A 60,948-nucleotide genomic window follows, 5' to 3' on the forward strand; every position below is an offset into this window, starting at 1 on the left:
TTTTGGTATTTAAATCGGTATTCTAATCTCGACTTGCGTATCTCGCAGTGGAATCTATTCGAGCCTTTATTAGTCGATATGGAGTTAAAGCGGTCGGCGGCAACAAAGTACCGCTCGTGCTCGGCAAAACCCGCCAAAAACAAAGGAGCGTCGATTGCGCGCGTCTCGTCATGCGGTTTATCGAGCGATTCTTGTGGGGTGAGAGATTACTGCTCTCATGAGACGGGCGTTCCTTACCTCGGATTACGGTATGTTACCGCGTACTTAAGGAGGGAGGCGTGGCGTCCGTGAGCGAAAGGGGGTACATGCTGGCGGGTTAAATTCATTTTTTGAATAACATGTCTTGTATGTCGGTATCGATTTTGTTTTTCAAATGTAAATGCGGACAAAATTCGATTCAGTTGTTTTCGTGTTCGAAGAACATGACTTATATATCTTAATGTAAATTTTGTTTGTTTTTGAATTGTAAAGCGGGTTAAATTCCATTCGGTTTTTATTTCATTGTTTAATTTACGTTGTGATTGTGTACATTTCACTTTCGTTGTTTAAATATAGTATATGCGTTTAAACATCGAGTTTTAACTAAATAGGAGATTGCTCTCAATCGATTCGTTGTGTTTTGTTTTTGAAAGAACATGACTTGTATATCTCGATATAAATTTTGTTTGTTTTGATGTAGGCGAGTTAAAATTTCGTCGTTTCATTTCATTGTTTAATTTACATTGTAGTTGTGTCATTTCCATTTCATTGTTTAAATATGCCATATATCGTTTAAACATCGGTTGAAATATTTCAAATTCTGATTGTGTCCGTTTAAAATAACAATGTCTCGGTGTAAATACATTCGATTAGATTTGATAAATACGCAATGTTTTCCACAGTCAAAGCCGTCGGTTTTATTAACAATGCCTGAGTCGGCGGCAGTTTCATTGCAAGATCGATCGATTGTGGCCGGATCATGGCGGCCAGGCTGCGATGTAACTTCGCGGACGTCAGCAGCTTGCGACTCGATCCTCTTTCGTCATAGGCGCCCGGTGCGCCTTCTAATGCAGCGGTCGCGCAAGCAAGCTCGCGATTCCGTGCGAGGCTGTCGTCGTCGGGTATGGGGAATATAGCTTCCGTGTATGCGGTTTGTAATTATCGACGGTGAAGTACAGCTCATGCATCGATGTCGTTGGTGTGCATCGCGTTATTCATGCGCAAGCATGTTTGCGAGGATACCATAAACTTGCCATAGCCGAGCATGAACAAGTTCGATGGCGAGGATCCGCGGAGATTCTTTGCGTTGGTCGATCACACGTGCGATCGTCGACCTAACGACCAGACTAGCGAAGATTTGGTGTCCTCAACGATGATCTCTAACCCGAATGTATGTCAGGCGTAAGTGGGTCTCCCGTTTGATTGCGCTTGCTCATGGGTTTACATACTGCGCGTCGACTTGAACTCCAGCGAAATAAGGTTAAACAAAGGCGGTGATGGTTAAATAATTCGTCGACATGTTTAAACATTATTGTAATTAAATAAGCAGAAATGATTAATATTTAAAAGGCGAGAAAAGTGTAATTAAAGCAAAGATTGAGAATGTTTAAAGGGTAATACTAAATGTTAAAGTGTAAATCGACATTCGCGAGACCTTATAGAGTCGACCATTTTAAAGTCGTGAGGTAAATGGCGAGCTTCCTTGATCAGCGTTGAGCGACTCAGCGACGTTCGAATACATCTCACCCCAGCGATCACCTCCGAGCGAGATAATTCGACCCGATGTGCCATATCCGTTATTAATCGACCGGTGATGAGCTTACGGGTGATATGGCTGCCGGTTCGATTCGCGGTATCAGCCGAAAGTCTTTAGCCGTGGATGCCCGGCGCGATGCGGAGCATATAGACCGGCACTCGCTCCCTCGATGCCTTCCACAGTCGGCGTTGGCTTTTCGTAAAATTGGCCTCGAAATGTCGAAGGCGATGCGCGTATGGCGAAGAAGGGGAAGACTCTACCATGATTCTGCTCACTGAGGCCCTTGGACTGTCAGACGAAGGTAATTATCTCATGATAATCTCGGCACCGTATAAGGCGTCGCCCTGACTTAGATATGAACCAAAGTCGATTGGCGTCGGTCTGGGTTATCGAGTATATCTGAGAGGCGGCGATGGAAAAAAACCATTGTTACCATCTTTCCTGTGGCGCGGTGGTGTGCCCGATATTTTTCAAGGAGGTGGAGTACCGTGAGCCGAGCAAATTGACGGCCTGAGCCCTCTTGAATCCTGATACCTGTGAAGAAAGATACTGGCGTTTAAAAGCGATCGCTAGATCTCTCTCCATCGCTCGCATGACTGCTAGGGTTGTCTCGACCGCCTTATCACGTACAAGCAAGCGATCATGGTGGAGATGTCACTTTGCAGTCGAGGACCACCGGGCGTACTCTTTTTCTGACCAAACACGCTTGTATGGTATGTGGACACCATGTTCCATAACGTGTCATACGAATGTCGATGGCTTATGCGAGGGGCCGGTCGCGAGCTTACGAATCACTCGATGCGCTAACCCGTTTTGGGCGCTTTTCGGATGTGGCGTCGAACCTATGCCACCCCGCGCAAGTGTGTGACGGGTTGGTGTCTTGATTACAGTATTTTTGTTATACTCTTTTGATGCGTGAAGGCGCCAGCGACGACCATCGGCGGCGCATTCACGTCGCTCGATGTTTTTAGTTCTTTATGAATTTGAAGTCAAAAATTCCTTTTGATTGCATGATTTAGATACGTCCACGAAATGTTCGACAGTCAAAGCGTTGACCAATATCGAGCGACAACGCAGAATGATCGGCGAGGAAGGAAGACATCCCAGCCGTCGAGGTCGTCATGGGGATGAATGGGGAGCACTCGCGGAATCACGATTCTGCTGACACTTCGATCGAATGAAAGATCGATATGTTAAAGCGGAGAATATAATGTTTAGCGATAATGACAATAGTTAAGCGTTAAATTAAATACTTAAACAATTAACTAATAACGTAAAGGACTAGTACGATATGTTAACCGTGAGCGGACGTATTTAAAACGATAATGACCCCAGAACAGTTTGAAATAATTAAAAGAAAAGGAACTTACAACGAGTAAACCTCAGTTTTCATTAGGATTCGTGATGGCACATTTTACGTCTCGACGACAAGATCAACTACGGCACATTTGAAGATGGAGTGGACGTGAGCACATCAGATGGAAGTCAACATCGTTTTTCTATTGGGCAAACCGTTTTATATCCATCCGGTGTGATGAGACTTAACTCGACAAAGAGAAACTTGAGGACCCCATCGCTCACATATCTCGTCTAACACCAATTCCCAAAGAGTCGAGGCAGTGAACATTAGCACTCTTCCTCCCCAGTTGAATCTAGCAATACCACAAAAACTCTCCATAATATATCGATTCGAAAACCAAATCGTACTGAAAACCAAATGAAATGAAGAACAAAAGCGAAGGCGACGAAGAAGAAGTAGAAGATGTAAAGAACAAAGCAGTCGGAAGCGCAGAACAAAAAGTCTTGCGAGTTGATGCATAGAGGTTAGATTAGGCGTGATGTGATTGGGCGGTATTTTTCCCTCCATCCCAAGAGGCAAAAAGGGAAATATATGTCATTGTCGTGAGGAAGACATGTTGTCGTCGTTCGAATGAGAAGTTCTCGACTCAACATGAGTCTCTGTGTAAGCGTCGAGCTTTTTATGTTTAAACGTATACATATAGTGTTTAAAATAACGGTTAATCTGTTTAACTAAAGTCTATATCATGTAAATAATATGTTATTGTTTAAATTGAATGCTTTCATCTGACAATAGCGTTGCTAGATGGGTACCTCCTGGGTCACTTTGTTTTAAACATATTTACGTATTTTCTTAAACACCGTTGTCGTTGTTTAAAGAGTAACTTGAGTATTGTTTTAACTTTTTCTATTGTTTACAATGACGTTTTTTTGTTTCCCACATTGTTTTTACTAGGGCTCTGTTTAAATTTTCGAAGTTCACAGTCAAAATACGATTGTTTCGTTTTATTTATAAAAGATTTACAACATTTACAACATTTTACAAAGATTTACAACATTTTACGACATTCTGAATTCTAGACATTTACAACATTTACTGACGTCCGCTCGGACTTTGGACGCTCACGACTCGACCCTGGTATAGCGAAACAAGTGTATGCATGCGTTCGAATGCTCACAGCGGTTGCATAACAAGCGCATCAACTTGAACTGCAAAGACGTCATGACATTAAAAAAAGGTTAAACAACACACGTTCATGAAAAAGCGACTATTAATCGATATGTCGTGGTAGGGACTTAAAGCGACGATCGATAGTTAAACGCGAGCGTAACGAGTTGATACATCTGACGTCGTTTTCTTAAAGCGTTAACGAGAAAGTCTCGAGTGGTAAATGTCAATCCCAGTCTTTAAAGGATGTTTCAGCTGATCTCCCTCCTCTAGAGAATCCTCATGATCACGCATGATATGTGAAAACTTTTCTTTTCATACCCAAGTCGAAATGCTCTCTTAATTGCTTTCCGTCAGTCCATCACTGGAGAATCCTCTGCGTTCGAGGGCGATTATGAGGAGGGACTTCGGCAGGCGAAAAAGATAGTTTAACTGGTTCGATGATTACGGCTGGTGATTCTCAAGATAAGGGAAGAAGGCTCACGAAACATCCTTTCGGATAGAGTGGTTGTCCGTGGGAAGAGGAGGAAGAGGAGGAGGATGATGAGGACGACGAGGGTGGTTGTCCATGTAGGGAGGGTTCTTCCCAGTTGTTATGGTGTGAAGTCCACGGCGGTGACTCTTCGTGTCCAGAAAAAGTTAAACGCACTACGATGGCGAGCATTGGCGATGAGAGCGAGCGGGTGTTCGGAAATTTATGTTCTCGTGCATAAGAATTAATCCGGTCATTAATTCTTACGCAGCGGGATACCTAACTCTTGCCACTGCCACGTGCCACATGCCAACAATTCGGATCAAGCGAAAAAGATCACCGTTTCTGAGAGACTTTTGAGAATTTACGCGTTTATGAATAGTTATACATGTAAAGATAATGTTAAAGCGGAGATGGGAAGTATTAAAGCGGATATGACAATTATTAAACATATTAGTAAAAATATTTAAAGCGGATAATAGCAAATAGTTAAACATTATTTAAAAATATACAAATAGATAACCATAAACGAGGAAGAACTTTACAACGAAAATGAACTCGTCAGTAATTCTTGTTCTTCTCGTCGTAATACAACTTTACAACCATAAGCGAGAAGACGACAATGGCACATGCTCTGCCTCGACAGATAAAATCGACTACATCTCGTTTGAAGATGAAGTGCACTTGACCAATCCGATGGAAATCAATTTCATTTTTACGTTAGAAAGCAGAGTTTATATATTTCGGGTATGATAATGAGGAGAATAACAAGATGTAATGTAACTCCTTGGCATTGTCTATCGAAACCGCAGAAAGCCCTGAAAGGTTGAACACGTGATGTGATTTGGCGCTTTCCTTTCCCACCATTTTTCGGGAGGGCCAAAAATGGGATTTCAGACATGGACCCATTTGAAGTGAGCAGTAGGGGGTAAAGGGAAGTTAAACACTATGGAAGAATCGTCCGGTGGTGTGTAAAAGTAGGAGAGGGTTTTTGGGAAGTTTTGAAAATTACGAGGGGTGAACAGTAATTTTCCCTAAATGGAATGATATTTAAGAAATATAAAAGAAGAATTATGGGAAGATACCGAGAAATCTAAACTATGATAAATTTGATTAGTATTAATTATTGTTGTTATTATTGATAAAGAAGATTAATTAATTAATTAATTATTCTCGGAGTTGTAAATCAAATGCTCTAGTCTGTGCACATACTCCGAATTTTGGAAGCTCTTGTTCCCATGATTCTTTGGCTAAATGACCATCTTACCCTCTTTTTTATTTAATATTAATTGCTAATTACTCTTATTATTATATATTTTGTTTTATAAAAAAAATATTCATAGTTTATTCCGTTGGTATAGTTAATTCATTTTTGAATAGGTTTCCCGAATAACGTGGATGCCCAACTTGTCATCCACATCCTCATCCACGTCATTATTTTTTTTATATAAACTTCAAATTTGAACCTTAAAAATTTTTAAATATTTAAAATTTAAAAAAAAATTATAGAATTATATCTAAAATCATAAACCCAAATACTACAAAATCTATACCGTAAAAATCTAAAAATTTAAACCCTAAATAATAAATACTAAATCCTAAACTTTAAGCTCTAAACCTTAAACCATAAATCCTATGCCATAAACCCTAAACTCTAAATCCCATGCCCTAACCCCTAAACAAGAAATCACAAACCCCCTGCCGGAGTTTGTGATTTCCAGTTTAGGGTTTAGGGAGGGGTTTTTGGTTTATCATTTACATATTTATATTTTACTATTAAATGTTTAAATTTAGTATTTAGATAATAAAAAGAAATTTAATTTTTTTTATAAAAAAATAAAGAAAGAATGACGTGGATGCTGACATGGATGCCAACTTGACATCCACGTCATTCGGGAAATCTATTTGGTAAAAATATCATTACTTATAATTAACCAAAGCTTACCTACTTATTAAAATAATTTAAACCGTAATATTTCTTCCAGTCTTTTTTTACTTGTACATTTTAACAAATTCACATAGATTAAGAAAGTTAGTTAAAATTAGTTGGTAATCTAAAATTTATAAAAAATTATATTAACTTTCCAAGATTACTCTTATTTAAAATATGATTTAATAAAATATGTAGTTGAATATAATTTTTTAGAAGTTGTAAAAGTAAATTAAATATAAAGATAAATTTTTAAAAATAATATTTAATGTTTCATAAATTTTCTAGATGGACAAATAAGAAAGATAAAAAGCTTCTCAAATTAGACCGAAGAAAGTATAAAAAAAAAATAAAATATAAACAATCATGTGTAGTGGATTATTAGTAGAATGGTGAATAAGTAAATCTAAGGTCGAATCCTTGGGGTTGGCTGTACTATTGCAACACTGTGAGACATTGTAGAATCACGGTATATTATTGGGGTAATGTCATTTTCTTTTTTTATTAGCTCGTTTCTAAAAATCTCGTGGGTGTGCACGTAGTATGGCTTTAATCGCACGTGGTATGAGATGTCTGACAAGTTAATATATCTGTAGAGAATTGATAAGCCATGGTAATTAGTGCACCATTGTACTCACCTGTCATTAACAACTCTTTTGTAAAAGCCACGCTTATTGTCTTTATTAAAAAAAAAATGACCATGACTTAATCAATATAATATACTATATATATATTTGTAAAAATTTTTGGAGGGGGTTTGAACAAGTAAGCTACCATCTTCATCCGAGGTGAAGTGTAATATGTGAAAATAAAAATAAAAATAAAAATAAAAATAAAAATAAAAATAAAAATAAAAATGTTATATAATTTTATTATTTTACAGGGTCGTATCCACAAAAAGGTTGGCCCAAATCCATTGTTTTTGGGCCATATCAATCGGCTCGTAATACTTTGGGCCCAATAACTTGATAATTCCTAATTTTATTATATACATCTCTCAAAATCACTTCCGTCCTTCACCTTCGTTCTTTATTCGAGAAAATCTCAAAAACCCTAACCCTAATTCGTTCCATTTCTCCCTCAAACCCTAGAAATCATCCTCTAATGGCTTCTCAGCATCCAAAATCTTTGGTTTAGTGGGTTGGGTTTCTTGTGAATTTGGTGTTTTTTTGTTTTTTTGTTTTTATTTTTTTATTTTCGGAAGAGATTGTCTCGATTTTTGCCTTGGCCGATTGGGATGATCTACACTGCGATCGATACGTTTTACCTCACGGATGAGCAGTTGAAGAACTCGCCGTCGCGGAAGGATGGCATTGATGAGGCCACGGAGACCACGCTGAGGATCTATGGGTGTGATCTCATCCAGGAGAGCGGAATTCTTCTCAGATTGTATCTTTTTTTTTTTTAATTATTCTTTGTGTTTCTTGGATTCTTTGGTTGATTGAGAATGGATATTGTCTTCAAATTTTATCTTTTTCCTCCTTTGATTGGTTTTCTTGACAATGATAAGGCCTCAAGCTGTGATGGCAACTGGGCAGGTACTCTTTCATCGATTTTATTGCAAGAAATCGTTTGCCCGTTTCAGTGTTAAGGTAAAAAAATGTCATCTCTTGGTATTTATGTTCATAGGATTTGGGATTTGAATTGATTGGTAGATAAGCTTTGTTGCAGAGGGTTGCCGCAAGCTGTGTGTGGTTGGCTTCGAAGTTGGAAGAGAGTCCTAGGAAGGCAAAGCAAGTTATCATCGTGTTCCATAGGATGGAGATCCGCAGGGAGAATTTGCCACTTGAATATTTAGATGTCTTCTCTAAGGTTGATATGTTCTCCCGGTTGATTTTATACACTTGTTGAGTTTTATGTTCTTTCCCAAGTAGTATGATTTGCTTTTTTTAGCATTGATTAGACTGCAAAAGATTTTTTTGACTTGTTTTACTTTTACCACTGTTCGCATGTTTTCTGTTCAAAATTTTGCAGTATGAATTCTGTAGTTGGGATAATTGCTTGTTTCGATTGTGTCTGTTCTTTTTTTTTTTCTTTCTTATTAAGCTGTCATCCTTCTTTGATTTTTCTTGATAACAGAAGTACTCTGAGTTGAAGAATGATCTGATCAGAACAGAGCGACATTTGCTTAAGGAGATGGGTTTCATCTGCCATGTTGAACATCCTCATAAGTTCATATCCAACTACCTTGCAACACTTGGAACCCCGACAGAGTTGAGACAGGAAGCTTGGAACTTAGCCAATGACAGGTAATGTATCATTCAGTGTGTTATATCATAGCTTCTAATTAACATTTGATACTGTTCCATTGTTTTGCTAGTTGATTATTGATATCACTCTTCAATATTTCAACAGCTAAATTTTTTAAGTGTTCTTATTGTTGGTAGCAGGCTTGCAGTTGTCCATTGTTTATTTTAATTTTATTCTATGCCTTATGGCCAACTTTGGAAATAGTTGCTGGACCTTGATGAGTGATATGGTGCAGATTGAGGTGTTGGATGACTTTTCTTTTATCTTTTTCTTGAGGTGGTTGTGATGTTCAGATATTGTTATTTAGTTCTTCCAGTTCTGATATTGGTATCATGACAATATTCTGCTTTCAATATATGTATTCTTATGCTACTTAATAATCATTTCAAATAATCTTTAATATGCTTGAATGAAAAGTAAACATCATAATCTACTTGTAACCATTGATCATTTTTTTAATTTGGTTCGAAATTACATTTGCTTTTCTTTGTCTACCATTTGTAGTGGTCTTATGATATATCGGGAAGGCAGTGAATATCTTCCTCCTTTTGTAAGTTAGCCCACTTTTTTATATCAACCCTGATGCTTATCTCATGCACAGTAAGTAAATAGAAAGGGAGCAAAATGAGTGATCTGGCTTTTTTTCCTCTTTTTTTTTAATCTTTTTGTAACTGTTGGATCATCTCTCTTGCAGTCAACCTTTGTTCGGTGGTTTTTGAGTCCTTCAGTAAAATTATTTCTGCAGCTAAACATGCTTTCGGTTATCCTGGTGATGTTTACTGTTTATGTGAAAAATCTTCAGTTTATGTTCTCATAGTAATGGGAAGTTAGTATCTCATTTATATCTTTTCTTGCTGGCAAAGGCACCTTTTCGTTGTTGGAAATTATTTGTTCATTTTATCTCTTGATGCTTGTTTCATATTATGTAGTTTGCGGACCACTCTCTGTGTTCGATTCAAGAGTGAAGTGGTAGCATGTGGCGTGGTATATGCAGCAGCTCGTCGGTTCCAGGTACCACTCCCTGAAAATCCACCATGGTGGTTAGTCTTTGATGCAGATCTCTCTGGCATGCAAGAGGTTTGCAGAGTCCTCGCGCATCTCTACAGTCTTCCGAAAGCACAATATATTGCAGTATACAAAGACAATGATTCCTTCACATCAACTAATAAAAATCAAGATCCCCAAGCTCAAGCATCTAAGGTAGCTTATATATTGCATTCAGGTCCTTTTATTGTTATAACAAAATGGAACATTATTGTAGATGTAATTGCGATATATGCCTAAAATATGTTGATCCTGATTATTTAGGAAACTGTGTCTAACGGTGGTGGAAATGATAATGGCACTCCGAACTTGGTAGCTGATAATCAAGATGACAGCTCATCTAAAGATGTGTTATTGAAAGCAGCCCTAGACAAGTTGGAGTCGAAGAAAAATGATGATGATACTACCAAAAGTGTGCCTGCTGAAGACGATACTAAAGAGGAGCCGGTTGCAAAACCCAAGGGTGATCAGAAATCTGATGCTAACATGGAAAAGAACCGGGATAGAGAAAGGGAAAGATCTAAAGCTAGAGATCGTGATGGCAGGGGTAGAGACTCGGATCGTGACAGCAGAGGTAGAGATTCTGACAGGGACCGGGAACGAGAGAAGGATTCTGAGCGGGATAGAGAAAAGGCCAAAGAGAGGAGTCACCGTGCAAAGGACAAGAGTACAGGTATAAACTAGGAATCTATCTATGTTAGACCTTTGATTGTTATGATGGAAAGAAGAAAACCTATAACTAGGTTTTCTTGATGTTTTCGTAATGAAAAATTTATTACTTTAATATAAAATTCTATATGTTCCCTTTGAAAGAAAGATGATTATCCTCCCCATCTATATATTCATGTAGTTTGCCAATTTAAGAAAACTTATCTTTATATTCATTTCTTTTGTCAATCTAGAGAAAGAATCGTTTAAACAATATTTATTTCTTTTCCAATCAAAGAAAAACTTTTGATTTTTTCTTCACCAATTTAAGAAGAACATGCTGTCTATATATATATTATGTATATATATTATGCCAATCCAAGAAAAACTTGTCATCTAGCAATTTGTTTGGTTTGACATTCTAAGAAAAACTTGTTGTTTATGTGCTTTTTCATTTTGCCAATTTAAGAAATTCTTGTCATCTATCTATTTATTACTTATGCCAATCTAAGAAAAACTTGTTTATTTATTTATTTCTTTTGCAAATATATAAGAAAAGAAACTTGTTTTCTTAGCATGGCGTCGTCTTTGATGTCATATGCCTCTTAATTATGCAGGGCATCCGGAGAAATCCCGGCATCATTCATTGCGAGGTATGTGCAACATTTCTCTTAACAATAATGAAAGTCAGTCAAGTCATTATTCGAGATAGCTCAGTAAGTGATATTGCTCTATTCTGAAAATTTTTTTCCTTGTTTTGCAGAACGCAGTGAATACCACAGCTCACACTCATACCGTGACAAGGATCGACACAGACACCACTATACATGAAATAAAAGGCAGTTTTGTCCTTTGTAACGTGTAAACAAGTAATATTTGCATCATCGATGATCGTGGTGAGATGATGAAAAATACCGACCTTTTGTTTATGTGATTATTGTTGAATACTCAAATCAACTGTATCACATTTAGCTTTTGATGATAGTTTTATTGTTGAATACCCAAATTATCTGTATCATGCCTATCTTTTGATGATAGTTTTTTTTTTTTTGAATACCGAAATTACCTGTATCTCTTTTGTGATAATGTTCAACTAAGGAAAGCCTGCATAGATTTTGTTTTGTTTTTTTAGCAGGATGGTGAATTATACTTGGAATATGTTTGGATAACTTTTAAGCAGGATGAAGAATTACTCGGAATATGTTTGAATGATCTTTCTTTTATTTGTTGTAGGATGAATTTTTTTTTATGTTGATGATTGAGCTTGGAATGTCTTTGGATGATACTTTTGTTGCAAGATGAAGTGAAATGTTGATTTGGTTTGCTTTTTAGTTTGTTGATTTGTTTGTGATTAATGGTTTTTTGTTTATATAATAGTTTTTTATTTTAAAGAACTTATAATAAAAAGCTATTATTTATGGTTTTCAGCTGAGTTATGTTGTAATTTTCCTTTCCATAGAGAATAAAATTTAAATTTGATTTATTAATTTCTATTGGGAAGATGTATAAATAGATTAAATATTAACTAATTTACTTCATTTTCATGGAAATGACACTTAAATAATCCTAAGCAAATCATGCAATAATAACTCATACTTCAAGCACAAATTAAGCATTCCTTTTTTTTATTATCTACAAAAAAAAACATACAAGAAAAGCACATTGTTCCAAAGTACTGATAGAACAAAAGCTGTTAACATTAGTGAGTGATTCATTCTTGAAGCCCAATGATACCTGAAAATTTGACAAATATTTCATCGAAAAGGCGAAAATAATCAATCCTGTGATCAAGAAAAACATGTGGAAATTCATTAGCAAAGAAATGATATATTTGAAATTAAATTAATTAATGAATAAATGTGTTTACAGGGAAGCAAGGAACAAACCACATGCAACTCTTGCTCCTGCATTTCCGGTGGTCTTGCTAAGCTCATGTCCACCTGTGAAAAAGCCGGATACATGAAATGCATCCTGGTTTAGTCTGTAGAAATCTGAATGAGTAAACCATCAAGAGGATATATAGAATGATAAATCATGCAAACTAGAATTTATCAAGAATTCTAGCATGTTTAAGAGATGTGCAATTCCTTATCTTTAGGTCATTCCTGAGTTGTGAACCGGGTTTCTTAATCAACCTTTTACTTCATATGATTTGGAGGAGTTGCCAGTTTGCGAAACATAAAACTTTTTGGGACAAAATGGACGAATTACGTCAGAGGCATGCATAAGCGTGGAGTTACTGCTTTTAACTGCATATGTCTCTATCATCTTGTGTGCTGTTGAGATTCGAACCGGGTTTTTCTCAATGAGGCATGAACAGCTCTACGCGAAAAAGCATGATATCAGCTACGCATATGTCTATCTCTACGTGCTGTGTGGTGAAATTCAAATCAGGTCTTACAAAGCAAGACATGGACACTTTGCACAAGAAATTTGATGTCAATAGAAAGTGATCGTTGGACACAAAACATGACTACAGTACATTTAATGCTACAAAGATATCACAATCAATAAAGGAAAGGAGAGCTCTTGTGGTATATTAACAACAGAGAATAATAAAAAGAACATAGTAATTTACCAATCACACATAAATCACTTGATATCACAGAGATAAGACTCAAAAACATAGATGTAAAAACTAAGTTACTGCTATGTTCATCTGGATCAGCATGAACAACAACTGCCCTTCCAATTATCGAATTCGGCACCGAAACAGGAATCTGAGGAAGCAAACATAAATCAAGGACATATTATATATATATATATATATATATATATATGTATGTATAATTCAAGAATTGGGAAACAAACAGAAGAAGAGGAACATTAAGAACAACAACAAAGCACCTGGCTGTCAAAAATTGTAAAACTAGCAGTCACTGACACAAAAATATTATGCAAACAAAGATTAAAATGATTCATATATTGAAGGAAACAAATACCATCATCACCAGCAATCACATTTCCAAGATCACCGGGATGCCGAATCTCATCTTCAGGTGCCACATGATCCTTCCCAGAAGGATTAAAATGTGGTCCTAAATCATAAACAGAAATAAACTAACACAAATTATTCAAACAACAAAGATTAAAAAACAATAGAGCACAGTACCAGTGGACATGCAGCCATTGGTGGTAGCATGAACATGGAAACCATGAAGTAATAATTTCAGATCAAATTGTGAATCAAAATTGTTAGGAATTAAGATTACAAGTAGGAATTAGGATTGTGTCTGATGGAATTGAGTACCAAAATTGTTAGGAATTAGAACATAAATTGATATTACATGTAGTAATTATGTTTAAATTGAGAAACACTTCCATTAATAGTGATTGCTTTGTTCCTTCACATGCTTGTAGTGACTTAAGATGGAAATGAGAACCAAAATTGTGAGGAATCAGAACAAAATCAATATTAGATGTAGACTATGTAGTAATTAGGCTTAAGTTCAGAAACACTTCTATTTATAGTGGTTAGTTTGTTTTTTCACATGCATAATGATTTCAGATGGAATTGAGAACCAAAATTGTTAAGAATCAAAACCAAAATCAATATTACATGTAGTAATTAGGCTCAAGTTCAGAAACACTTTCATCTATAGTTTTTTGCTTTGTTCCTTCACATGCTTGTAGTGACTTAAGATTGATATGAGAACCAAAATTGTTAGGAATTAGAACAAAAATCAATATTACATAAAGTGATTAGGTTTAAAGTTGAGAAACACTTCCATTTTGTTAGGGAATACAGCTGTGTATACAGCTGTATATCTATATTTGTATAGCTACCTTATTTATATAACTGTGTATCTATATATACCTTGTACATTGTAGGTTTTGTGTTAATGAAAAATTGTTTAATCTTTTCAACCTAACACATTTATAGTGCTTAATTTGTTCTTTCATAAGCATAGTGATTTCATATGGATATGAGAACCAAAATTGTAAGGAATTAAAACAAAAATTAAGTTTGCATGTAGAAATTGGGTTTAGATGGATTTGAGAACAAAGCTGGTTAGAAATTAGAACACAAATTGCCAGGAATTAGAACAAAGGTTAAAGATCACAACATACATGCAGTGATTATTCAAATGGAATTGAGAATAATATTGACAATATTATTAAGTTCACATATTTTACTCAATTTAAATTTAATTTGTTTAATTTTGACAATATAAGAATCTATTAAGGACAAATTAAAAAATAGGGACTAAAAGGGCCGATTGAGTAAAATACAAAGATTAAATAAGGTGTTCTACTAAAAATAAATAAATAAATTCAATTAAAGACAAAATAGTAATTAGAGAAGGTACTGTTTTAAAAACCTTTGGAAACTTATTAGGTAGGACAAACTTGTAAGGACTTAGAGGTTATTTAAAAGTATTTCAAGCACCATTGGGTCCTTTTCCATTGATGTCACTTAAAATATCTTTGTCAAGCATATGTGTACAAATGCATAGATGATATATTAGTTTATTGCTTTTCCCAGATATTAAAGTGCTTTTGCAAGGAAACCTAAAAAAAAGCCTAAACTAATAATACCTATCAACCGTTTAAAACATTTGCATGATATTTCAAAACCTATATGTATATCTTATAACAATTATGAGATTCTCATAATTTCTAAGGTTAATATCAAAAATGAAAATTGAGAGATTGGAAACGAGCTTCTTTAAAAAAAAATTAAAAATTTTTAATTCCAAACAATATACAGAAAATAAATTTAAAATCAACCGCCTCTTTACTTACTGGTGATGCATAACTTTGCTTCGACTATTTCAATTATGATTTTTCCACCCTAGGGGTAAAAGAAAGGTTTTTTTTTTACCGGTTATGCACTAGGAGGGATTTAAACTCTTGCCACTTGATTCAAAACCACGTGCTATAAATATTTGAGCTACAGACTCTACATCGTCTCCCCTAGTTTTGTTTTGACCATCTCTTCAATTATTTCAAGCTAAGAAGATGTGAAACCTATAAAATCAGTGAGTTTCGAGGTGTGAAGCCGGACAAGAGATGTTATAATTGAGTTTTGAATAATATGATTTTTGCATTCCCCCCTTGCATAGGGTATTCATTTTTGTGCAGGACTTGATCTTGAATCCCAAAATACACGCAATAGTAAAGGTATAAATGCTTATTGAATTTGCGATTGCATTTCATACATGTGCATGCCCCTAATTTTTCTTGAATAGGAGCGCTTGTTTATCGTCTATTTATCAAAATAAATAAATAAATAAATAACAATAACAAAAACAAATTATTAAAATTTATAAAATTTTAAATTCTATAAATTTGAGGAAGCATATGCTTCTTTTTGTTCATCAATTGTCTTCTTCTTCTTCCTCTTCTTCATCATCATCATTCGTAGCAAGAGAACCGCCAACGAATTTGGATCCAAATCGAATCCCTTCCATTCCATTCCTCTCATCTCTATCCCCATTCATTGGCTCCAATCCCACTCCCCAAACCCTATCTTCTCTTCCTTTTTTACCATCAAATTGTCCTCTTTTTTTTGGAAATCAATCTGTTAATCGGTTCCAGGAATCCGATCGATTCATTCATCGGTCTTGCGGTATGGAATTCATATCATAGGATTGTTTTTTTTTTTTCATTCGTTTGATTTAATTTTGATTTCAAGACGCAATTTTTTTTATTTCTTTAGTTTTTTAGGTTCTCAGTCGCTAGGGATTTCATTTGTTTCGGAGTATTTGTGTTCCTAAATACATTAGTTTTTGATATGATGATTGAATTCATTATCAAGTTGAGATTTTGGGTGGAAATGGAAATCTCTTTCGTGAATTAGTTTTAGCGGGATGTAAGAATTGATTATCAAGTAAAGATTTTGGATGGAAATGGAGACTTAGGTTGTGAATTTAGTTTTTTTTTTCATCATTTTTTCAGTTTCTAAATGCTTATTTTTGTATCTTGTTGAATGCTAATGACTTCCTGAAATGCATGTTTGCAAGGTTTGGTTCTGCTGTATCTTGAATTATGGATAGACTCAATAATCCGGCACGTCTGATGATTGTTTCCGATCTTGATCATACAATGGTATGTTTTGGAATTTGTCACCGATCAGTGAATAAACCTTCATGCTATTTGTTGTTTTTACCATGCTGATGGTTTTCATTTATGCAGGTTGATCACCATGACGCCGAGAACCTTTCGCTGCTCAGGTTTAATGCGTTGTGGGAATCCACTTACCGTCATGATTCTCTGTTGGTGTTCTCAACTGGAAGGTCTCCCACGCTTTACAAAGAGTTAAGGAAGGAGAAGCCCATGTTAACTCCGGATATCACTATAATGTCTGTGGGGACGGAGATAACTTACGGTGAAGCAATGGTGCCAGATGATGGTTGGGAAGAGTATCTCAATAATAAGTGGGACAGGAACATTGTTATTGAGGAGACATCCAAGTTTTCTCAACTAAAATTTCAAGTAATTTTTGTTTTTATGGTTTGTGTGTCGAATATAATGGATGAACACCAGCTAGCTTGTTTATAATTTGTGTATATATCCAGTCGGAAACGGAGCAGCGACCTCACAAGGTTAGCTTCTATGTTGAGAAGGAGCATGCTCGGGAAATAATGAAGTCTCTTTCAGGGAGCCTTGAGAAACGTGGGGTGAGATCAAATTGTTCTTACTTGATACTGTTTCTATTCATCAATGCTTCCTTATCTGCTTATAATTTTACTTTAAAGTATTTACTGGGCTTCACTGGCAACAGTTGGATGTGAAAATAATTTATAGTGGTGGAATGGATCTTGATATACTGCCTCAAGGTGCTGGAAAAGGACAAGCTCTTGCATATTTGCTTAAGAAGTTCAAAGCCATGGGGAAACCACCAGTGAATACTCTTGTTTGTGGTGACTCTGGCAATGATGCTGAACTCTTCAGCATTCCGGAAGTTCATGGTGTCATGGTCGGTTGAATGAGTTAAGTTTGTTTGTGATTGCATGCACAGAGAATCATGTTCTTCATTTTATTTTTTCAGGTCAGCAATGCTCAAGAGGAATTGTTGCAGTGGCGTGCTGAAAATGCCAAAGACAATCCGAAAATAATCCATGCCACTGAAAGGTGTGCCGCTGGCATTATCCAGGCTATTGGCCATTTCAAGCTTGGTCCTAATGTATCTCCTAGAGATGTGGTGGACTTATCAAGTACCAAATCTGGCCATTTCAACCCAGGCCACGAATTGGTTAACTTTTATTTGGTGCACGAAAGGTGGTGTCGTGGTGAAATTGAAAAGTCTGAAGAGCTTATCCAGAATTTGAAAAATATTACAGTACGCTTAACTTTAATTCACCCATCCTGCCTAATTTTCTTTATGACAAAAGCATGCAAGTAACATGTCTATGGCTTGGCATTAGATGCAAATGTGATTTGATGATCTTTAATTGTCATGATTTTAGAGCTTGCAAGTTGGTTTTGGTTTTGACTATCTGAGTATATATATATAGATAGATATGCTGCTGTGTCACGCTAAACTTTCTTTATCAACTTTTAAATATGATATTGCTATTATTTGTAACACTCTTTTGTGTGATTGATAGTGTTCTGGTGGGGTCATAATTCATCCATCTGGAGTTGAGCATTCCCTTCATCAATGCATAGGAACATTTGGGCCACGCTATGGTGATAAACAAGGGAAGCAGTTTCGAGTGTGGGTGGATAAGGTTTCCTGTTCACAAATCGGCTCAGGTGCTTGGCTGGTGAAGTTTGATAAGTGGGAGATAAATGGTGAGTTTTACTTTCTATAAGCTAAATTAACTTTGTTTCTGAGACAAATTGACATTTATGAAGCTGTTGTTCATCAGCTTCCAATAATTGTTTTTTTGGAAGAGTATATTAATGATGGAACAGAAATTATTTTATTCCAAACCAACTGAAATTTAAATGCTGGTTGTATGATCCATTTGTATCAAAAGTCGTCCTGGCTAGGAATTCAGTAAAAGTTTCTAGATAGAGTTAGGCATCAGAGTAACTGATGATCATGAAGAAAGTTTTCATCACTTTGGTGTGGTTTTTACTACTCCATGGCCATTAACCAGACTTATTTTACTGAAAGGCTTTTACTACTAGTTTTTTATATAGATGTTCTTCTGGTTACGTAATACATTTATAATATTAAATACGTGTAATTTTCTTTAAGTGTGATCAAATGTCTTTCTTTTTATAATGTAGCATCAAAATCTGATACACATGGATCTTCATAATAGAGTTGAAACTTGAGTTGCATTGTTATGATCTTCGTTTTTATGTTCGAAGAACCAAATAATCACTGCTAAGCTTGTTGATTTACATTATATTACCTCTTGTTGCAGATGGAGGGAGGCAATGTTGTCTTACAACAGTCTTGCTCAATTCCAAGGTAATTACCAAAGTTAATATAAAATTTTGTAAGTTTTGCATGTATACCCCCTGAAAAAAATGCATACCTGTATACATTCTCTCATATTTGCTTATTCACTCCAATGGTCAAAAGCCAACCATTTTTTTTTTAATTATTTTTATAAATTCACCATTTTACCCTTGCATCCATTGCTAATCTCACTGTTGAATACTCTGTGCATCAGTGAGGAAATCATTTAAGTGCCCTTGTTCATTTGCTTTGATTTTGATTTGATTTTGAACTAAAATCACGTTTTCACTGAGCAATCTATAAAAACTCACGTTTTCTATAAATAAATATCAGTATTATTAGAAGTGATATTACTTTGGACCATTTCTGGAAATTGCCACTTATACACACTAATTCACTTCGGAGCAAATTAATGCTCCTTTAGTTGGAAATTTTCATATGATTTTTTACTTATATATATATATATATATGATTATCAGGTTGATAACTCAGAAGGATTCCAATTGGTGCATGTTCATCAGACATGGCTGGAAGGCTATGCAGCAACAGATCAAACATCTTGGATTTGGTAAAATGAAATTTTACAGCAGCTCTTGGTGATACATCAATTTGAGTGCAGTTTCTTCATCCTAACTGCCTTTTTCATTGTAATAATAAATATCCAAAACTACACAAAACTCACTTCTGAGTTACTTGCTTTTTCTATTTTGATGATGCTATTGTCCTGTTCTTCATAACATCGTTTCATATTTTCATTAGCATTAAAAATATCTACCCTTATGTTTGGATCTTATATAAATTTCATTTTCGATATATTTATAAAAATGATATAATACCCGAATTGGTCTCTCTATTTTTCTCTCTTTTCTTTTTTGGTCCATTTACTCAGAGATACTCCCAAGTAGTCCCTCTACTCTTGAAAATGGTTCTACGCAATTATTGATTTTATTTTCAAAAGTAGAGGGACTAGATGAGAAGAGATTAATGGGTTCAGTGACTAAATTGGGTCATTTTCAAAAGTAAAGGGATTAGTGGGGTGTATTTCTGAGTAGAGAGAAGAGAGAGAAAAATAGAGAGACTGTTGAGTATATATCTATAGTATATAGCTATAGTTTCTGTAAATATATTTTTCCTTGATATAGATTTATTTAGTTTCCTTCTCTGTAGGATGGTTACCATATTTTGGGAGATTGATTTGTTTTCTTGTTCATATCTATTGTAATATATATGAAACCAAAAATCAATGAAGAGATAAGTTTTTCCCTTCAAAGTTCTTGTCATGGTACCAGAGCCATACATCTCACAAAAGTCGATCCTAAAACCCTAAGCATAGTGGACCATGGCTGGTGGCAAAGATGAAAAGGACGGTGGCTCGTCCAGCAAGAAAAGATCCCCGTATGAATTGTCTCTTAATGATAATCCAGGAATCCTAATTATTCATGTGCAATTGAAAGACGACAATTATGATGAATGGTCAAAAGCCATTCGAGTCTCTCTCCGATCAAAGAAGAAGCTGGGATTCTTGGACGGAGCAATCACGTGTCCTGATCCAGATTCTGATGATTTAGAAGATTGGTACGCGGTCAATTCAATGCTTGTATCATGGATCTTCAATACAATTGAACCAACGTTGAGATCCGCTATTTCATACAAGGAGAACATTTTTGATCTGTGGCTGGATATCAGAGAACGTTTTGGTGTCACAAACGGACCACGTATCCAGCAACTCAAGGCTGAGTTGAGTGAGTGTAGACAAGGTGCAAAATCTATTTCTGATTACTATGGGAGGATGAAAAAGATCTGGGAAAACTTGGATGAATGTGATCCTTATCCAACTTGTAGATGTGGGAAGTGCACGTGTGATCTGGCCAAAGAATTTGACAAACGAAAAGAAGATGAGAAGGTACACCAATTCCTCATGGGTCTCAACAACATCTTATATGGAACGGTACGGTCTAACCTTCTTGCTGCGGATCCTCTTCCCAATATGAATAAAGTGTACTCAACATTGATGAGAAAAGAACATATGAGAACGGCCTCAAGCAGCAAAGATGACAAAGGCGAAATCATGGGCTTTGCTGTTCAAGCAGGTCGTGGTCGTGGTGAAGCACGACTAGAACCAAAAGACCCTAACAAATATTGCACTCACTGTAAGCGAACATGGCATGCAGTAGAAAATTGCTTTCAATTAACAGGTTATCCGGAGTGGTGGGGTGACCGTCCAAGAGGTTCTGGACGTGGTACACATAGACATGGTGGAGCAGGTTTTGTTGCTGGTCGTGGCCGTGGAGGTGGTGTATGGGCTAATGTGGCAGCAACACCACCCGTCACGAGTTCTTCCCAAGGAGCTGTTAGTGAGCAAACTGGCTTTCCTGGAGTGAGCGATGAGCAGTGGAAGTGGCTCCAACATTTTTTTGACTCAAAGAATCCTAAAATGACTAGTAAAATAAATACTCCATGGTGGATACTTGATACAGGAGCTTCTCACCATATGACATGCGATATGTCTCTAATGACGAATTTGCATGATATTTCGGCAAGCCCAGTGGGAATGCCGAATGGTGAACATACTACAGCTACAAAGGAAGGCGTGGTGATCCTGGACAAACATATTACATTGTCCAATGTTTTATATGTTCCGAATTTGACTTGCAATCTTATATCCATCTCACAACTGATTTCTGAAAATAATTGCATAGTTCAGTTCTCTAATGCTATTTGTGTTATTCAGGACCGCACTTCGAGGATGCTGATTGGTGCGGGTGAACTACGAGGGGGTCTCTACTACTTTCGTGGATTGACATTTGCACAAGCAATGAAGATGAATAGTGCGAGCTCCTATGAATTGTGGCACAGGAGACTGGGACATCCTTCTGCAAAGATTGTAGAATTGCTTTCTAATGTTACTTTCATTAAGTCTAGTGTTGTGACGAATAAGATTTGTGATATATGCATTCGTGCGAAACAATCCAGAGAGTGGTTTCCAGTTAGTGATAATAAAGCTCATGATTTGTTTGAACTCATTCATTATGATCTATGGGGACCATATTGTACTCCATCTGCTTGTGGTGCAAAGTATTTCTTAACTATTGTGGATGATTACTCACGTGGTGTTTGGATTTTCCTTCTATGTGATAAAACAGAGGTGGCTCAAACTATAAGACAATTCTTTACTTTGGTGGAACGACAGTTTAACAAGAAAGTTAAAATTATTCGCAGTGATAATGGGACTGAATTCATACCTATGAAACCTTATTTTCTTGACAATGGGATTGTTTATGAGACATCTTGTACAGGAACCCCCCAACAAAATGGGCGTGTTGAACGCAAACATCAACATATATTGAATGTTGGGTGGGCTTTAATGTTTCAAGCAAATCTACCAATCCAATTTTGGGGTGAGTGCATTTTAGCCGCCGGTTATCTTATCAATCGCACTCCATCTCTTGTATTGGATGGCAAAACTCCTTTTGAGCTTATTTATGGTGCACCACCTTCCTATAATCATTTTCGTACATTTGGGTGTTTATGTTATGTGCATAACCAAAGAAGCAAGGGGGATAAGTTTGCAAGTCGAAGTCGTCGATGTGTGTTTGTCGGATATCCTTATGGCAAAAAAGGGTGGTATGTGTATGATTTGGATACAAATGAGTATTTTATATCCCGAGATGTTGTTTTCTCTGAAAATGAATTTCCTTACTCACATGCAACAACTGCATCTAATAGTGCATTGGAAAATACTACAACATGTGATAATAGCAATGAGTTTGTTGTTTCCACTCTTGATGAGCATGGTGCACCCTGTTGGAGATGGTGATTTCGACTACGTAAAACAAATGGTACACAAGGGAGCAATGAACAAGCTACTATTGAAGATAATTCCTCGCGACATGGGGGCATAATTCACTCGTGATTCTAAAAAGTGATGATGAGCTTCTTGGAAGAGGACATCGTGCCAAGCAACGATCTGTCTTACTTCGTGATTTTGTTAGTCATACTGTCCAAAAATTGAGCCCCTCCTCTTCTAGTTCACTCAATCCAAGATCATCCTCAGGTGCGCCTTATCCTATAGCACGTTATATGAACTGTGATAAGTTTTCCATGCAACATCGATCGTTCTTGGCAGCTATTACTACAGGTGTTGAGCCCATCACTTACTCTGAAGCAGTTAAACATGCATAGTGGCGTGATGCTATGCAAAAAGAAATGCAAGCTCTTGAGGACAATGGAACTTGGAGTCTTGAACCACTTCCTCTTGGAATGAAACCAGTTGGATGTAAGTGGGTCTTTTCGGATCAAATATAATTCCGATGGCACCATTGAGCGCCACAAAGCTCGCTTGGTTATCTTTTGGCAACAAACAAATTGAAGGAATCGATTACAATGAAACTTTCGCCTCCCGTGGCTAAAATGACCACAGTCAGCGTGTTTTTTTCTTGCCGCTGCACCTGTCCGTGAATCGGCATATTCATCGGATGGATGTTCACAACGCTTTTTCTTCATGGTGACTTGGCGAGACCGCTTTATATGCGTCCCTCCTCCCCGGCTTTTTCTCCCTCACAACCTGGTCTTGTGTGTCGCCTCCGCAAATCACTGTATGGTCTTAAGCAAGCTCCTCGTTGTTGGTTTGCGAAGCTGGAGGGAGCCTTGCGTGAGTACGGTTTTGTTCAGTCTTACACTGATTATTCTCTTTTCACATTGCATCAAGGATCCGTTCAATTGCATGTTCTGGTATATGTTAATGATTTAATTATATCTGGTAATGACCTTGAAGTTATTCAGGATTTTAAATCTTATCTTAGTGCTTACTTCCATATGAAGGATCTTGGTGTTCTCAAGTATTTTCTTGGCCTTGAGGTGGCTCGGAATTCTGATGGCATATATTTGTGTCAACGTAAATACGCGTTGGATATAATCTCAGAGGCCGGTCTTTTAGGCGCAAAGCCTGTTAGTATTCCTCTTGATCAAAATCATAATTTGGCTTTATCCACTAGTTCATTCCTTGATAATCCTGAGTGTTATAGACGCTTGGTTGGGCGTCTCATTTATTTGTCAGTTACACGTCCTGATCTTTCTTATTCTGTTCATGTGTTGGCTCAATTCCTACAACAACCTAGACTTGAGCATTGGGAGGCAGCACTTCGTGTTGTTCGCTATCTGAAGGGACATCCGGGCCAAGGTATTTTACTTCGTGCCGACTCTGATTTATGGCTCTCAGGATGGTGTGATTCTGACTGGGCTCGCCGCCTGCTAACCCGACGCTCACTCACCCGGTTGGTTTGTTCTTCTTGGTCACTCTCCTATTTCATGGAAAACTAAGAAGCAACATACGGTCTCTCGTTCCTTCGCCGAAGCTGAGTATCGTTCAATGGCAACAACCACATGTGAATTGAAATGGTTAAAAGCACTCGCTCTTAGTCTTGAGTTTATCATTCTCAACCCATGCGCCTTCATTGTGATAGTCAAGCGACCTTACACATTCGTCGCTAATCCGCTCTTTCACGAGCGCACTAAAACATATCGAAGTAGATTGTCATTTTGTTCGGGATGAGATTCAACGTGGTCACATCCAGCCCAACCCTATGTGTCCACGCTCACGCAACTTGCGTACATTTTTTTACTAAGGCCTTAGGCAAGTCTCAATTTGATTACCTTTCTTATGCAAGTTGGGCATTAATGACTTGCATGCTCCAACTTAAGAAAGGGGGGGGTGTTGAGTATATATCTATAGTATATAGCTATAGTTTCTGTAAATATATTTTTCCTTGATATAGATTTATTTAGTTTCCTTCTCTGTAGGATGGTTACCATATTTTGGGAGATTGATTTGTTTTCTTGTTCATATCTATTGTAATATATATGAAACCAAAAATCAATGAAGAGATAAGTTTTTCCCTTCAAAGTTCTTGTCAGAGACCAATTCGGGTATTATACGCATAAAAATAGATAATTGAATATACTCCATTTTTTTATTTGTCACATTTTGGAGTTTTTTTTGGTTTTTTTAACTTGTTATATTAAAAATTTTGTACAGTATTAAATAATTTTTTACAAATTTATCCTTTAATTTAATGTATTTTTACAATTTTCAATCAATCACAATCAACTAAGCATTAAATCATATCCTCTACCATATACTTCATTTGGTGGAGTTTTAAATAGTATAGATTTTGAAAAATAATAAATTTTTTTAATAAAATATAATTACTAATTAATTTCAATCAGTTTTTTTAGTTAGGATGAATTAGATAAATGTGACATGTAAAAAAAAAAAAACATTTGGAGTATACAGAAGAGACCTGTATTTTATGGATTTTTTTACATCATCCAGAGGTGTAAACAATGAAATGAACACACATTTATAAATACTGTTGAGTGTGATGTACAGTACAAAAATAGAATACACAGTTTTTCGCATCATAATCATTTGATCAATAGGTTTTTTCAATCACATGCGTCAAACCTTATTTGGGGCATGAAATTTTTTTCAAAGAATAATAGAAAAAAAAAATACTATTGGGTTCAAACAGGGAACACTCAAACCCGTTAACATTCTTTAACAAAAAAATGACTGCTATCGGATTCCTAACCCGAGACCCTTCAACCCGTTAAGAAAGCGGTTTTCAAAAACCCAGACCAATGGGTTCCAGACCCGAAATCCATAAACCCGTTAAAGAAAGCGGGTTTTTAAAACAAAGCTATCGGGTTCCAAACCCGAAATCCGCAAACCCGTTAACGTTCGTTTTTCAAATTTAGATCACCATCGTCACTGCGCGCCGAGAGAGAGAGAGAGAGAGAGAGCTTGCAGTCATGGAATCCACCGGCGAAGGAGGCGGCGGAGGAGGAGCGCTAGGGTTTACAGAGATCGAGACAACAGCGGAGGCGTTGGGGCGAGATGAGATTGCCCACATTGTCAAGGAAATCCTTGGATTCGTCCTCTACATGCATCGCCAGATCCCATCGTGAGCAATCTTTATCCTTCCAACTCGATCTATGATGATCCATTTCCCCCCCTTTTTTTTTTTTTGGTTTCATGACGATCGATTTGTAGGGTTTTGCAGAATCTCGAGAAGGAGTTCGATGCCCTAAAAGAAGAACACAAGGTGGGTTTGGTATCCATCTTCTTCTTCTTCTTCTTCTTCTTCTTCTTCATTGGTTGATCGTCTGAATTGTTGATTGATAGGAAGAGGAGGAGGAGATGGTGGTGGGATCTGAAGAATTGAGAGGGGCTTGGAGGAGAAAGCAAAATTGGAGGAAAAGAGAGGTGAAAAGAGGGATAAAGAGGTTGGGGAAGCTGATGAACAGTGTATCGAGCTTGATTTCAGGGTTCCGAGAAGCGATTGATAGAGTCCCGGAGATTCAGAGCGTAGCGTTGGTTCTGGGAGGGAGTGTCCTGCGGCCTCGATGCGTCTACGAATTGGAAGTCTCGAGCGTGGGATTTGATTCTTGTGGACCTAGAGATTCCAGCAAAACCAAACTCGCTCAAGCTCTTTCTCGAAAGGTTGGTTCTTTCTCTCTCTCTCTCTCTCTCGTTGTGGAATTTATTTATTTATTTTTTAATTAAAATGACAGATTTTTTTAAGGAGAAATGTGAATTTGAACAAATGTTTTCTTTTTTTTAAAAAAAAATTATTTTCTGTATTTTTTTAGGAAAAAAAAAATTATTTCCTGTATTTTGTTAGGGATTAATGCAAACATAAACAAGCAAACCAGCAAGAAAATTTGCAAATTTTGCTCTGCATATATATATTTATATATATACAATTGAGCACAATATAGATTTGGGTGATATAGCTTTTTTTTTTGGTTTTTTAAAAGTTAATATAATTCTAATAGAAATAGAGTTAAATGGTTTAAATTGATTGAAATACTGTACATCTAATCTTTTACTGTACTATCATTCATAAGTAATATTTTAAAAAAAAAGTGAACAACAATTGGATAATTGTATGATCACATTTAAGTTTTTGTTTTTTTTTAAAAAAATAATTTGCTTTCAATTTTCACATTATTATTGCTGTTAAATTAATGTAATAATGATAATTAAAAAAAAAAAGGTAAACAGTATTTGAAAATATACATTTTACTTCAATTTTGATCATAGATTTGTATGTGTATATATATTGGTGTATTTCTTCACTTTTGATTTGTCATGATAAGAACTGATTTTATTATATATTTGATTAGTGGTTTATGGGAAAATTGTTTGATTCTTTTTGGGGAAACTAATATTAGTATCAAATTGTATTACTTAATTCCTGTATAATCATAATGTCCTTTTATCTGAATAAGCTAAAATTGGGAAGATGTGTCATTTGGTTATGGAATAAATGTTATTAAATAATCCAATGTCAATTTACAACTTCCAAAATTAAATCACTCTTAAAATAAAATTTCCAAAGCAAACTTTTATGGCCAGTTACATAAATCTTAATTTTGTGCTAATAACATTTTTGAGCAGGCAATCAGAGCTTTGATATCAAATGGGAGCAGGCAGTTCTTCCTACTTAGGTCAGTATTAACCATGGCTAATCTTTTCAAATGCTTTCCATTGTTGATAATTCTCTCCTTTACAGGTCCTACTAAGTTGTATCTAATGGTTAAATGTTCTTCAACATTCAATTTGCCGATGCATTTCCTACCAAAGCGTGATTTCAAGTACCCGAAGAAGGTAAACCCTAAACCCCGAACTCTTAACTACTTATAAACTGGTCAAGCTGAGATCTTTATTTGCTGCTGTAATATAGGTGGTACCATTCAAACTGCATATTAAATGTAAGACTAGTTCGATTGATTGTGACCAAAATGAAATAATCTGGTATGTAATCACTCCATTTTTTTTTTCCATTCAATTTTCCACCATTTTTATTTTAAACACAGCACATGAGACTTGTTTTTCTTTCCTAAGGTTCCAATGTAAACATGCAATCAAGGGAATACCTTGCAATGTTCCACCAGAAGGATGAGATTCTCATGTGATTTTCAACTTCACAAAAAGATTTAACCTGGATGTTGTAAAAGGCATGGTCACAATTTGAGAATCAACAAGATTGTGACAAATTCCAAAAATTAAAGATTTAACCTAGAAGTTACATGGATGATTTTTACTTGCTCATGTTTTGCACTAAATTGTGACAGTTTTGCGTTGCTAACAAAGTGCGGTGATGTGTTATGTAGTTTGTGCTCATTAATCATGTACTTAAAGCTCAATATGAGAAGAATATGAACAGATGAATTGGATTGGATATAAATAAATGAAAACAAGAATCCAGTGTTTTATTGAAATGCAAAAAATTGCATCAAGAAACCTGTTCTATCGTTCTTCTATTGTTTTCTAACTTAAGCTTTTACTTTATTTTCTCCCAATCCAGACAAATCTTAGACATACAAAATCACAAGTAAAAAACCCAACAGGGTGTTTGGATAAAGATTAAAGATGGATTGAATCTAGGCATGAAAAAGGCTTTATTCCTTCCCATATTTGGGAGAGAAATGCGGTGAGAAATTGAATTAAGGAGACTTTAAAAAAATATTGACAGTTTTATCTTTAATTCCACATGAATGATAGACATTGATTACAACTCTAAACAATAAATACCACCCTCAAAATGACAAAATAACAGAATGAAAAGATGAAGATTCAAAATTCTAGAACTCACAAGCTATAGAACGGGGTTAGGAGCCAAAGATGAAAGAGGAACATTGATGAACCTCCAATTTCAAGTTTTGGTTGTGGATGATAGAGAAGAGTAAATAAAAAAGGGATGTAATATGAGAAAGGCGCAAAAGTAATTTTTCTATACCCCTTAATCCGAATTAAGTTACTCCTAGGATGGGGTGGAAGTAGTTTAATCCGGCAAAATTTTCAGGATTAAAGAGGATTTAGAGGATTAAATCACCCCTCAATCCTCCATCCAAAAAGGTCACAAATGTATATAACATGTCACGACACCATGGAACACATTTTATTATGCAACAACATCATCAAGAAATTTAAATCATGCCAACACATAAATTCCTCATTAAGGAACAAATTTATCGTATGGGAAATGAAATAATGCATGCACATGGATTTGAGTTTGACCCAAGGGTACATACGCACAAACTAAATAAACCTAGGGGTACACACAATTTTGAAATTTCTATGGCTACACATGCAATTTCATGTTATTTTGGGCAGTATACAAGCGAAATTTTCTAATTTCTACCAATATCAATATATATGCATCTTATACTCATCATTCAATGAATACCTTTCCACAACTCAAGCCTACAAAAGGCCTAGGGAACACAACTCAATATTTGGACAAAGCACTTCTTTATAGCATTCTAGATAGTAACAATCCAGATAGTAACAATCTGAACATGAGAGGCATTTGGTACTATATTCGACATTAAAAGAGCATGATACTTCCTTCTCTCAATCCGACAAGATTCAGGGGCATCATACTTACGTTTCCTTATCTCAATCCAACTCGAGCATTTGAAGACTATGTTCCTAATCTCAAACATATAAGACCCACAACACTTTACTCAACATTCAAAGATCATGTTTCCTCGACGCTAACCTATGTGATGTAAAACACCAAACCCAACATTCAAAAAGAATGTTTCCTCATCTGAAGCCTCCAAGACTAATGCCACTATACTCAACATTCAAAGAGTTTGCTTCCTCATCTCATTCCCACAAGACTTACAAACTATACTACATATGCAAAGAGTAAATCTCCTCATCTCAAACCGATAAGGCGATAACACATATGGCACTAACTTTAACATTCAAATACAAAACCTAAAAGACCAACAGCACCAGCCACATTTTGAGAGTTTGCTTCCTCATCTCAAAACAACAAAGACTTTGATTGCTAGCAAAACCACATACCAATTCTCAACCGACCGGTTCAATGAATGATTGATAGTCCTTTTGGTTCTTCTCAAGATTGAAACCTATCTTATAACAAAGCTCAAATTTATCAATTTCCTGCCTTATATTCAAAGCAATGAGGAAAAATTATCACAGTTGAGAAATTATCAATTCCTATACAAGTGACACTTAGTTCTAATTAGTTCAATGTTAAGCAAAACTCTAAAACCCTAAACCCCAAAAATAGTGCAAAATTTAGCACCACAAGAGTAAATTTCATTTTTTTTTTTTTCAAATAGAAAAACAAAAATTTGTAAAGAAATCCAGGGCTCTGCTCAGATTATTTTCAAATGCTAAAGTTCAAATTCCATGGCATAAGAACCCTAACATCAAAATCAGAGACTATGAATGAAAACATACATACTAAATTAGATTGCGATCATTTCATCTTGGCCTCAGTGAAAAGAACATGCTTATTGACACGAGGATCATACTTGCGGAACTCCAGCTTCTCCGTGATCTTTCTAGGGTTCTTCCGCTTCACATAGAAGAAGCCCGTCCCCGCCGCCGACACCAGCCGAATGAATATCGATCCTCCCTTCGCCTTTCCCATCACCAACGCCTCCAAGAAACCCAGACGAAATCAATGGCCGCTGACCCAAACTCTCCGATCACCAAATCTCCATTAGAGAAGCTCGCTAGGGTTTCTCTGTTTCTCTCTCTATCTCTCTCTCTCGCGAAATGAATAGGAAGGGTTACGGGTCGGATGACAAGTGAATCCGAATCCGATTTCATGATCTGATCCCGAGGTAAAAGATTTACGGATGGATGATGTCTTCCTACCAATCACAAGACGACAAGGAAATGAACGGGTTTCGGATTGGATTACCTACTAGATCCGAATCCGATATTCGATGTGCCCGATCGAAGGCTCCACGTAAGCAGAAACGCATCTCGAGGCAACAAGTTACGGATGGATGCAATTCCATGCTGGCAATCCGAGGGAAGCACTTCTCATCAATCAGAAGACGAGAAGCAAAATAAACGGGTTTCGGATTGGATTTCCTACTAGATCCGAATCCGATATTCGATGTGCCTTATCCGAAGGCTCGACGTCAGCAAAAACGCATCTCGAGGGGAAAATTTACGGATGGATGAAACCCATGCTGGCAATCCGAGATGACTTATTCCAACCAATCAGAAGACGATAAGCAAAATAAACGGGTTTTGTATTTTATTAGGAGCCAGATCCGATTGTGATCCGAACCCGAAAATTCCCATCACTGAGTGTTCTCATCCCGAGGCACTAGTATGCTCCACAAGGATCCACGTCATCAATCCTCAAGATTACAATCGAACCAATCAGAACAAAGGAGTAACACTATATAAATACCAAACCCTCTCTGAGGTTTTCCACAGAGAACAACGGACGAAAACCAGCGGCGAACTAGTTCGATCAATCTCTAGGGTTAGGGTTTCGTTTCTCCGGCGAAGATGAGTTCCGGTGCGGCGTCAACGAAGGGTGGGAGAGGGAAGCCGAAGGCTACCAAGTCTGTGTCACGATCGTCCAAGGCTGGGTTGCAGTTCCCCGTCGGTCGTATTGCTCGGTTCCTCAAGGCCGGGAAGTATGCTGAGCGTGTCGGTGCTGGCGCTCCCGTCTATCTCTCTGCCGTGCTTGAGTACCTTGCGGCTGAGGTTTGGATTTTGCCCCTGTTTGGCTCTTGATTTCTAGGGTTTGCTTTTCTGTTTGCTTATTTTGATTTCATTGTTTTGGTTTTAGGTTTTGGAGCTTGCTGGAAACGCGGCGAGGGACAATAAGAAGAATAGGATTGTGCCGAGGCATATACAGTTGGCGGTGAGGAATGATGAGGAGTTGAGCAAACTTTTGGGGTCCGTGACGATTGCGAACGGTGGAGTTTTGCCCAACATTAATCAGCAATTGTTGCCGAAGAAGATGGGCAAGGGGAAGGGCGAGGTTGGTTCGGCGTCACAGGAGTTTTAGAATTAGGGTTTTTTGGGTCGTCTATGTTTCTGTGATGACTGTAATAGGGTAGTAGTTTCGTTTTTGTGGAATTTTTGTTTACTATAATATAAGATGAAAATATTGATGTTTTCTTCATTTTTGTGGATTGCTTGCCTTTAAATCTTGTTCTTTTTTGTGTGTGTGTGTGTGTGTTTCATCAGGATGAAGTGCATTGAATTAACAAAAAAAGGAGGCCTTTTTTTAAAAAAATATAATCTATCTCGATCGCGTGATTTAATCTTTAATTGGAAGTGTGTTTGTCTAGATGATCTTGTCTTTTGATGTGGTGAAATTCTTGTGCTCTTTGGTGCACTGATTTTGAAATTTTTGTCTTGATGGTCTTTTCTTTGCTGTTGTGTATTTCTTGTTTTCTTTGGTGCAGTGATTTTGGAATTTTTGTCTTGATAGTCTTTTCTTTGCTGTTGTGTATTTCTTGTTGTCTTTGTTGCAGTGATTTTGAAATTTTTGTTATTAAGGCCTGTTCGATCTGCTTGAGATGAGGGTGCTCTCTTTGAAGGGGATAAGATGTGCAAAGATTAAAAGATTTGTTCTTTAAGGTTTCTGTTTATGAATCTCTTTTGGATGATAGTTTGTATCTGATCTGTTTTTATCTTGTTCTGTGCTAATGTGTTAAGATGAAAATATTGATTGAAAGATTGGTTGTTCTTGTTGCTGTTTTGTTTGTTTCAATGAAGTGTTTTTTTTTCTTTGTTGCAGTGTTTTTGGCGCTCTGGTTGTTATGTAATCTTGATTACCTTTCTTATTTTTTTATTATTCTCTTTCAATATGGCTTTATTGTGAACAGGGAAGAAAAGTGCTCTGTCTGAGGGAGACATACATTTTGTCTTGATTATTTTGTATTGTAGATGATGATCTTGGGAGCTTATCTTGCTGAATTGCTAGCATGTTTTCATCACAATCTTCAGTTTCTGCAACAAAACAGGTCTGTAAGTAAACCATTACTGTTTTAGCTATAATGTTTGTTTTCTGTCCATCCTTTGTTGCCTCCTTTGATGTTATTTTTTGCTTGTGATTTATTGTGTACTAATGATTTCTTGCATGCTATGCGCTTATAGTTAGTGTTCCTTCTTTGAACGTGACTTCCTTTTCTCCCTTTAGTAATTAATCACCTATGGATCCTTATGATTTTTGGTTTTGTCATTGGTTATTGGTATTGTGGTCTTTGGCATTAATATTTGATGTTGTTGGTTTCTTGGTTATGAGTATAACAGTTTGATTTCTGCGTGGCCAGCATGCTGCATCAATTTGTATCAACATTGTAGTGGTGATTGCATTGATTTGGCATTACCCTGATGCTCTAGGTATGATTGTTTTGGCAAAATCAATTAGAACATTTGCTAATTGTTGATTGGCAACTTTTCCATTAATCTGCAACCATTGTTTATGCTGAGTGATGAAATAAATTTTATAGTTATCTATTTAGAATTTCTGTGAGCTTTAAACACAACCCCAAATAATTAGTATTAACTGCTGCTTCTTGTTGTTGCTGCTGCAAGGTTTAAACACATTTTGTTTTTCCTAGCAATGGTTGTGCTAATTGTTGATTGGCAACTTCTTCATTAGTCAGCAACCATTGTTTATGCTTAGTGACGAAATAAATTTTATAGTTTTGTGTAGGATTTCTGTGAGCTTTAAACATGAGTCTAAATAGTTGGGACTAGTTGTTATTGTTGTTGTTGTTTAAACACATTTTGCTTTTCCTAGCAATGGTGGTGAATAATCTTGATAGTGTGCAACTTAGGACTAGTTTTCCACGTTTTTCAGGTGGGTTTCTTGAATTGAGTTGTAGATAAGATTGTGGCATTGTTTGAATCTTTTCTGATTTGAGAGCAATAAAATGATGGAATCTCAATATTCAAAAGAAATTATTCTATCCTGTCATGTGTAACTTAAGAAACACACACTGTGTTTTGTTTGCAAGGGTGGTGAATGACCCAGGCCACATGTTCAAAGTAGGAAATAGTTGTCTTATGTGAGGGAAGCCAAAATTGTAAATAATTTTTTGCTCTCCCCTAAATATTATTAGTTATTCTTTTTATTTTTGTCTTTCCATTGGGTGTTGTACATATATATATATATATATATATATATATCTGTATCTCACTAAGGCCTTGCTTGGGAGGGGGTTAATGAGGGTATTGTAAGGTAGGGTTATAGTCCATCCCTTGTTTGGATCAAGGGTTATCTAGAGGGTAAGGTTTTAGGAGGTTAAATGGAGGGTTGAGAAACCTCCATTTATCCCATTTTCTCAACCCTCCAAATTGGGGGGTTGAGGAGGTTTTGATTTTCATCTTGACCAAAATACTCTCAACCTTTCCAAATAATTACATGTATGTATTATTATTAGTATTAATATTAGTATATTTGTACTCGTTTTATTATTATTATTATTATTATTATTATTATTATATTAGTATTCATATTTGTATATTAGTATTAGTATATTAGTATATTATTATTAGTATTAGTATTAGTAGTATTTCTATTAGTATATTGATATATTTGTATTATTATTAATTATTATTATTATTATTACTATTAGTATTTATATTTGTATATTATTATTAGTATTATTAGTATTAGTATTAGTATATTAATATATTTGTACTATTATTACTATTATTATTGAGTATTAGTATATTAGTATATTAGTGTTAACATATTAGTACGGGTATTATTATTATTATTATTAGTAGTAGTTGTATATTAGTTTTAGTATATTAGTATTCTTGTTCATATTAGTATTTGTATATTAGTATTAGTATATTAGTATATTATTAGTATTAGTATTCTTGTTCATATTAGTATTTGTATATTAGTATTAGTATATTAGTATATTATTAGTATTAGTATTATTAGTATTTCTATTAGTATATTAATATATTTGTACTATTATTATTATTATTATTATGAGTATTAGTATATTAGTATATTAGTGTTAACATATTAGTACGGGTGTTATTATTAATATTATTAGTATATTAGTATTATTATTATTATTATTACTATTAGTATATTAGTTTTAGTATATTAGTATTTGTGTTCATATTAGTATTAGTATATTAGTATTCATATTAATATTAGTATTAATATTAGTATTATTGTTGTTATTATGTCTTGTGTCTTTTGTGTATTAATAGATAAATATAATGAGTTGATAGTTTTACATAATTATATGTCATATGTGTCTTTTTTCTTATAAGGGTATTTTAGTAATATTACCATAAAACCTTACCCTCTATTACCTTCAATCCAAACATTACAAGGTTTGGTAACCTTCATTTACCTTACCTTTGTCCCAAACAAGGTATAACTTAAAAACTCCATTTCCCTTACTTTACCTTACCTTACCTTCCATTATGAACCCCTCCTTCACCTCTCCCAAGCAAAGCCTAAGTTATACTCTGGTTTCAGAGTTTTATTGCTTAATTGTTCAAATCCAGATTAAGCAATTAGTGATGTTAATGATTGATGACATGCTTTATACTAGCTTGGAAGCTTGTATGCTACCTATGAACATGTGTATTGCTGTGTCTTACATGTTAATTATGTTTAAAACATTTTTTCTTAAAGGTATTTTGATCACTAGTCTTTGTTATGCAGCATTGTCCGTCATGTTTCTTAGTGCTGGAGAACTTATTACAAAGGTTAGAACTTGTCTGATTTTGTATTTATATTGTTATTACAAAGGCTATAAGTGTGCTTCAGATTTGTTAACTATACCTGAATATTCATTTTAGTCACTGAAAAAAATGGAAACTATTCATTTTGGTTTGCTAATTAATATCATGTTTGAGCTCCTGTTTTTGGATTTAGTTTTAAGGGATTTAGGCTTTTAAAAATTAGGTTTGAGAAGATGTCATTAGTCGGATTAAGGAAGGTGGGGTAAATTGGTGTAATTAAAAGCGTTAGACACTTTTAAGGTGCTAGGATTTTTTATTGCCTAAGGCCAGAGGCGTGATGAAGGTGATGAAGGTGCGCATTTGAGCGAAGTGAAACGTTAGCTAATAAGCAACTTATATATATATGTATATATATTGAATAATTAAAGCAAAGCAAAGTATAAAGTAAAACAAAGCATACCATAAAATCAAGCAAAACACTTTCTAGAACTATTCATGTTTTTAGAGAACAAATTCTTTCATCATAAGTCATCTAATTTTATAGTTGTCATCATTTAAGCTACTTTCAACCCATCACTAGATTTATAACCCTCAATATTATTTTCTTGAATTTGTTATTTATAATTTTTGGTTTAAAAGTTGAAGCTCTTGCACTTTATTAGTTAATCCTTTAATTAAAATTAACTTTTGTTGTCTTATCAATTTTTTTAGTTAATTAGTTAATCTCTTAATTTACTTATTATTTTTTAAGTAAGAGTTATATGTTTAAATCACTTAGTTTTCTCGCTCAAATTTATTACACTTCTTATTAGTAACTACATTTTTTAAAAATCATTTAGTTTTCTCTTCTAAATTTATTTTTTTATTAGTAAATGTGATTTTGAAAATCACAATTATTACTAATTGAAAGCATTAAATATAGAGCTGGTGACAATAAAGAAAAGAAAAAAAGAAAAAAAAATAAACAAACAAAGGTGCATTTTTTTTAATGCTTAATGCCCGGCGAAAAGCGCTTGCCTCGTTAAAGACGTCTTGCCCTGGCAATGCTAAGATGCTGCGGTTCTTCCGCCTCACCTTATTTTGCTTGAGTGTTCAGATGAGTGACTTTTTTACTTTAAATAACATTGGATGAGTGTTTTTTGAATTTTATGTGATCATATAATATTTCTTATGTTGAAACGGTTGTTAGGCTAAGTATGATGTATGGGCATGACTAAGATGAGAATGTTGAAATTTATGCTAGACGTTGCTAAGAAAGATTTAATCTTAAAAAATGAATTTATTTGTTATAGATTAGAGTTGTTTTTATCACTCACAAGTTTAAGAAACAATCAATTAAGATGGTATGAGTATGTTTTTTGATTACCAGTAGACGTCTTACAGGAAAGATGAATAAGATGAAGTGGAAGGTCATTAAAAAATAAAGAAAAGTAGACTTAAAGATGAAGTGGAAGGTCATTAAAAAAACAAAGAAAAGTAGACTTGAAAATGTTTGATGATAAAATTTTGATTTATCTAATTTTTTTGTTTTTTGTCAGGGTAACGCCGGAGGAAAGTATTGATGCAACAAATCTCAAATAGTTGAGAGACTAACAATTTGTTGTTGTTGTTGGGTTAGAGCGCATTCTTATTAGTGTGACAATATTTTGAATTAATATTAATCAGTAGTAAATTTTATGAAAATAAGTTGGAGTTGGTGGGATATATATTTGAGTAATTTGGTCGGAGAATATGAGAAATTCACCAACTAAAGATTGCTGTCAAAAACTATACTTTTTACTGTGTTATGAAAGAACATGAAAGAGAAAAGGATACCTAAGTTTTATTTGATCTTTCTGGTGTTAATGTGACATGGCTTTTGTTGTTCAAGGTTATTATATTGACAGCAGCACCTGCTATTATGTTGACTTGATTTGGACATAATAATAAATTTAAATTAGAATTGATAGCCTTTGATTTCACATAAAACAAAAGAAGGTTAAAAAAGCAGTTGAAAACTTAGAAAAATGTTTTGTTATCTCTGTTTACTCCGAATTGGTATTTGAATGAAATTTCTTTTTTTTTTTTATATGATTCAATCATTTGTCTTTTTTATTTTATTTATTTATTTTTGAGATAAGTATTTATTTTTGAGATAAGATGATAAGCACCGATCCGCAGGGACATACGCAAGTAAAAGAATTATCATGTGTTTTTACTTTTTCAAAATTATGAAGCACGGTCAGAAAGAATTGAATTCGTATTTTTTTATAAATAATCTGATGTACTACTCGGATCACATGCCCTTTGATTGTTTTCTTTTGTTTAAAAACAATTGCTCATTTTAAAAGTTGAAGAGTCATTAATTTATTCCTTACTTGTTGTGGACGGTGGGAAGAATGAGAAGGGACAAAAATCTTAGTTTGATTACTGTGGGTTGGTGTCAGTGATATATATCCATGGTTTAGAATCCATTGTTTGGGTTCTTCTTGATTTAATTAATTAATTTCTTTCTTCTTTTCTTGTTTGAATAGAATTTTGTCATCTAATTCCACCTCACAAAAGTTGATTTTGATTTTGATTTTAACTTTTTCTTTTGTCAAGTTTATGTGTGTCATTTCTCACATTTGATTAATGTTAAACAACATCACATGGTTCAAAACTCTATTATTTTAATATTAAAACTTTTTTATCATGCTTAACTTTTTTTTTAATTTGTCCATGTAGCCTTTACCAAATTGCAAATCAATTTTTTTTAATGATTAACAAATTTTATTTTTATGACGTCTCTTCCTATTTATTGTTGCTTTTTTGCTTATGTCAATTCTATGGACTTATTAAAACCATGTGATTCTCATCTCTTTTGTCTTTTGTCATTAACACTACATACAAAAATTTCCTTCCCAAGTCATCTTTATCTTGCTAGAAGTTGTCTTCCATTTAGATTAATATAATTAGATTTTTTTTTTTAATATCCCTCTAAGGATTATTTGCTTTTTTTTTTTAGATCCAACCTCGATTTGGTTTTAATTCGATTCTAGTTTTTATTCTACAATCAATAGTTCTGGTTTTATAAATTTCAAAACTGAAATTAAATCATAGTTTTAAAAATCCGGTTTTAATTTTAAGGTGGTTTTTATTCTAGTTTAGTTTCGTTCAGTCAAAATATATCAAAAAAGTTTGGTGATTTGAACCAAACTAGGGGTCAAGTATATTTTTTTATATAATTTTATTAATTGTTTTTTATTTGCTTATATATATAGTTTTTTTGTGAGATTAAGATATTTTTTTATAAATTTTACAAGGGTATAGGGACAAATATATAAGGGGCATAATAGGAATTATGAAATGTTAATGGTTTTATAAAAAAGATTTTAGATATAAAATGACAAAACTAAAAATCTATGAATTATGTGTTCCTTTTATTTTGCACATTGATCTATTATTATTCCAAGCATGACCACTACTTGCTTGGAAAGAGACTATTTATCAGTGATCAATTCATGATGGATACTTTTTGGATTTGTATAAATAAAAACTAAAAAGACTTTATCAAATTGAATCTATGGTTATCCATTCTCTGAATTCATTTTAAATATTTAATTGAATTTCTTGCACACCATCTTGTTTGTATCATTTGGATGTATCTAACAATAAAAATAAAGAATGAAGTTTCATGTTGGTGTGGGTGTTTTTTTAATAATCAAACTCTTATTTATTCATGTCATTATCATTCAAAACTCACCAACCAGTACAACACTTCTATGTACATTATAAATAAATAAATGAATAAATAATTTAAAAATAAAGATATGTCCAATAGACATACTTGTTAGTTACCTCCCAATTAAGCAAAGAATCAAATCTCTCCATTTTCTTACAAAATATACCATCATTATTAAAGGCAAACGAAATTTGACTAATATGTATATATATAATAATAATAAATATCGACCGGAGTTGATCAAAGAGTTCAAATTTTTGTGTACGTAAAAAAAAAACTTCTGTTAAAATTAAGTCTGAGAAATGTCCAATAGCCATGTTTGTAAGTTATCTCCCAATTAAGCGAAGAATCAAATCTCTCCATTTTCTTACGAAATATACCATTATTATTAAAGGCATAAGTAGTTTGACTAATATGTATAATATATATAATAAGTATCGACCAAGTTGATTAAAGAGTTCAAATTTTTATGTATGTAAAAAAAAAACTTCTATTAAAATTGAGTCTGAGAAATGTCCAATAGCCATGCTTGTTAGTTACCACCCAATTAAGCGAAGAATCAAATCTCTCCATTTTCTTAGAAAATATACTATTATTATTAAAGGCGTAAGAAGTTTGACTAATATGTATATATATATATATAAGTATCGATTGGGGTTGATTAAAGAGTTCAAATTTTTATGTATGTAAAACAACTTTAACTAAGAATAAGCATATATTAAAAAATAACTATATATATACATAAATATTTTAAAAATACATGTGTATATTGAATACAACTAATATTGTATCCAAATAAGCAAAACTAAGTTGAGGGAGAGAAAGATAGTAGAGGTGACTGCTATCGCTTCAGGAAGTGACTCTTTTATCTTCTTTAGTTGATTTGGTTTTGCGGTAGTTGTTATTTTTATTTTTAGTAATTTTTTTTTCTTTATTTGACTTAATGATCCCTAGTGATTTATGAATGGCTAACCTGCAAGATAATAAAAACCTGCCATACATGAACAATATTGCTATAATACGCAAGTGTGAGATTTTGACTCGTGTCTATCCATATATTGCCAAATGACCTACTATTTGCACAAAGATGTGTTGGCTCTTTTCTTCGTTCATTTTTTTCATTAAATCTTTTTTATTTGTCAATTTTAACTAAATCATGTATTAAAAAAAATTAGTTAAAATTAGTTAATAATCTAAAAAAATTATATTAATTTTCTAAAATTACTCTTATTTAAAATATATTTTAAAAAATATGTAATTGAATATAATTTACTAGAAGATATAAAAAAATAAATTATAAAAAAACAATATTTAATACTTCAAAATTTTTAAAAATTGATATGTAAGAAGCACCAAACAAAACCTCTAGAAAAAAACTTAAAAAAAAGTGAGGAGTAATTTAATGAAGGTGGTTTATGTTTTTTTAAAAAAAAGTTAACCAATTTTGAGTTGTTTAATCATCAAATCTAAAGTAACTAATATAAAATAAAATAAAATCTAAACTAATTAATATAAAATAAAATTATTATTATTATTATATATATAGGAGACAAATTAACAAGTCCATAAATATAGCAATTAATTTATATTAAACTTGAACTCAACGAACACGAAAAATAAAAAAATAAAAAAACAATTTTGTTCAAATCTTTCTAATCGTTATCCAAAACCCTAAATATTACTATTTATTTTTGACACGCAACCCCAATTCTTTTCTAAACCACAAAAACAAAACCAAAACAACAATCACTTGGATTTAACTAAACATAATAAATTAGGTTTAGTTTGACTTAATTGCAAGAATCCAAAACCCCAAATCAAGACTTAAATTATATACTTTCAAACTTGCTCTCTTTATTATTTTTTATTTTTTATTTTATTATTATTATTTTTTTGGTACAAAAAGAATACAAAATAATAAAGTTTTGAAAGAAAAGTAATGCATGCTTTTTTGTCGTCTTGCGCGCGTGTTGGACTTTGTACTCACGCGGCGACCTTTTTTGTCGTTTTCTAAATACTCTTTTTTTATTAAAAAAATTAAATAAAATAAGTTTTGCATCCACATCCCCTGACAAAACATTAAATTATTCATACACCTCATATATCTCTTATATAAAATTATCAAATTATTTAAAAATAATAATTATTTTATAAATATCACTCTTCAAAAAAGAGAGCAAAAGATCATATAATATATACTTTATCTAATTGTATATTTTTAATTTTTTTCAAAGGGTATTTGTGAAATAGCAAACTTTATGAGAAAATATAAATATAATTTAGATTTTTTTCTGGGATATAAATTTAAAATTAAATTCTAAATAAACAAAAATTAAAAGATGTGTTTTTTTTTTAAAAAAAATAGTTTAAATAATTAAAAAAAAATTCGTGTATTTATAGAGGGGAAGTGGAAGGGTGTTATCGGGTCCCACTGAAAACGGTTTTGTTTCCTTCTCGCCCGAATCCGAAACCAGGTTCCCTCCATTGTCTTCCGAGCTGTTGGTTTCTTTTAGGGTTTTTGGTGAACTTTTCTTGTTTGGTGATGGCCGGGAGTGAAGAAATCAACGCTAATGAATCAAAGGTTTGAACTTTTTGTTATGTTTTTATTGTTTTGATTTTTTTTTTAATTTTTTTTTGAAGTTTTTATGTGGAATGGTTGCTAAGATTTGATAATGAATTGATGAAAACAAAGCTTTTGTTGGTTTTGTATCTCAAGCTCTCTAATTGATTGAACATTTGCATTCTTTTTAGTTTAAAAAGATTCAGATTGAGAAAAATGGTTGTGTTTTTAAGCTCTTAATTTTGTTTGAGCATTTGATGTTGTTTTTCATGTGAAATGGTGTAAAGATTTGAAGAAAAAAGACATGGAAGAATATCAAATTTTTTTTTTTTATTTAATTTCTCAATTTCACTCTTTTTTCCTTGTAAAATGATTTAGGGGAAAAAAAGTTGATGTTTTTCTGGTTCTTGATCTTTTGTGTGAGTTTTGGTTGTGATTCTATATTCTTTGATGCTTGAGAAGAAAATTGAAAAAAGTTTGGGTTTTGATTTTATTGCTTGCATTTCTGCTGTGATTTTTGGAATGAATTGTTGAACATTTTGATTCCAATTGAACAAAGTTTTGATCTAATTTGATTTTGATTTTGATTTTGAAGATTCCTGCTAAAAACTCTTGAAAATTGAAATAAATTTTTGAGGTAGATGCTTCTTCTGCTCTGAATTCTCTCACAGTTTTATCTGAAAAAAGCTTTGATTTTGATTCTAATCCTGTGAGAATACCTGCAAACTTTTGAGATTTTCTTTTAAAATCTCAGAATATGATTCTAATCCTTGAAATTCTTGGGTTTATAAAAGAAAAAACATAGATTTTGGTTCTAATACTTTCAAATGGTGCTTCTTTCTTCTCCTTTGAATTCTCAAACAAGAGTTCCTGATTTTGATTCCAATCCTTCACTTTTTTGCTGAAAACTCTGATTTTGATTATTTATCTTTGATTTCTGTCACAAACTCTTTGAATTTGATACTAATCTTTTGAATTCTCTCACAAAAATTATAACTTTCTGAATTCTTACTGAATTTCTTGAAGACCCCTGATTTTTTATTCTGATACTCTGCACTCTTTTACTGAATTTTATTGATCATTTACAAAACCACTTAAAAATTCAATGCAGATGGTGGTTCCTCTAACAACATGGATCCTGATTTCCAACTTCAAACTTGCATACAATCTTCTCCGTCGACCGGACGGTACTTTCGACCGTCATCTTGCCGAATTCCTCGACCGTAGAGTCCCTGCAAACTCTACGCCTATCAATGGCATTGCCTCTTTCGACATCCTCATCTCATCCCTCCTCCTCCGGCTTTACTTCCCATCTGATACCCCTACACTTCCTGACTTTAGCAATCCTCTTTTCCGCCATCCTTTCCCGGTAATCCTCTTCTTCCACGGTGGCAGTTTCGCTCACTCTTCTGCCAACAGCGCTATTTATGACTCACTATGTCGTCGTCTTGTTCATCATTGCTCTCCGGCGGTAGTTATATCTGTTAATTACCGACGTTCCCCTGAGCATCGATACCCTTGTGCTTACGATGACGGTTGGACCGCCCTGCAATGGGCATACAATCAAGCATTTCTCCGCAATTCACCTAATTCTAACCCCAACATTTTTCTTTCCGGTGACAGCTCCGGCGGCAACATCGCGCATCATGTTGCTCTCCGTGCTGCCGCCACCTCTAACATCATTCTCTCCGGCAACATTTTACTGAATCCGATGTTCGGGGGGCAATGTAGGACACCGTCGGAGCTCAAGCTCGACGGAAAATTCTTCGTGACATTAAAAGATAGGGATTGGTATTGGAAGGCATTTCTCCCCATCGAGGCCGATCGTGATCACCCTGCTTGCAATCCATTCGGACCGAACTCGGTGCCGATTTCAGGGTTACCGTTCCCGAAGAGTCTCGTCATCGTCGCCGGACTTGATCTTACACATGATTGGCAATTGAGATACGTGCATGGATTGAAGGAAGGTGGCCATGACGTGAAGCTTGTGTTCAGAGAGAGTGCCACCATTGGCTTTTACTTGCTTCCTAACAATGATCATTGTCATGTAGTTATGGATGAGATTAGAAACTTTGTCTCTTCCAATTGCCATTGAATTTACATACCTATACTTTTTTTTTTCTTCTCTCTTTTTTCCTTTGATTTGATTGGGATATGCTTGCATTTGTATTTATGTATTCACTTAATTAATGTGTATATTTTTCATACATGATATATATATATATATATATATATATATAAAGATGAGGTGCTCTCCTTGAATTACATACCATTGGTAATTTATTTACATCTTATTATTGATGCAGTGGGGACACGAATCAATTGAATAGAGAAAATTGAAAAATTTTATTCTTTCACTTGAGCTCATGATTATACAGCACTACAAACCTTAAAAGCTCGAAAAAATAAAAGACATAAATAAAATAAATACATATATAAATTAAATAACATATAAAAGCAAAGATCTTTAACAATCAGCTGGAACAACTAGACACTCAATTTCTCTGTATCAATCATCACATGTTATATATTCATTTTTGCACTATGTATTAAGAAACTAATTGATATATATAGTAACGAAAAGTAACATTAATTATTATTATTATTATTATTTTTTTTATTTTTTTAATTTTTAAATAATGGGTTTAATGGAGAGAATGAGTAGGCCACCCAGTACTTTGAATAGAGGGACCTTAGTTGGAGTGACAACCAGTGCAATCTCACAGCCTTTTAGGGTACCCTTTTTGGGTTGTTTATGCCCTTATTCAATGCACCTACCCCAAACATACCACCTCTGACATGGACACCAAAACTTTGTTTCTCTTCTTCACTTAACTCTTTCTCTCTAGTCTTTACATCTCTACAACCCTCATTCATTCCCTTCCCACCTAACCACATTAACAAATAAAAACAATTATATCTATTTATTTATATATATGTTTTTTTAAGGCAAAATATATTTATATAATAAGGACAAACTTTGGCACCAAACTTCTGACTCATATTCAAAAGCAAAGTTTATAAATATATATAAACCAAAGACCACACCAAACATGCAACCATTTTAGCACCAAACTCCAAAAAATTTAACAATAAGAATGTAATGACGTTGTTCTTGTCTTTATTTACGTATTTTGGAGTGTGAAATGACGGAATTACCCTTGAACATAATGGTATAGAGATGGAAACGACAAGAGGGTATTGTTGACATTTCAAAGGGAGCCATGCAAGCTTTTGGACGTTTCCGTCATTCACGTGACACGTTTGAAAGGGTCCAAAGTGGGAATCGCGTTTCCCACGTGAGAAAGAGCATCTTACTTAGTGTTTAAAGCTTCTAGAAGTACGCTAAACGACAAAATAGATGCTTGTCTTTATTCGCACGTGAGGACAAAACCAAAGCAAGCAAACATCTCTCTCACATGCAACGTGGTCCGTGTGGGTCCCATCGTTGACTAGTCAACTACTTCGTAATTTTTTTTAAATTTCTTTTTTTATAAAGATTTTATTTGATTGGATATTGGACCTGTGTTGGTGTGTTCTCAATGGCTTGTTTTAAGGGGTTTTTTTATTAATTTTAATAAATAATTGTTATTAATTTTAACATAAAATATTTATTTATTTATTTAATTTTTGTGTTTGTTCCCCATTAAAGTTTGGCATTAAATTCAGTCAAGTATATAGAAATTTGTACAAAAATAAAAAAAAATAAAAAATAAAAAATCAATAAATCAATAGAATAATGAAGGGGGGAAAAATAAGATTAATTTCTAAGAAGTCAAATTTTCATAATTTTATTATATTATTTTGAGATTAGATTTTTTAATATAAACGTGAGATTAGATTGCAAATAGCTTCATAGTTCATATTGATTTTTTTTATTCTTATTTTTCCATTAAGATATATGATATTTAAAGCAAAATATGTCCCTTTATCATTCATATGTTACCCTTAAGATTTTACTTATTTATACAAATTTTAGTTTTTCTTTTATTTTCATTATATTTTTTATAATTAACTTTATAAAATTAGTGTGTATGTATATATACATACATATATATATATATATATATATAAAACAAGATGAGAATATATATTGTTTAATTTAATCATTTTCACTATGTTTAAATCCCTCCAATAATCCTAGCTTAACTATTTAATTTCTTAACAAATAAATCTATTAACTTATTAAAAAAAATCAAGTTGTATATATCATATGTGTTTCAGAGTTCTATCATAAATATTAATGACTAGTAATATTAAAAATATTATTCCAAAAAAAAAACCCAAGTTATAGATCAAAATCCATAATCAAAATAAGTCATATGAGAAAAGTGGCTTTTGGTTTATGAGATTAATGAGCATGAATGCAAAAGTACAAAAAATAAAATAAAAATGTCCTTTTTTTAAAAAAATGCAATGAATAACCACACAAATTTTGAGCTGGATTTTTTTGGAGACTATTGTGTTAAGAAAATCATGTTCTCTTGCCTTTTTCTTTTGGAAGCACTTGACTTAGTCCTTTGGATTTTTGCATGATTCTTATCTATATCTAATTAAATGTACTATCTTCGTTAAATATGTCATTGATTAGATTGGTTCAGCAATTAGGTTGGTTAGGTTGACAAGGATATTATTTGTATTTTATGTCTTCCTTTTGTTTCTACTTGCAATTTATTATTTGCATATATATATATATATATATACTCTCTAAAAGATGCTGAATTGGAACTCTTCATCCAAAAGATAATTTACAATTTTTATTGTATTGTATTTTGTAAAACTGTTGAATGAACATGGGATTTATGGTTCCCAAGCATTAGCTAGGAGAATAGGAGCATAGATTTAATTTTAGTAGTCTTTTAGTGAATATATATATATATATATATATATATAATGACTTAAAAGTTTAAGATAAATATTTTAATAATTGTCCAATTAATTCATTTACCTTGCATATTTATGTAGCACATCTCATTTTCATTTTATAAACCATCGGCTATCTTAAATCAAATTTAGGGGTTGATGCACCTCTAATGGAATTAGAATTATACCCTAAACCAATTCTTAGAAAAAAAAAAATTCTATTATTGTTTTTGACTTTTTTGGTTTATTTTGAAATATTCGTATCTTATTATCATCATATAAAATCGGACATATGCAAAACAATAAGTTCCTAAGCTGATAAATTTTACCTTAAGTGTTTGTTGCGTATTTGGATGCATCTATGAAATTTAGAAATTAATTTATATTTTTTTAAAACCTCTTTTTTAACTATTGTCTGACAACCATTATATTTTTAGTTTTTTTTTTTACAAAGTAGGCAAATTACATGTTAGGGGTGTACGCACCACCGACACTTTTTGCAATTGGGTTAGTGCCAGTACACTTTTGTAATTTGTGTAATATATATATATATATATATATATATAATTTATAAAATTTATGCCTTTAAATATAAAAGAAAAACATATGTAATTCTAATGACTTAAAACAATCAAAGAATAAAACTCAACAATAACTTACACCAGCCCAAAAGGCCAAGGGCCCATGGGCTGTATTTAGCCCACATGTATCCCAAGTTCAAAATATTCAAATGAATAAAAACAGTCCACGTAAGTGTAAAAGCCCAATGGGCGTGCATGGTAGTGGTTGGGCATTGTCAAGCGAGGCTTGGCCAAGAGAAGAAAGGCCAAAAAAAATTGGCAATTTAAGTGCTCCCCTAGCCTCCTTCTCCTTAAAAAACATTAAAAATAAGAGAGAGATGAGTAATGGTATATATATATACCATTAGCCGGGGCCAAGGTGGTGCTCAAGCACACCCTTGACCCCCTTTATTCCGCCTCTGCTTGGCGAGTGATGACAAATGTTGTCAAAGGGTGTCTGTGTTTGTTCAGTTTTTATAATCTCCTTGTAACTCCTTTGTAACTTAGGCAAAATGAGGTCTTTGGCTCGAGTGTTGTAGATGGTAATTCGGATTCATGAATGAGAAAGTCTCGAGTGTTTGGTTGCCTTTCTTTGGGTGTGCTTTTGCTTATTTGTTTCGAACTTGTGGCAAGTGCGGACTACGCTGAGCCATCATAACCAATGGCAAGGCGAATTCTAAGTATCGCAAAAGACCCTCCCTCCCAATGCGGGATGTGACCGTAAGCTTCATCGTATGTCCATCCCCTTGTGTAGTGGCGGATAAAACCAATCAAGCAACCGCTTTTAGGCCCCGAGGGCCTCATCTAAATAATCAATAAACTTTTTAAAATCTTATCACTACTGGGTAAATAATAATAATTGTGTACTGGGTAAATAATAACTTCAAAATTTAATTTGTGGCCTCATTATTAACTTTAAAATTTTAAAATCATATCCTTGAAATCATAATAATTATTTGTTGTATAATATTTAAACTTTTTTATTAATTCTGCACTAATTTCAAATCTTCCATCAACTAGCTTTTTAAAATAAAACTAATAAATTAAGTTCTTAATTTTTTTTATTTTAATGTATAATTAATTATGTTTTTCTCCCAACAAACAAATCTATTTCCAAAAAAATATAGCTTCAATACATAATTAATTATCTTCTTCTCCCAACAAACAAATCTATTTCAAAAAAAAAAATGTAGCTTCAATATTTTTTAATAATTTTTTTATTAACTAATTAAAGTCAGTTTTATGCTTGGGCTTTAGGCCTTTATAAGCCTTGAGCCGCCTCTGCCCTAGTGCATTCTATGTATTTTTACTCTTCTCCTTTTCCCATTTTAGTTTACCGATTGCGCTTTTTTCTATTCATAAAGTTTTTTTTTTTTACCTAAGATGAGCAGCTAGCCACCAGGAAGAGAAGGCATGCACGAGTCTCAACTGCGGCTTGTGAGGCCGTGCACACATTGGACGAGAGACCGCTCAAAATTCATGCTCATACCTTTTATACGCACATTCCCACCCGCAAAATTGATCCCTCACGAACTATGAAGTGATCCCACGAGGATCCAAGCGCCATTTGAATGGAAGGCCATTGGCATAATTTTTTTTTTTATCACGAATTTCCCAAAAAAGAAAAAAAGAAAAGTGTCATCCCTTACAACTAAAAACAATGACATTAATTACCATCATAGTAACAAAGGTACAATAGTAATTTTGTTTCAACCGAATTACATATGTTGTCCTCCCCAGACCCCAGGTCAAACAGTTACACAGAATAGAGAGGGGGCAAGGTAGTCATTTGACTATGAAGAGGAGTTGCTGAGTGGCCGGTAGACTAAATGATAATGATTGTTCTGCAGAAAATCTTTAAAGAATGTTTCCTGTAGATCATGAGATTACTCATCTCACTAGGCTTAGATGAGAACCGAGTGCGAAGGCTCAGAAAGCCATCCATCCTTCATGGAAAATGCCGATCCCTATAATTAAGATGTTGTATGGAAAGGAGGCTAATTCCGGGAGGGGGAGATTCTTTTTAGCAGATTGCTCTGATGTCCTTGTTCAATATTTGCCTGTCAATGGTCTATCGCATGTTGACAAGATAATAGTAAAGTATATGTATCACAGTTCTCTGCTGATGGTTCACTCTTTGCTGCGGGATTAAAGGTATTATTTTGCTCAATACTTGCAATGACAAAAGTTTTTCTTTTTATGAATTGTGATTGATGTTTTCACTGACAATGAGATTCTGAATAGAGAGGCCCCATCAAAATATTTGATGTCAATAAAGGCTGGGCATTACACAAAAACATTGTTGCTAGAAATTTGTGAGACACGATAAAAAATACATCTCTCTCACTATCTTTAACTTGTCTTCTACTAAACCAAGAAAAAAACTGCCTATTTTTGGAGACTATCATCTTTGAAATATTTTGAATCTCTCAAATATTTTTGGCCAAGTTTTGCTTTCACACCTAACATACCTCACAACGAATGGGGTTGAATGACATCGGCATAGGAGGTACTTTTAAAATTGGTTTAATACTCTATTTAGTCCCTCTACTATAGTCAGTCAGTCTCTTTAGTCCCCTATTAATTTGTCTGTTGTTAGTCCCTTTATTTTCACATTTGGGAAATGTCAAATTAATAATGTTGTCTTGTTTTACTCATATTTTTGCTGTATATATCAAATTCGAATTCTATTGTGTTATATGAAATCCTTAGAGATTCTACTACTTATTTGATGCAGGAAATCCAAGAAAGTCTAGTTTTGTCTACTGCTAATGGCATGAGGATTTTTTTCTGTGAAATTCTCACCTGATGGTAGAGAGCTTTTTGCTGGAAGCAGTAACAATTCGATATACACATATGACTTGCAAGCAGATAAAGTGACATCACACATATTTGTGGCTCATGTTGTATAGCTTCTTATCCTCAAATGAGTTAATTGTTTTGTCAAATTTATCACATCAAAGAGTTTTGGAATAAGTTCTTAAAATCCAATAAGAATGATCATGCATGAAAAACTATATTCCTTCATTTGTCAATTGATAAATTTGTAATTTGAAGACTTATCGCATATTGCACATACCAAAATTTGATATGCATTTTTTTGTTATTGTTCTTTAATTTAGTTTAAATGAATTGTTCATTTCAATCATACATAATGAACTCATTCACTCAAATAATTTCTCGCATGATGATGTGGCACTATGAAAAGAAAAGAAAAATGTTAATGATTCTTTAATCGAACATCTTTATACATCATAAATGTTAAAACGATTGACAGCTGGTTCGAATAAGAAAATATTTTTGCTATTCTGAGTAATGTCAATAAATTTTTTGTCGGTTTTTCTTTTCTTTTACAGTCCTTTTGTGAACACAGTTACTTTTTGCTGATGACTTTGGGCAACTAATGTATTTAGGGGGTGAAAATAGATGATGTAAGGTATATTCCCGTTTTCATTGTCTCATCTAAAATACATGATTTTATTTGATTTTAAACTTGAATCTGTTCTATATCATTTCAGCCTTTATTGTGAATTTACTTCCTGAATCTTGGATATGTTTTTCTTTTATGTTTAAAGGTCTGGGACAGATGCTGCCCCAGTCCAACTGCAAGTGACAGACAAGTGGGGTTTTTGTTTGGTCATTCAGAGGGAGTTGCATTCATTGATAGCCGGAAAGATGGATGGTATTTTGCATTCAATGGTAAAGATCAAACAATCAAACATTTGAGACATCCGAAAAATGGACTCCAATGCTAATGTGGAAATTAGAAACGTGGAACACTAAGAATATATGTCAGCTACATATCAAGGCCATTCGGTACCACCTGCTTTGATACGCTGTTACTTCTCTCCTAAATTCAGGTATTGTTTACATGTTTCATTATTTGTGGCCCATGTTATTGCTGCATTTTTGCTGTCACACTGACAAATTAGTTTTGTTCATTTCAGCACTGGGCAGAATTATATCTACACCGGATTGAATAATAATAGTTTATATAATTTTTATGTTGTATGTAATCAAAAACATCATTTTTTTTTTCTCGTATTCTTGTAATTATTTGGTTGAACTGGGTCGCGGATAATATGTTTGGTTTGCTGATGTTTCTGATAACCATGCACAAGTTGCAAAACCATTTCATAGCCCGCCGAGATTGTAGCTGGCACCCTTATCATTCGATGCTGATCAGTTCAACTATCGATTGCCAGATTGCTCGAATGGAATTCTCATGAAACGAACATGACACTATATTGGTGACAAAAAAAAAGGCCAACGGAATCATGCTAGCCATTGATAGGCCGATTAAAGTGCATTATGTGAAGTTGAATCTTGTGTGCCAATTGTAGAAAAATGTGTATTCTTGATTAATGAATTGTTTTTTAGAATTGGATATATTTTTCTTGATGAGTTGGTTATTTAAATTGTTCCAAGATAATATATTCTTGATGATTTTACTTTGTTTTAGTATTTGATGGTGATTTGCATTATGATATTCTTCGAATCCTTTGGACGAACTAAGATTGAGAACATCATTCTTGTGAGTTTTGTGAGAAGTTTGTTGCTTTAATTTACAAGTGTTTCACATTGTTGGTTTATTTGAGAATAGTTGGAATATGATTCAATATTTATGTATAAATTTTATTGCTTTATCACTACCGTTGATAAAATTCTGTTACTCAATGTATGCACAATGAGGTGTTTGTAGAGTGATGAGTGTGTTGTGATTGGTACCAAGATGCAGGAAAGGAGGTTAATAAGTGATGATGGTTGTTCTGCAGACAATCTTTAAAGAATGTTTCATGTTGATCATAAGATTACACATCTAACTAGACTTAGATCAGAACCGAGTGCGAAGGCTCAGAAAGCCATCCATCCTTTAGGGAAGATGCCAATCCTGACAATTAAGATGTGTGAAAGAGAGGCTAATTATTCCGGGATGGATAGTGAAATATATATATGGCAGTTCTTTTGTCCTTATATTTAAAGAGTGTGATGTGATTGGTGCCAAGAATTTGTGTTTATAATACAAATAAAAAAAACACACTTATATATTGCTTAAAAAGTTATAATTTTAAAATTTGTGTTTTTATATTCAAATATATTCTTTAAAATTATTTTTTTAATAAATTAAAAAATTACATAGTTTTTTTAAATAAAATTTGGGTTAAATAACCAAAGGGAAAAGATAATATGTTAATTATTAAACAAATAAGGGATTTAAATTAAAAAACACACTTATATATTTTTTAAAAAGTTATTTAAAAGTTTAGTAAATTTTAAAATACTAATAATTTTTTAAAAAAAAATTGGTTAAAAAAACCCAAGAATAACCCAATTTATTGATTATAAAACAATTTAGGGGTTAAAATATAAAATTCACGATTTTTAATTTAAAAATGCTGAGTCAGCAGCCAGTCAGCGGTCAGTCAGCATGTTGCATCACCCATGTGGGTGATGTGATGGTCCTAGGGCCATTTTGAAAATTAAAATGGCCCTAGGGCCGTTTAGTTAAATAAATAAATAAAAAAATAGGGCCAAGCTATTAAAAAGCCCTAGTTATTATGATTTATAATTTTCTTAAACTTCTTTCAAGCCAAAATCTAAGCGAACTCGAGCTTGGCTCTTTTTATCATAAATGAACTTCTTTCGAGTTGAGCTCGAAGCGAGCTCAAGCTTAGGTTTACTATCTCGAGCCAAGCTTGAGCTTACAAGTATGGGCTCAAATCGAGCTCAAGCTGAGCTCGAGCCTGTAGCTAATTATGTCGAGCCGAGCTCAAACACTTCAAAGTTTAGCTCGGCTCGGCTCGATTGCACCCCTACCTTATAGTTCTAAAGCTTCAATTATGAATCAATGCTTGGGTTTGTTAGAGTGATATAGTTTGTTACATTTTATTTGAATTTTAACATAAAGGTTGGGAATGCCTAAATTGCTACCCAGATAATCTAATGGTGCTTTTGTATATTCTGAACTCATTTGGAAATTTTGGCAAATTGTTCTCATGTCTTTGGCCAATACTTGCTTGTCAATGGTCCATGATGTGTTGGCATGATGGATAGTAGAAGATATATATCACAGTTCTCCGCTGATGGTTCGCCTGTGATTGATGTTTTCATTGTTTGTTTTTTTTGTTAAGTACTAATCTTTGCTTAAATTTTAATTTGAGCACCAACATTCAATTTGTATCTAAGTGACCACTAACATTTAATTTAGTTGCAGCTGCAAGACTATTGGGGCTTTCCAGTGAGAAATCAATGACGTGGATGCCGGACTGCATGCGTGGACACTTATACTCCACGTCATTTTCACCCATGGGGGTTTCCACATCAGTAACTTATTCACATGTGCATTTTTTCTCCATGTCGGGTGCCACATCATGGTTTCTTCTCCTTCTTCTTCCCTTTTTCTCCCAAGCGTTCAATAACCTAGAAAATCACCGCAGTGCGAAAGCATCTTCTAGCAAGCATGAGATCACTTGCAACAGAGAAACGGAGGGGCCTCCACGCCGGAAATAGTTTTTAAAGAGTCTTGCACTTCCAAATCAGGAGATAGAGGCGTAGTGATAGGTGTAACTAAAAAAGAAGCTTGGTGGGAGCATCATGGAGGTTGATCGGGCAGTAAGACAGACCATCGAATGTGGGACCACCAATTTACTTTAAGCTATCTCCTATATTGTTTAGAACTTTGAATTCATGTTAGGGTTTGGGTTAATGAATTTTAAGATGGAATTCGTGGTGGTAAACAGTTTAAGCACATTGATTATTGCAAACTTGAAGTTTGTTATAATGTAAATTTTCTGTCGAATTTTCTTTAGTTTCTATTAACTTGAATTGGGCTATCCCTTAGGGTAGAGAAAATGTAATCTTCTTTGCATGAGAATTAAATTTGCTCAATTCATTAGGTTTCATTGCAAGTGTTGGTGATTTATTTGGTATAGGTTATTTTCCCCATGACTAAGTTGAGAAAAGTGTTGTATTTAGGTTTTATAATTTGGGACATATTCTAGGGTGTACTTTATAGGATCAATTTCATTGATTTTATGTCACCGTAGTGTTAAAGTTCATATGAGTATTTCTTTTATTTGGGCAATACAACAATGTTTTGTTGTTTATTTATACATGTGAGTGTCTTAGGGTATGTTATTGGTTGGCTATTTTAGGTAATTGAATGTGTGGGGGTATGTATTCTAACTCTTTGAGTTATCTTCAAAGCAGTTGGGAATATATTGTTCTTTTGACTCCATCAAATGTTTTCCCATTAAATTTCTCTTTAGGAAGAAGGTGTGATTTCCCTGTAGTTGATGTTGTGATGTTTTGGTGATTTAAAATAATGCATATGGAATTAAACCAATGTATTAGGATAAATCTAGTTTTCTCCACCACATTATTATGTATTCATTTGATTGTAAAAAGTGATGTTGTAATGATTGATGATTTCCATTTTATTATGTAGTACCATTCAATTACTTTGTTCTTTCGACAACATTGTTATATATTCATTGTTGCTGGTAAATCAATAATCATAATTTATGTATACATTGTTTATGTATGTAATGATTAATGTGGTTTTTTTTTATAAAAAAAATATTACATATTTTTTTTAATTACGTAAATAAGTAATTTTGATTACTTATTTATGTAATTAAAAAAAATATTTAATATTTCAAAAAAAAAATCCGGTTTATGTTGCTGGTGAATGAGTAATCTTAATTTGGTTTTGATACACTGTTTTGTAACATGGAGGCTTTTTATAGGGAAATGGTGAATGTGATAAGATTTTATGTGTTTGGATACAAATTTATAGGCATAATGATTAATGTAAGAATTTTCAGTGAGTTCTTTTACTTCTTTTGTTACAACCAACTGATATATGAGAGGAATAAGTGGGTTACATGCTATTATGAGATGACATGCAAGTATAAAAATTAATTTAAGTGATCTAATGGTGTGTTAAGTAGTTTATATATTTCTGATATGGACAACTAATTAGGTTAATTCATCATTACTCTCTGTTTAAGATTGTAGTTGTTCTTATCCATGCATCATGTTCAAGTTAGGTACTAATTGTTTAGTCAATTTAATATCAGCACTCAAATAGAATACTTCACAATGGTGGTCCATTAAACAGTAGGCAATGATTTGCAATTACCAGATGCCTTGTATTGAGGCCCCAAATGAAGAACAATTAGGCAAGAGAGAAAGAAGTTATGGAGGAAAAAAAAAGAATAATATGAAAGCTATACCAAGTGTAGGAGGCTCTACTGCATCTGCACCTTGGAAGAACTCTTGATTAGTTCTTTTCCTTAAAGGAACTAGGTTTTTTTTTTTTAGCGAAAAAACTAGTGCAAATGAAGAAACTAAATATGGTGTGAGTTTTGATCAAATATGTACATCTGTTAAAATTTGTACCAAAGAACAATCGGAATCGAATGCATTATATATTTTTCCTTGATGAATTGTGTTTGTGGTTCTGAAATCTTATTGTTGATGTATTTTTTCTTTCACTGTTTCTTGATGAATAATGTTCCTTTTATGGAACTCTCCTCCAATGGTGCATTTTTTAGTATTACACTAATAGCCAAAGTTCTGTGTTTCTATATAATTCAAGTAATATATCAATAAGACGTGTATTTATTCCTTGTTCTACTCCACTTAGTTTTGTCTGATTTTTGTAATCCTCACATGTATCATTTGTGTATTTTTACATGCATATATTCCAACAGAATGGTGTATATGATACAAATATAGTTAAAATTCAGGTAATGCGTAGGATTTGCAGATTTATATGATGTTGTCCACTAACAGAGAAAAAACATGTACCAATATCTAATCTTCTTAAATAAGTTGCTGATGTGGCAGATGACATGGAGTATGGATGTCCACGCATGTGGTCCGACGTTCATGTCATGGATTTCTCGCCAAAAAATCACAGTAGCCTCACCGGTGCAACCAAATTAAATGTTAGTATTCATTTTGATATAAATTGAATGTTAATGCCTAAATTGAAATATGAGCAAAGGTTAATACTCAATCAAGAAAATTACCCTTTCACTAACAGTGAGATTCTGAATAGGGAAGTTGCATCATAATATATGATGTTGATAAAAGTTGTCACTAACAATGACACAAAGAACCAACGACTTTCGGGTCTATTGGTACACGGGTCGCCGATAGAGCTCTCACCGAGTGGTGAGAGTTCGATTCTCGACTGAGGGCACATTTATGGGAGTTATGAATAGTGGTTGTGTACGGGTAGTTTCAAAATCTACGTAAGCGCGGCCCCGTCCCCAATTGTTCCACCGAGGCTTGTGCACGTCCCTGGGTCTCTAGTGGTTTCGCCCCGCTCCACTTCCCCAAAAAACAATGACACAAAGACATTGTGATGGACGATAATAGATACATCTCTCTCGCCGAATCAGCGGTTTCTTGCAAGTTTACTCATCCAAGTGATCATCTTTATAATATGGACTTTGAGTTGCTAAAATTTTGGCTTTCATTTGTTGCCCAAAAAAAGATAACTCTACTTGCTTAAAAACAGACAATAGACAATTTTAAGACATGTGGTTTAAGCATGCATTCAAACAATATAATTATCTCTAACCAGTCGTGGCTTTCCTAAATTTCAAATTTAAGCTCAGTTGACAAAATGCACAAGTTCCACAAGACTAAAATCTCTAACTGCCAACTCCAGCTTCATTTAGGTTTGACTCAATGCATGATAACTAAGCATTGATGTTAACAGATCCTGGCTGGGTAAGCTTAAAATTGAGCATCGTCCTAACGAACCGGTTTAGTATTGGGTTTCTCATATCATCAATTTCATTTCATTACATTTCATTTCTGTTGATTTACTATTAACCCTAAAATAACTTCCTAGATACTTTCATGGTAAATCAGATGCTTAGATCATTTTCAGTCGAGCAATTAGAAAAGACAGGTATATCATAAGAAAGACAGATTTCCACCAGATGGAATCCATAACTTTTGGTATTAAGAATTGCTTGAAGACTTGCGAATCACATCACCTTAGCGATGCCAGACCGAGAGAGGCTCGAAGCCTGTTGGCTTCGGCAATCTCTGGATTGGAATGGTCGGTACTGTCACTCTTCTTCTCCTTTCCTTTCTTCTTCTTTGGTTGTTCCTCCCTGGAATTGCTGTCGTCGGCTAGGCGCCTATGTGGGCTAATGCTGCCACAAGCATGACTCTTGCGGTGGTTAATATCATCTCGGTGCCGTTCCCTGCGATCGTTGCTTCTGCTCCTTGAACGGTTTCTTCGACGAGCACGGTCCCTGTCCCTTCTATGCCTATCCCAACCTTCCCATTCTCTATCTCGATCCCTGTCTCGGACATAATCCCTTTCATCTCTGAGTCGGTAGCAGTCCCTGTCCAGGTCTCTGTACCTATCTTGGTCATGATCACTATCTCTTTCTTGTCCCCTTGCATACTCACGATCATAGTCTTTGTCCCGAACCCGGTCCCTATCCCTGTAAAGGATGAGATAAGATATGAAATGCACATGAATGCACTGTTGACACTTATGAAGTAATCAAAGATTCTTATTTCAAATGGGCATGTAAAGTTGTAAACAGGGACCAAACAAGTTATTATGAACAATTAAACTCATTGAGTAAAAAATTAAAAAATCACAGTAAGAAATTTAGAATTGGACATGGCAACAAATGGTTGAAATACTGTAAATAATCTAAAAAACTAAGAACCATCATCACCAGTCCTCATGCCCTGTTTAGTTTCATGTGTCACTATGACACTGATCTTAGGTTGACTGATAACCAATGACAAATCATATTTTCAAAACATAACAATCCATGATACTTGAATTCATGACCATTTTTAGTCATGCAGTAAAAGAACATGAGAAAAATGCAGTAGGCAGTAAAATCAATATAAATTATCTGAGTTGTCTGACTCATCATACTTCGTCAGCACAGAGAAACCTGGCAGAGCCATCACTGAATCACTTTAGGAAGCAAATCTTTCTGCCAATGGCTCTTGAAATTTACATGCCATGGCAGTAACACACATGGAATATCTAGCAAAATCAACGATTCAAAACAAATGCTTCCAAAACGATCAACATGCGAGCCTAAGGGCGCCTATTAGCAGTCCATTCAAAAAACCTAAAGCAAAGAAATCCTAACCTCATGGGACCCGATAAGTCTAAGCCACTCCAGAAGTTTTCAGCACATGATGTGTCATAAGTTTAAGAGAAGACACAAGAGCTACTTGTGAAGTGGAAGACCAAACAAAATGAAATGAAGAACAAGTGAAACATACCAAACAGAAATTGGATGAGGAAAGTGAAAACAATAGAACTGCCCCAAAATACCGTTCAATAGTAATAAAATGTTGGGTCATATGATATACCTGCATTGTTTAGCACGCTTCCTATATCTTTCCCCATCCCTCCCAGGACTTCTTCCACGATAATCCTGTTACGAAGCAATACTCAGGTTAAATAAGACTACTTTAAAAAAAAATAATGAAGTATCAAGAGAAGAAATGAGATTAGCTTCCAACCTTCTCATGAGTCTCATCCTCTAAAGCTGGCTGTTCTTCCTCTTCTTTCTCATCTTGTTTTTCAAAATCCCCATCTAAAACACTTTGCCAGGGTTCCAACACACCAGCTGCCTCAAGAGGCCACCTGAAATATTGAACAAAATGAGACAAGACATTCAGGATATCATAAAATGTGTATACAAGCAGTACTGATAAAGTAAAGAAAAAGGTTACTTGGGCTATAACTCAAAACATAGTGTATCAAATCAAAGGGAGATAATCCAACAAACTAGATCAATTCATGCACTGTCATTCTATATCTAGTAACCTTACAAGTTGAAAAATTTGTTGAATCAAAGACCATTAGTGTCACGCAATGAGATCAAAATAACCACAAGGGAAAGGAAAAAGCCACCTCTTCCGGATGCGGGGTAAAGCAATATCACCAGAGTGATCCATTGTAAGTAGTTCATCGATCACCTCATCCACATGAGTCAATGAAAAACCTAAAACAAAAGAAACGACAAATGCCAAGCAACCAATAATTAACAAATAATCAAGTGGATCATGGCAAAGCTAAAAACAGAAGAGTAGAGTATAAAATCTCACTTCCATCTGACATTTTCCTCCTAAGCTTCCGATTGTCATTATAAAGCGGCCAGAGGTAACTGTGCACATCAGTGACAGTCCCAGTCAATCGCATGTAAAAAGCCCCAAGAACTCGCACATATCTGCAATGCATAGTCAAACTCTGTCAGACAAGGAATACTACTGATCAACGCAACAGGATACCAATGAAGTAAAAAATTAAAAAAACATGGTTTTTCCAATGAACACACACACAAAAATATATATATATATATATATATTCAGAGGATTAATCGTTCATCCAATGTTCACAAAAACAAAAATCTAAACTTTTTCACAGAAATACCTTTCTTGCTGCAAATCCGAAATTGATTCCGAAAACTCAAACTTTAATGAGGAAATTGGATTAAAAACATAGTATGTGAGTATGTCCAATGAATTCATAAAAAAGATAAGAAGAAACGAGCTAGGGTTTCAAAGAATCATACTTATAATGCGTGTTCAAAATAAACTCGGCGACGATGTCCTTGGGCGGCTGGATCTGGAGCATCTTCATAACAAGACACATGAATGGCGTCGGCCGGCGATTGCCTCCATAAGTGCCTCCCAAATGATCAAGCTCCATCGCCTTGTCGACCAGCGTCTCCGCCGTCAGCCCGAAGCACTGCTCCTTCCAGAAAGTACTCTCATAAATCTTCGATCGCACAATCTTCTCCACAAGATTCTGAGGGTTCGTCCCGTGTATGCTCTTCGCCAGAGGATCCGTCCTGTTCGCCATCCCTCTCCCCCTCCACAACCCTAACCCTAATTCCCTCCTTCTCCGATCCCCCGCCTGTTTAATAAATTTTTTAACCTAAAACTCCGTTTTATTATTATTATTATTATTATTATTATTATTATTATTATATTCTTGTTTATATAATTTTTTTTTAATTCCTACTCCTATTAAAAGCTTATTATTTTATTATGAATGGAAGGAAAAAAAAAGAAATAAATAAGTTAATATATATATATATATATATAAATCTATCATCCTACTCTGAATAAGAGTAGAAAAAAAGTATCATCTTTTTCCAAATGGAAATTAGAAAGAAAAAAAATATTTTTTAAAAATTTAGAAAATAAAAAATTAAATTTCTCAAAAAAAAAATTGAAATTCAAAAGAAAACATAAAGAGGAAAGATTTATTTTTTTAAAAAAAGGGAATAATTTAAATTACAAGAAAAGAATTAGGAAAAAAAAATTTGAAATTTGAAGAAAAAAAATCACTTAACTAAGATGAATCTAATTGTCTAAAACGGTTGCTTTGTAAGTATTTCTAGGAGTGTATGAAATTTATGTATGCTATGATTTTTTGTGGCCCATTTACATACATACATATGAAAATATCAGAAAATAAGTGTTGAATAATTAACTAAGTTTTTTGAATTTGAGCTGGATTTTTGGAGACTATTGGTTTAAGAAAATCATGTTCTCTTGTCTTCATCTTTTGGATGGAACTTTACTTAGTTCTTTGGATTTTTGCATGATATCATACATGCTTATCTAAATCTTATTAAAGGTACTAAGTTAAATATGTCATTGATTAGATTTGTTGAGCAATTAGAGCGGTTAGGTTGATAAGGATATTGTTTGGGTTTTATCTTCCTTTGTAGGTTAAAATATCAAAATAGTCATTTTATTTTGTATTTTTTTGGCTTTTTAGTTACTCTAATATAAACCAA

The 60,948-nt window shown here is 34.0% G+C and overlaps 8 protein-coding genes and 1 long non-coding RNA gene across 10 annotated transcripts; 6 read left to right on the plus strand and 3 right to left on the minus strand.

Annotated features, from left to right (window-relative positions):
• Positions 1–7,613: 7,613 nt before the first annotated feature.
• LOC120263702 (cyclin-L1-1-like) lies at positions 7,614–11,667 on the plus strand. 2 transcript variants are annotated; one of them, XM_039271669.1, is made up of 9 exons: positions 7,614–7,744; positions 7,809–7,993; positions 8,115–8,196; positions 8,276–8,416; positions 8,684–8,853; positions 9,784–10,054; positions 10,163–10,571; positions 11,164–11,199; positions 11,310–11,667. In XM_039271669.1, the coding sequence occupies exons 2-9, from the start codon at positions 7,842–7,844 to the stop codon at positions 11,375–11,377; spliced, it is 1,329 nt and encodes a 442-aa protein (XP_039127603.1). In that variant the 5' UTR covers positions 7,614–7,744; positions 7,809–7,841; the 3' UTR covers positions 11,378–11,667. The 2 variants fall into 2 exon arrangements, with proteins under 2 accessions (XP_039127603.1, XP_039127602.1); XM_039271668.1 differs by having other exon boundaries at positions 7,614–7,993.
• Positions 11,668–12,257: 590 nt separating this feature from the next.
• LOC120263246 (superoxide dismutase [Cu-Zn] 1-like) lies at positions 12,258–15,986 on the minus strand. Its single transcript, XM_039271114.1, has 8 exons — positions 15,924–15,986; positions 14,114–14,182; positions 13,659–13,707; positions 13,489–13,584; positions 13,394–13,425; positions 13,202–13,266; positions 12,433–12,497; positions 12,258–12,280 (listed from the first exon to the last, which is right to left on the minus strand). The coding sequence occupies exons 1-8, from the start codon at positions 15,984–15,986 to the stop codon at positions 12,258–12,260; spliced, it is 462 nt and encodes a 153-aa protein (XP_039127048.1).
• LOC120263839 (probable sucrose-phosphatase 1) lies at positions 15,869–19,645 on the plus strand. Its single transcript, XM_039271816.1, has 9 exons — positions 15,869–16,118; positions 16,513–16,597; positions 16,685–16,984; positions 17,068–17,169; positions 17,274–17,468; positions 17,541–17,831; positions 18,100–18,286; positions 18,871–18,917; positions 19,388–19,645. The coding sequence occupies exons 2-9, from the start codon at positions 16,538–16,540 to the stop codon at positions 19,478–19,480; spliced, it is 1,275 nt and encodes a 424-aa protein (XP_039127750.1). The 5' UTR covers positions 15,869–16,118; positions 16,513–16,537; the 3' UTR covers positions 19,481–19,645.
• Positions 19,646–25,667: 6,022 nt separating this feature from the next.
• Positions 25,668–29,964, plus strand: LOC120262879. Its single transcript, XM_039270785.1, is given in 8 exon segments — positions 25,668–25,870; positions 25,960–26,011; positions 26,092–26,409; positions 27,370–27,393; positions 27,395–27,419; positions 27,485–27,579; positions 27,656–27,726; positions 27,817–29,964. Coding segments are annotated over 8 exon segments (795 nt in total). The 5' UTR covers positions 25,668–25,718; the 3' UTR covers positions 27,875–29,964.
• Positions 29,965–30,026: 62 nt separating this feature from the next.
• LOC120262880 (50S ribosomal protein L33-like) lies at positions 30,027–30,512 on the minus strand. The gene has a single exon (XM_039270786.1). It carries the CDS (start codon positions 30,383–30,385, stop codon positions 30,212–30,214), a length of 174 nt encoding a protein of 57 aa, XP_039126720.1. The 5' UTR covers positions 30,386–30,512; the 3' UTR covers positions 30,027–30,211.
• Positions 30,513–31,174: 662 nt separating this feature from the next.
• Positions 31,175–31,891, plus strand: LOC120262948 (histone H2AX-like). The gene is made up of 2 exons (XM_039270868.1): positions 31,175–31,467; positions 31,553–31,891. The coding sequence occupies exons 1-2, from the start codon at positions 31,267–31,269 to the stop codon at positions 31,772–31,774; spliced, it is 423 nt and encodes a 140-aa protein (XP_039126802.1). The 5' UTR covers positions 31,175–31,266; the 3' UTR covers positions 31,775–31,891.
• A 767-nt stretch (positions 31,892–32,658) lies between these two features.
• LOC120262921 lies at positions 32,659–35,504 on the plus strand. Its single transcript, XR_005537015.1, has 3 exons — positions 32,659–32,738; positions 33,048–33,117; positions 35,420–35,504. It is a non-coding gene; the product is annotated as an uncharacterized LOC120262921 (long non-coding RNA).
• A 6,069-nt stretch (positions 35,505–41,573) lies between these two features.
• Positions 41,574–43,822, plus strand: LOC120262985 (gibberellin receptor GID1C-like). The gene is made up of 2 exons (XM_039270910.1): positions 41,574–41,723; positions 42,814–43,822. The coding sequence occupies exons 1-2, from the start codon at positions 41,685–41,687 to the stop codon at positions 43,795–43,797; spliced, it is 1,023 nt and encodes a 340-aa protein (XP_039126844.1). The 5' UTR covers positions 41,574–41,684; the 3' UTR covers positions 43,798–43,822.
• A 13,107-nt stretch (positions 43,823–56,929) lies between these two features.
• Positions 56,930–60,066, minus strand: LOC120263811 (pre-mRNA-splicing factor 38-like). The gene is made up of 6 exons (XM_039271792.1): positions 59,713–60,066; positions 59,246–59,367; positions 59,052–59,142; positions 58,658–58,781; positions 58,505–58,569; positions 56,930–57,603 (listed from the first exon to the last, which is right to left on the minus strand). Exons 1-6 carry the CDS (start codon positions 60,000–60,002, stop codon positions 57,141–57,143), a joined length of 1,155 nt encoding a protein of 384 aa, XP_039127726.1. The 5' UTR covers positions 60,003–60,066; the 3' UTR covers positions 56,930–57,140.
• Positions 60,067–60,948: the final 882 nt, after the last annotated feature.

Source organism: Dioscorea cayenensis, chromosome 6 (genome assembly GCF_009730915.1).
Source record: "Dioscorea cayenensis subsp. rotundata cultivar TDr96_F1 chromosome 6, TDr96_F1_v2_PseudoChromosome.rev07_lg8_w22 25.fasta, whole genome shotgun sequence".
Classification (NCBI taxonomy): Eukaryota; Viridiplantae; Streptophyta; class Magnoliopsida; order Dioscoreales; family Dioscoreaceae; genus Dioscorea; species Dioscorea cayenensis.

What these genes read in the sequence shown, in the direction of transcription:
- LOC120263702 (XM_039271668.1), top strand. Translation starts at nt 7,842, where the DNA reads ATGATCTACACTGCGATCGATACGTTTTACCTCACGGATGAGCAGTTG. An exon ending in AGCGGAATTCTTCTCAGATT is followed by an intron (nt 7,994 to 8,114) that starts GTATCTTTTTTT and finishes GACAATGATAAG; the next exon opens with GCCTCAAGCTGTGATGGCAA. An exon ending in TGCAAAGGACAAGAGTACAG is followed by an intron (nt 10,572 to 11,163) that starts GTATAAACTAGG and finishes TTAATTATGCAG; the next exon opens with GGCATCCGGAGAAATCCCGG.
- LOC120263246 (XM_039271114.1), bottom strand. Translation starts at nt 15,986, where the DNA reads ATGGGGATAGAGATGAGAGGAATGGAATGGAAGGGATTCGATTTGGAT. An exon ending in TGGATCCAAATTCGTTGGCG is followed by an intron (nt 14,183 to 15,923) that starts GTTCTCTTGCTA and finishes ATCAATCTTAAG; the next exon opens with TCACTACAAGCATGTGAAGG. An exon ending in GTTCATGCTGATCCAGATGA is followed by an intron (nt 12,498 to 13,201) that starts ACATAGCAGTAA and finishes TCATGTATCCGG; the next exon opens with CTTTTTCACAGGTGGACATG.
- LOC120263839 (XM_039271816.1), top strand. Translation starts at nt 16,538, where the DNA reads ATGGATAGACTCAATAATCCGGCACGTCTGATGATTGTTTCCGATCTT. An exon ending in CCGATCTTGATCATACAATG is followed by an intron (nt 16,598 to 16,684) that starts GTATGTTTTGGA and finishes TCATTTATGCAG; the next exon opens with GTTGATCACCATGACGCCGA. An exon ending in CGGAAGTTCATGGTGTCATG is followed by an intron (nt 17,469 to 17,540) that starts GTCGGTTGAATG and finishes TTATTTTTTCAG; the next exon opens with GTCAGCAATGCTCAAGAGGA.
- LOC120262880 (XM_039270786.1), bottom strand. Translation starts at nt 30,385, where the DNA reads ATGGGAAAGGCGAAGGGAGGATCGATATTCATTCGGCTGGTGTCGGCG.
- LOC120262948 (XM_039270868.1), top strand. Translation starts at nt 31,267, where the DNA reads ATGAGTTCCGGTGCGGCGTCAACGAAGGGTGGGAGAGGGAAGCCGAAG. An exon ending in TTGAGTACCTTGCGGCTGAG is followed by an intron (nt 31,468 to 31,552) that starts GTTTGGATTTTG and finishes TTTTGGTTTTAG; the next exon opens with GTTTTGGAGCTTGCTGGAAA.
- LOC120262985 (XM_039270910.1), top strand. Translation starts at nt 41,685, where the DNA reads ATGGCCGGGAGTGAAGAAATCAACGCTAATGAATCAAAG. An exon ending in TCAACGCTAATGAATCAAAG is followed by an intron (nt 41,724 to 42,813) that starts GTTTGAACTTTT and finishes AATTCAATGCAG; the next exon opens with ATGGTGGTTCCTCTAACAAC.
- LOC120263811 (XM_039271792.1), bottom strand. Translation starts at nt 60,002, where the DNA reads ATGGCGAACAGGACGGATCCTCTGGCGAAGAGCATACACGGGACGAAC. An exon ending in ATTTTGAACACGCATTATAA is followed by an intron (nt 59,368 to 59,712) that starts GTATGATTCTTT and finishes TATGCATTGCAG; the next exon opens with ATATGTGCGAGTTCTTGGGG. An exon ending in GAGGAAAATGTCAGATGGAA is followed by an intron (nt 59,143 to 59,245) that starts GTGAGATTTTAT and finishes CTTTTGTTTTAG; the next exon opens with GTTTTTCATTGACTCATGTG.